At 39.7% G+C, this 72,089-nt stretch overlaps 4 protein-coding genes across 5 annotated transcripts; all 4 read right to left on the reverse strand.

Annotated features, from left to right (window-relative positions):
• Positions 1–3,110: 3,110 nt before the first annotated feature.
• On the reverse strand, positions 3,111–22,891 carry LOC117489901 (proto-oncogene tyrosine-protein kinase Src-like). 2 transcript variants are annotated; one of them, XM_034139469.1, is made up of 13 exons: positions 22,528–22,891; positions 14,652–14,936; positions 13,522–13,621; positions 12,268–12,285; positions 10,536–10,634; positions 10,193–10,296; positions 7,896–8,045; positions 7,658–7,813; positions 6,604–6,783; positions 6,150–6,226; positions 5,905–6,058; positions 5,651–5,782; positions 3,111–4,967 (listed from the first exon to the last, which is right to left on the reverse strand). In XM_034139469.1, exons 2-13 carry the CDS (start codon positions 14,926–14,928, stop codon positions 4,759–4,761), a joined length of 1,656 nt encoding a protein of 551 aa, XP_033995360.1. In that variant the 5' UTR covers positions 14,929–14,936; positions 22,528–22,891; the 3' UTR covers positions 3,111–4,758. The 2 variants fall into 2 exon arrangements, with proteins under 2 accessions (XP_033995360.1, XP_033995361.1); XM_034139470.1 differs by lacking the exon at positions 12,268–12,285.
• Positions 22,892–24,091: 1,200 nt separating this feature from the next.
• Positions 24,092–27,131, reverse strand: manbal (mannosidase beta like). Its single transcript, XM_034138568.1, has 3 exons — positions 26,971–27,131; positions 25,921–26,119; positions 24,092–24,529 (listed from the first exon to the last, which is right to left on the reverse strand). Exons 2-3 carry the CDS (start codon positions 26,068–26,070, stop codon positions 24,419–24,421), a joined length of 261 nt encoding a protein of 86 aa, XP_033994459.1. The 5' UTR covers positions 26,071–26,119; positions 26,971–27,131; the 3' UTR covers positions 24,092–24,418.
• Positions 27,132–27,671: 540 nt separating this feature from the next.
• LOC117489684 (nuclear factor of activated T-cells, cytoplasmic 2) lies at positions 27,672–39,130 on the reverse strand. The gene is made up of 10 exons (XM_034139166.1): positions 38,791–39,130; positions 36,465–37,452; positions 35,877–36,048; positions 34,804–35,006; positions 33,767–33,939; positions 33,332–33,472; positions 31,515–31,570; positions 31,078–31,210; positions 29,975–30,589; positions 27,672–28,050 (listed from the first exon to the last, which is right to left on the reverse strand). The coding sequence occupies exons 1-10, from the start codon at positions 38,915–38,917 to the stop codon at positions 28,004–28,006; spliced, it is 2,655 nt and encodes an 884-aa protein (XP_033995057.1). The 5' UTR covers positions 38,918–39,130; the 3' UTR covers positions 27,672–28,003.
• Positions 39,131–42,949: 3,819 nt separating this feature from the next.
• On the reverse strand, positions 42,950–50,234 carry LOC117489819 (1,25-dihydroxyvitamin D(3) 24-hydroxylase, mitochondrial). The gene is made up of 12 exons (XM_034139356.1): positions 49,938–50,234; positions 49,648–49,838; positions 49,462–49,555; positions 49,284–49,377; positions 48,727–48,818; positions 48,355–48,466; positions 46,583–46,728; positions 45,889–46,055; positions 44,793–44,871; positions 44,332–44,529; positions 44,099–44,210; positions 42,950–43,241 (listed from the first exon to the last, which is right to left on the reverse strand). The coding sequence occupies exons 1-11, from the start codon at positions 50,193–50,195 to the stop codon at positions 44,100–44,102; spliced, it is 1,542 nt and encodes a 513-aa protein (XP_033995247.1). The 5' UTR covers positions 50,196–50,234; the 3' UTR covers positions 42,950–43,241; position 44,099.
• Positions 50,235–72,089: the final 21,855 nt, after the last annotated feature.

Here is a 72,089-nt window from a genome sequence, read left to right on the forward strand (position 1 = left end):
GTAAATTACAGTATGGTGCCATAAGGGGCACTGGTGTCCATCACGCCGTCTGTAAATGACTTCCAAAGGTTGATGTTGTTTGGTGGAGGGCACCACAGCAGGTGGGTCACAATCTGCTGCTGGGCTGCAGCTCAGTGTGTCCGGCTGCTCCTCGGCCACTGTGCCCTTGATACTCCAGTTGAACACTGCCCCCCTGTGGACAGATACACCTGAGCCGCTCTGTGGGAAGCAGGGGTCGACTGTCACAGCCAGAAGTAACCTGAACATATTCGTATTTATATTCTTTACAAACTCCCCTGAGACACATGTAAAATGTGTGATATTGGGCTATATAAATACACTTTGATTAATTGATTGAACCAGACCCTCTCAGAAGTTCTTATTTAAAGGGGACCTATCATGCAAAATGCACTTTTGTATGTCTTTTATACATGAATATGTGTCCCCGGTGTTCCAGGGAACTCACCAAGTGTCAGAAAACACAACCCTCTCTATTTTCCTCCATACCCAAATCTCTAAAAAAGGGGCTGCAACGGATCTGATAAAAACTGATCCAGATTTGAACACTTTCCTGACGTCAGGACGGTGGCGCTACGGCTATTGGGCCAACTCCACCAATCAGGAGGAGACAGCAACGGCCATTGCCGTTCTAAAGCGCTGGAGACGCTGTAGTACATATGCCAGGCCAGTAGATGGTGCTGTTCTCACTGAATCTACCCTTGCTAAAACAGATCTAAAACATGTCAAATTGAGCAAAATGAGGCATGGCTAAAATGCATGATCTGTTTGGTATTTTGAAAAAAAAAAAGTATAAATATGCCTTATATAGGTATGGTCCTACACTATATTATTCAAATATAGCATGATAGGTCCACTTTAAGTAAAAATAAAAAAAAACACCAGAACAGAAGTAAAAATGTACTGTGGTACAACATAGATACGGCTGCATTATTAAATAAATAAAGGAGATTAAATAACTTTTTATTTTTGTTCATTTAATATAAATGACTGTTTAAATGACTGTTGGAAAATGTCACCAAAAAAAATACTGCTGTGTGGCTTAATGTGTAATACATTTAATGTTTGAATACTTTTCAATACCTTTTTTGAATATGTATAGTAGCTACAGTTGCTTTGAATACAATATTATTGTAGAGGTAAAATTGTTTAAACTAACAAACTGTGCTCTGCTGTTTTGCATACAAAAAACAGGTCATGTGAAAAAAGATAATTGTCCTTAAACGTATGCATTTAAACTGGCGATAATTTCTTTCAGGACTTCCACTTTGTTTCGACTTACATTTCATCTCCTTTCTGAAGTTTTACTTAAATGGATACCTCACTCAGAATTTACTCTTATTGTGACACTTCCACCTTATTCGATGTTCACACTTCAACCTAACATATTTTACGCACTTGCAATTAAATTGCCACTTCTGCTACTTCAGCTTCCTTTTTTTCTTCCACCTCATTCAAGTCTTCCTAAATGTCACAAACATTTGGAAACATGAACTGATGACCATAACATCACAGGCTCACTTCTCCAAACATTGGCTTGTGGTGCAGCACACCGATCGCTTCATTCACTGAGTCACATCCAAACAGCATGATATTTGTATTCAGGCAAAAGGACAGCACACACACCAGCACACACTCTTATAAAAACACATTTGAAATATAATTTATTGCACATTTAAAGAACATAAAGTGGCACGATACCCATTTCAATGCTGTTACATCAGAAACAAAAAAAGACTAAAAGAAGTCCTTACAAAATGCTCACACCTTCTGTTTATGATTATTGTTTTTTACTTCAGAACGAAATGGCCATGAAGTTGCAGGAATGCCAGACCAAAACTGCATAGATTCATAAAAAAAATAAAAGATTAAATAAAAGACAGACACTTCTTCATGTGTCACATTAAAATCAAATCAGACTTGGCATTACTCATGTTTGTCATGAGCCCATACACTTCCAGTGTGACTTACAGGCGGTTCAGTGCGTCAGAAGAAAACAGGGGATTTCCAATTCTTAAAAGAGAATAGCGCTGATAAGATGTTCTCGGAAATATATATATATATATATATATATATATGTCAAACCCAATTTTAAATTGTCTTTTGCAGAAGTTCAATAGGCTATTAAAAGAAGAACACATTCCTTAAAGGTAGGGTAGGTAAGTTTGAGAAACCGGCTCGAGGTACACTTTTTGTTATATTCCATGGAATGCTCTTAACATCCCGATAGCAATGAATATCTTAAGTGCTTTGACAAAAAATCCATAAAAATATTTCATCTGTGGAAGCCGTAATACTGTAAAAAGCACGACCAATCATTTTAGCCGGCCCGGCTAAAATAACTGGATGGCCTACCTGCCTGTCAGCCTTCCATCTGTGCACAAACTTATCTCGTGCCCTCATTGGTCATGTGCGCGTTCGTGTGTGTTGGAGGAGGGGCTCTGTAAGGAAGTGGCAGATTTTTTCCGGCTGTGTATTTTCAAATTCTAGCGCACTCGAGCTGGTTTCTCCAAAATGACCTACCCCACCTTTAAGCCCCATTTACAGTAGCATCTTATTTAAACTTTTTGGGAACAGGCGTGCGTGCGTCATTGTAAAAACCTCAACACGGCTATTAAAGAAAAACAATACAAAAACAAATTACATGATAGTCACAGTCCTTTGTTTAAGATACTATTTACATCTTTGTCCTCCTTTTTCACGTCACATCACAACTCAAACTCCCTTTACATTGTTGTTTTCAAGTGCCCACATTTTTGATAAAATTAGCCGCCAGGATTCATAATCGCCGGATAATGATTTTCTATTTTTAGAGGGCATGGACCTACTCTTATTGCTGCCTGGCTCATATTTTGATAACTGGTTTGATAGTAATTTTTGGCAACAATCTATCACTTTATTTCTACTGTTGCTGCATTGACTACGTCATAAACTAATCCACTGGGAATTGTGTGACACCCAACATAAATACCTGCCATATGAAAGTGGCTTACATGATACAAAACCAACCCTAAAGAGCTACAGTATGTACAGTATGACAGTGAGTACTGGCAGCAGTGGGTAAGATATAAAAAAATAACAATAATTATAGATTGATGGCACAAATGTCTGTTTATGATCCCCTCGCCTCAAGTAAAGTAAACATACACATGTTGATGTACAGTACAGCATAAATACAAACCCAGCCAATGGTCAAGAGAAGAACGGCACAAAAGCATGCTAACTGGTTTTAAAATCAACTCTTATAGGAAGTCATAAACACAGTTTTATTAGGGTTACCTGATTGAAGTTTTACAGTTTCATTAGGGCCGCCTGGTTGCATATTTTCATGGACACACCAGCTGTGAAGTGATTAAAAACCTTTTAAAATCCTAAACAGGTTTTCCGTCCAGTTTAGTCACTAAAATGACGTTAACTAGAGAAATGGCGCAGAGTTTTTTGTAAAATGTAAGTAATCAATTTCCTGTTTATGAACTAAAACCCCCATGTAAGCCCCTTGATAATAAAACATTATATACATGGACATCAGTAAAGAAATGTGATTTATTTGGCACACAACATGGTAGGCTTTCACACTCAGGGTTTTCCCATCTTGAGCTGGGTTGAATATTAAACAGTAATATGATTGGTTTGGATAGCCATCAGCCTCTTAGTGGGTCACATAAATGTTTGATGAAAGTTACCCCAGTTACCTCGCCTCTGAGGAAACAAGCTACTACTCAAACTACTCTTTAGTGTCACTGTGACTGTGCTGATCATTTTCAATGCAACTGTCCAGTTAAATCAGGGTCAATCAAAGCATCCAAACACTACCTGCATCAAAATCATTTTGAATTGTTGAGGTTGGAACCGGTAGATCTGTTCAGCATTTCAAGAAATACAGCTAGAAAAGAAAAAGAAAGGCCTCGAATTTTACTTCAGTTGACCTAATTGCATTGTTACAGAACCTGCCTGTTGAATACATTTACCCTGGCACTACCATGACAGGGTTTCTAACAACCTTGCCTATTATCACAGAAAACAATTAAGTGAAATCAAGGTTTTTTTCTTGTCCGCTGCTGAAAATGCTTAAACTACACAATTTGTCCATGTAAACATGAATAAAGATGCTAAGTAGAGTTCCAGAGCTGAGTTATTTGGAGACACTTTGAAGAAGCAGCACTTGAGAACACTGGAGGGAAATACTGAAAGTCAGACGGAAATAGAGAAAGAGAGCCAGAAGGGAGATAGAGGACGTTAAGAGAGACAGACTTCCCTTTGGCACCTGAGCCACAGTGGCAGTGCACTCCTGTGGGCGGAAAAGGTACCAGGCGAGGGTAAAAGAAACAACGGACGAGGGAAAGCTTTCGCTAAACAGCTCATGTCGGAAATATCCTCCCTTGACCTTCTCTCTTCGACAGGATGGATATTCTTTTCCCTCCCTCTCTCCGTTTGTAGATCCTGATTAGGTTCCTCCCACATCAGTCCCTTCTTTCAAAACAAAGAATCAAATCAGAGTCTGTTCTCCTTTATAGCCTTGACCCTCACTTCTACAGGAAAGCCTTCAGTAAACAGGGAGTGCTTGCAGACAGGAGGTTCTTCAGGTTCTTCTGTAGCGATTTCTTTATGGCACATGGTGGGTCTTCTGCAGAAGAACCTCAAGGTCCTCCCAGGTGAGTTTCACAGGCTCAGATCCTCCCACAGGTGCTCCTCTGAGGTCGGTTAGTGCAGATCGTTCTGTGTTGGGTTCAGTGTGTGGTTCTATAAGTTCTCCCCAGGCTGATACTGGGGTTCTGTGGAGGTGAAGTAGTCCTCTAGAAAGCCCTGCAGGTACTCAAACGTCGGCCTCTCCTCCGGGTCCTTCCTCCAGCACGAGAGCATGAGCTCGTGCAGAGAGCCGGGGCACTCTGCCGGGCAGGGCATCCGGTACCCGCGCTCCACCTGGTCCAGCACCTCGCGGTTCACCATACCTAACAAGGAAACAAAAGTTACTTTTAGTGAAAAGAAAGACTTTTAATACAATCATTCTGACAAATACAATTAGGTGAAACAGCCACATGAACAATATCTGATTTGGTTCATATCCTTCATTTAAATACCTAAAATATGAAACTATGAATAACTTCAAGGGCTGCAACTAATGCTCATTCTCATTATTTTCTCATTAGATTTTTTTTCTCATCACGATACCTTAGAACACAAGGTATAATAAAATATAGTTTGATTTATTGAGTCACACAAAACATAGGAACAGCACTACATTTTCATTTTTGAGAAGCTGAGCAGGGATAATGTCTGCATTAAAAATGGCAAATTATTGTTTCAGCTCTTATCATGTAGTATAATTATTGTTTTGAGAAAGTCTTGTTTAAGAGTCGTTGTTCCAGTGTTTATTATAATAATAATGGCTGCAACTAAGGATTATTTGCATTGTGGATTAATCAAAACGTTTTTGAGTCTATAAAATGTCAGATTTTGTCCAAAACTCAAATGTATCTGGTTTACTGACATTGAGGGGTAAGAAAACCAAAACATATTCACATTTAATAAGTGGGAATCTGATAATTTTGTCAAAAAAATTACTCAAACTGATTAATCGATTGAAACAGTTGCCGATTAACTTTTCAGCTCTAAACATTATGCAAGTCTGTACCTGGATAGGGGACTCTGCCTTTAGTTGCCAGCTCAGTGAGCAGCACACCGAAGGACCAGACGTCAGACTTGATGGTGAAGCGTCCGTACAGAGCTGCCTCCGGTGCCGTCCACTTGATTGGAAACTTAGCTCCTGAGGAAACAGGGGTTTATGTATACAAAAGGTACAAAATGAGTACAACATTTTTGGGTCAACATCATTGATGTTCAGTTGCAGATTTATAGAAATAAAAGAGTAATCTGTTGTGGACTCACCCTGTCTTGCAGTGTACTCGTTGTCTTCTATGAGTCTCGCCAGGCCGAAGTCAGCCACTTTACACACCAGGCTTTCTCCCACCAGGATGTTGGCAGCACGCAGGTCTCTGTGCACGTAATTCATCCTCTCAACGTAGGCCATGCCTGCTGCAATCTAGAGGAAGTGACAAAAAGAGGGCGGGGCTTTTATTATAAATACAAATATTATGTTATATGTTGTGTGGCTGATCTGAAAGTAGCTTTACCTGAGCTGACATGTCCACTAGCTGAGGCAGACGGAGCATCTTTCCTGCATCCCCTTTAAGGAAGTCCAGCAAGCTGCCTGTAAGGGCAAGATACAAACAAAATGTACAGTTGTAGATAATGACAGATAATCACCAAATAAATTACACATTTTCCATCATATGTGTAAACCTTGAAGCACAGCTATCAGCATTTGGAATACATGATGGTATTCGAAAGCAAATCAATGCTGTAAACAGTACTTTATATATATTGTAAAAAAGTTTAGAAAGAATACCAGGACATTAGTACAATTTATTTTGGTATTAACTTTTGTCATTATTTAAAAAAAAAGGTAGCCTGCCTCAATGCTTAACGGTTAACAATACTCTAGTCTACAGAAGAATATGATTTTCATAGCAAAGAATTGTAAGGTTTTGACACCCAGCACTTGTTACAGTCTGCATCCTGTGTTACCTTGGCTCATATATTCAGTCACGATGTAGATGGGCTCCTCAGACACCACAGCATACAGCTGGACGAGCTTCTCGTGCCTCAGCTTCTTCATGACCTGAGCTTCCTGAAGAAAGGCCTCTGGAGACATGGTGCCAGGCTTTAGGGTCTTTATGGCTACCCGTGTTGTGCCGTTCCATGTGCCTGTCAGAAAACAGAGAAAAAAAAGTATTGTTTCTAACTTTATCATATTATATCTGCAGTGGAATGAATATGCAAATGATCGTCTTCAAAATGAGACCAATGGGACGAACTCTCTATGGATGTCTGTTTTTAAACAACAAAAAAGGCTTGTTTTTGAATTTTGTGTTTAGAGGTCATTGAGCATACTGCATAATACGTGCAGAAAAAAATCCAAATCTCCGGGGTCCAGTGGTGTGCGAGATGAGCTGCATACAGACATAAATGCTCGCATGCTTGCACCCACATAGGCTCATTACAAAATGTTAGATCTCATCCTGATATGTAATCTGTCCTTGCTGAGGGTTAAATGAGGATATCAATGCTACTGCCATATCTTTCCATTCATAAAGTCAGCAGCTGGTTAGCCTAGCTTAGCATTATGCCTGAAAACAGGGGGACAACTAACCTGGCTCAATCTAAAGATTTAAATATCAACCTACCAGAATCTCTAAGCTTAAACTTAATATGTTATATCTCATTTGTTAAAATCAGCACAAGAGCTAGCTATTCTGTTCGATTATAGTATTTGTGCTAAGCTAACAGGCTACTAAATGTAGCCGTATGTTTTAAAGGACATTAGACTGATGTTAAGCTTCTCATGTATTTCTCTGCCAGAAAAAGAATAAGCCTATATCCCAAAATCTCACACTTCTCCTTTGATAAGAAATACGTAAACTTTAATAACTTTTATCAGCAATAATCTGAAATATTTACTTCAAAAAATAACAAATTGATCCTCATATTGGGTATTTCACCGTTTAACCGTATCTGTCATGGTGAAAGAGGAAAGCAATCACTTCCATTAAAAAGTGGTGGTGTATACTGTAGATCTTACCCATCCAAACTTCTCCAAAGCAGCCCTGTCCCAGTTTGAGGTCGAGGCGGAGGGACTCTCTGGGAATCTCCCAGGCGTCCCTGGCCAGTCCCTGCGTCTGAGGTTTGGCCACAGGACACACGTCTGACAGAGCGTGGCACAGCCCATCAGAGTGCTCTGAAAGAGGTGAGAAAAGGGAGAGTGAGCTGGCAGGTCAGCGGAAGGTTAACTATCAGAGAGCAGCTGTCTGGGGACTCACTGCGGTAGTGGAAGACTAGCTGCTGTAGGCTGCTGAACTGGGTGCGCGAGGTGATGTAGAATCCCCCGCTATCCAGCTTCCTGATCTTGTAATGTTTCACATTCAAGCCTTTGGTGTTGTCATAATCCAGCACTGACAGGCAATATGCCCCTGTGAACGAGACACAACAACAGACAGACACGGGTTAGAAAAATAAAATGAAGCTTATGCATGACAGCTGCTCTGCGGAGTTTCCTAGCAGCTGCGCTGGGCAAGTCCCTGATGGCCCCTTTAAGACCCTGGAAACTCAACCAAGCCTTTCTGTCCTCCTCCATGGCCAACTAGGAAGTAGAATTTGATCTGAGTAAAATAAATATTCATAATGCAATACCAAGAAAACCCCAATGCGCATCTTTTTAAATGCTTAAAATGCTTTTATAATAACACAATAATAACATTGGAGTTTTATTGTTATTTCTGTCTGTATTCTTATCCTCAAGAGTACCTCAAACAACCTATTTGAGACTTTTAGGATGTGTTCCTACCTAAACAATTTTTTATAGATTATTAGTAGTATTTTTTGTAGAGCCATTTCTCACTTCTATTAGGTCAAAAATAACAGTAGATATTAAAATAAAAAGATGAAAAGACATTTTAAGAAGAGTTCTTTTTACTACAGGGAGGTTGAAAATAAAGAACAATCTTCTCTGATCTTACTGATCGTCAGTCTCCTTATATCAGATCAGAAGAAGTGAACAAAGTGTCTGATCATCACAGTGCTGTTCCAGCAGATAAACCATTGACCTCTTTTGAACTTCCATGCTATAAACCAACCTTTTCTAACACATGATCGTTTGTAATAAACCAAAGACCGAGATACAGCTTGAACTAAATTATTAAAAACTTTTTGTTTTATGTTTCATGTGGAACCTATATGCTGCAGGTCTCCCTTGAAAAAGAGATCTATGATCTCAATGGGACCAATCTGGTTAAATAAAGGTTTGAAATGAAATGAAAAAATGTGCTTTGCAGAATCAAAAAGGCATGAACAGAACACATTTAGAATGAAACCAATTTTAAAAACATATTTTACTCATATGTCATAAAAAGGGGAAACAACCACTAACAAAGGCAGCCATGATATTTTCACCGATCATATTTAAGGCATCTTTTTGCCTGAGCCTTACAAATAACCTCCTGCCAGAGCCCCCTCTTCATGCCTCTCCTCCCCTCGCGTGCGTGCGTGCGTGCGTGCGTGTGTGCGTGTGTTGGTAGAATAGAGAATTATGGCCAGGGGGAAATCCAGCACCCTCCGAGGCTGACCTAGTTCTGGCAGAATGATTCACCCCTATCCATTCACAAGGCCCATCCACTCCACTCTTTTTTTTCCCCACACTTCCTCTAAACAACCCCCTAAAGAGCCCACTGATGTCACAAGGACAAGATCTGAATGCAGAGTTTCTCAGAAAGATGCAAAACTCCAGAAAACAAAAAAAACATGCCATAGGCCTCTGTGAAAGTTAACAGATGACTTAATTACGAGGTTGTGTCTTTAAATTGAGTCCCTGAAGATCTACTTATCTGCTGTGTGGAGTTTTCTCCAGGGAGACACAGAATCTGTCATCAGGATTCACACATTTTAAAAATAAAAAGCTCAGGATTTATGAAACATGTTTTATAGTCAGGATTTTTTTCATAAAAGGGATATATTTTCTTACATGAAGGAATTGCCAGGAAAAAGAACCCAAAGGATCGGTCTGTTATAAAGATTTAAATCCATGCTCATTTGAAAGAATATCCTTTTTTTTAAAGATTTGTATATAATGCTGTGATTCTCCGCTTCTTCTAATGATAACTGACCATATGTCTTAATGTTGTATAATCAGTTATCTTTACTATTTATTAACATCCCTATTATTATCACAATCAATCTATGTATGTTTTAGTGTATAAAATGTCATAAGGTAAGAAATACCAGCAAATATTAACATGAGAGAAACTGGAACTAGTGAAATTGGGTCATTTTTGCTTTAAAAACACGACTTAAAATGATAAAAAAAACGATTGTGCATTCATTTTCTGCTCATAGACTAAACAATTAGTCAAGCAGCAGAAAAATATTGTTTCAGCTGTTCATGGAGCCATCAAGGATTAGGCAATTAAGCCTGAAATCGGTTATTTAATGCATTTAAAGAAAAAAAAAACAATGTCATGTTCAAGTTACATGAATCAACATTTCTTTATAATCAGACACAGAGGAAGGGCTAATTGGATCATCCTGATGTTGTCTGCTGTCTCCTGAGAGTCTGCTCTCTCACCTTTAGTGGTCTCGCTCTCCCTCACCAGGAAGGTTCCTCGTCTGTTCTGCAGGTTCAAAAGGAGCCTCTCGGAGTCGCGCCGAGTGATCTTCCCAAAATACCACCTGCCAAAGTGGGCCAGGGAGAATCAGATCAGAAAGAAGCTGCAGCTGAGCGTCTGCAGCAGGCAGGCAGAAACACTGAATATAGCTGTACTGGATGGTACATCGGAAAATATACTCTCTATATCTTTGTGTGGTAGAAGTAGATAGAGAATACAGCTAGATTTAGCACCAAGAAAACACATCTTATATCACTGAAAGGAAAAAAACAGCAGGAGTGAAACAATGAGAGGATAACGCACTCTTCTGCTTGGATGGAGTCGGACGGAGCCACATAGTTGCTCGGGATATAACCACTCTCTCCCGTCGTCAGGGAGCGAGCGAGCCACCAGTCCCCTTCTCTGTGATGGAGAGAAAGACAGAGACAGACAGAGAGCGTCAACAGAACTATTAACAGAAAACTTACACCAACAACATTTCATGGTTTATGGATCCTTCCGTTTTTTTCAATTAAGAGACATAATATTTGATGTAGAAAGAACAATAAAGTTGTATGTATTTTTTCTCATTTTCAACAAATGCCACCAAAAGACCAAAAACAACATTGCAAACTGTCTGATCTCAGCCTGAGGCCTTTTGATTCCAACCAATAAAAAGTGAAAGTTTGAAAAAACAAGACACATTTATATGTTTTTATTTATGGCTGCACAAAAAGGCAGCTTAGCATTAAAGTGGACCTATCATGCTATATTTGAATAATATAGTGTAGGACCATACCTATACAAGGCATATTTATATATTTTTTTTTTCAAAATACCAAACGGATCATGCATTTTAGCCATGCCTCATTTTGCTCAATTTGACAATTTCTAGCTCTGGCTGATTCTGTGAGAACAGCACCATCTACTGGCCTGGCATATGTACTACAGCGTCTCCAGCGCTTTCGAACGGCAATGGCCGTGGCTGTCTCCGCCTGATTGGTGGAGTTGGCCCAATAGCCGTAGCGCCACCGTCCTGACGTCAGGACAGTGTTCAAATCTGGATCCGTTTTTATCAGATCCGGTGCAGCCCCTTTTTTAGAGATTTGGGTATGGAGGAAAATAGAGAGGGTTGTGTTTTCTGACACTTGGTGAGTTCCCTGGAACACCGGGGACACATATTCATGTATAAAAGACGTACACAAGTGCATTTTGCATGATAGGTCCCCTTTAACATTGAAATGTGCGTATTCCCTTCAAATACTTAGGCCTATACAAAAAGTGGACACTTTTCATGATTGATCTACAATATGAAACATTTACTCTGATTTAAAGGTTCTTAGAATTTGTTGCTAGCGAGTGACATGAGGCTTACCACTAATCATAGTCATTCTGGATCAATTTATCAAACAACTAAACCAGGCCCTGTCATGATCGATGAATAAAAAAGGTCATATACAGCATAACGGAGTTTTATGGGGGATTGACTCAAAGTAAACTACAGTGCCCACTTTCAACATAATGACGAACATTTCAACAGTTTTTAAATTGTTTGGCGGACAATGAAGGTTAAGCTAAATACAATTGTTGGTTTTGCTTATTCATGGGATATGTTGCCAATAAGAAAATATGCTACTTGTCAAATCCATTAAATATGAAAGTACCTGCAACACAGGATTGGATTCAGATAGTTTTCTTAGTAAAAACAATAACTTGTGATAGAATAAAAATGTCTAAATGTTTTGACTGACACCCAAACATAAATTGATTCCCACATTTCAGCAAAGAGTGAAGAAGAAAACACACTATTAAGAGAAAAACACAAACAAATGCAACCTTTTATTCCACTTCCTTAGTATGCATTTTAAACCTTTACCTGTTGCTCTATCAAAAGAGACGTATCAAGAAAGTTTGAGCACCAAGTCTCTATATCTTTTAATATGTAATAATTCATTGCAGTTACGCTACAAGCTTGATCAGATAAATCCGCTCAGCAGCAAAGGGACGGTGAACAAAAGGTTGCGTGAGATTTTTAAAAGCATTAAGTGTTACTGACCTGAAGCTGTACTTTTTCCTAGGAGAAACCATGAAGCATAAGAGAGAAGGAGAGAGGGAGAGATAACAGACACAGCAGACACATCAAAACCCAGCGAGGAGACACAGCAAGGCGAGCAGCGCAGACTGACAGATAGCAGAGGAGCCCGAAGTGCTGCGGGACTACACAGCGGGGGGGGGGGGGGGGCACGAGCTGCACTGTTTTCAAAGTTTTCAGTTCCAGTTTCCATTTCATCTTTAATAATTCTGCGAGACAGGAAGGCAAAAATATTCCCACAACTATTATTAATAAATGATCACATCCACATATGTAGAATTCGGGATTCACTTTAAAGACTCGCTACTTTTTATTCAGTATTTGCATTTAAGGATTTCTCCCATGCATTGTTTTTTAAAGTAGATATTAGAACTGAATTATTTATGTAAAATAGCCATACTATGTAGTGGCAGACAAATATACAGACAAATGATAAATAACAGCAGCTCAGTGTTATGATAGGAAGTTATGGAAGGAGCTCAGGCAAAAAAACAAACATTGTTCTGATTTAAAACACATGCGTAATAATTTATTTTCCAAGGGCTGTATTATAGGACATTTCTTCCTAATATTCTTGATTTGAAATGGAAAGTCTAAGTAAGGATTTCTCTCAATACCATTTTAAAAAGTGTAATGCTAAATAACATTATAAATCCTTAAAGGACATTAATCTAGGAACTGTTCATTTGTAAAGGTTAGATTTTTCTTAAATCACCACCTAAAACTAAATACAACAGTTACAAAACAATTCAGATTGGATATACAGTACAAGCTAAGACTTTTCTGTAATACGGCCCCACATGCTTTTAAATACACACATCATTTCTCACATGCAGAAACGTCTTAATCACACCAGACTGACACATGCAAACTTCAGCATGTGGTGTCATGCAATAGGAAAACACTTAGTTGTTTAGGTGTTATCTGTGGAGGAAATATATGAGTGTAGCGATCTTGCTATATCATGCTCTCCATAATGTTTCGTAAAAGATTATGTATACAGTTTTGAGGAGGAGCAGACTGCAGTTGTAAAGAGCCGTTCTGCTCCGTTTTAGTCAACAGATGGAGAGGATCAGACTCTGCTGTCTGCATCGCTCCACAGTCACCAGCTCTGACTGTGTTCATTCATTAACACGTGTGCGTTTACAAATCGGTTCATTTAGATTTTTTTATGAAGTTGTGTATTTAGAGAAAGGGACGGAAGCGGTTGATTCTTACGTGTTGTTGACAATCTGCAGCCTGTCGCCTTTCCTAAAGGTCAGATCAGACGCTGTCCGTGACTCATAGTCATAGAGCGCCACAAATGTAGTGACACCTCCTGCAAGAAACAACACACACAAACAAATACACATTTAAGGAACAATGGTATTAAAGGCAATGGTCCTTCCTGTTGAGATCTATTCACTTCCATAATCTAACTTCAATAATAAAACTCTTGCTTATATAGCTTTACTGTAAATCCCAGTATTTTTTCACATCTGTCTAAAACTGTTTACCAAGGCTTAATGAGAAATATTGACGTTCAGACTTCTTGTGACCGATCGTCTGTGAAGGACAAAGCCATCATATATTTTCCTTTGGATCTTTCTCCCGCTTCCTTGTAATGAACCAGTGATCTAAACCCAAGGACTCTGCAGCCAATCATCGATCGGCTCATTAGATGCACAGGAGGAGGCGGCCAGCGGATACAACAGCAGCCTGAGCAACATTAACCTAACCATCTGGTCGGTCTAGACATATTACTGCTACATTTCAAGATGACAGGCTTCAAAGTCAAAGAGAAGCTTTTAAGTCTGTTAACCAGCTGATGTCCAATATTTTCCTGTGGTCATATCACTTTACAGTAGACTATTTTGTGCAATCTATGGTCATTTGGCATACAGGATTAATTTGGCTCTAGTGTGTCACTCACATTTAAACTAAATAGTTTTAATATTTTGGGAAATAAATTAAAATTACTTTATTGTTGTGAGTTAGATGGGAAGATATATCTCACTCAAAGCTGTGCGCTCAATATAAAATTGGAGTCAGGAAATCCTTAGCTTAGCACAAAGACTGGAAACAATGAAAATCTGCTTCCCAGCACCTCTAAAATCTACTTATTATACGGGAGATTGTATGTGTGACTTTTTCTAGGCTGGGCACAATGGCTTCCTTGGGTCACACAGCTCCCCCCGCTTTCAGTGTTTATGCTAAGCTAACCAGTGGTGGGCTGTACCACATAACATTGAACATAGCTGTGGTACTGATTTTTTGACCGCCCAAAACAAAAAGCTCATTAATTGAATATTATTTAGTAGCATTTGTTGTATAACTGAACTTTAACCCTTTCTCAGATAGGTGCCTACCTGACAGAGGTCCTCTCTGGGGTGAGGTGATGGTGCCTGTGTGGTCCACCCCCCCAAAGAGAGCCAGCTCAGGAGTGTTTGTCGGGGCGAGGTGGTGCTGCCCTTGATGCTGCCCCCGCCTGCCTGTCCCTACGGCGGGGCTCCTGTTGGGGGTCTGGGTCTGCTGGGCGGGTCCCAGGTGGTGGAAGTGCCCGCTGTCTGAGCCTGAGCCGATGGTGCCGTCCAGGCTCATGGAGCGCTGGCCCGGCTCCTTGGGCTTGCTTTTGCCCGCCCCCATGTGCAGACCTGGGATCAGAGCCAGTGATGAGTAAGTATGCAGCATGTCCAGAGAGATAACAAAAAAAAGAAAAAAAAGATGTCCCTGTTTCTCCTAATATACCAAATAGCAATAAAACTATTAACAAATGATTCAGTTGACTGAAATAACATTGGCTATTCATAATTGTTAAAGGTGGGGTATGTAATTTATTTCAGAAACACTTTTTGTTATATTCCATGGAATGCTCTTAACATCCCGATAGCAATGAATATATTAAATGCTTTGACAATAAATACATACAAAAATGTCATGTGTGGAAGCCGTAATACTGTAAAAAGCACGACCAATCATTTTAGCCCGGCTAAAATAACTGGATGGCCTACCTGCCTGTCAGCCTTCCATCTGTGCACAAACTTATCTCGTGCCCTCATTGGTCATGTGCGCGTCCATGTGCGTTGGAGGAGGGGCTCTGTAAGGAAGTGGCAACTTCAAATTCTAGCGCACTCGAGCTGGTTTCTCCAAAATTACCTACCCCACCTTTAATTGATTAAAGAATGGAATCTTTCACCATAAAAAAAAGGAAACACACCCAGCACTGACTGGTTTCAGCTTCTTTTTGATTAAATCATAAATGATTAATTATTGGAAATGTTATAGATAAAGATACGTTTAATATTATGAGAAAATACTCAGTTTGCTATAAAATGCTTGATGCTGGATCATATATTAAGATAATGTTCAGTCACATAGGAGTTAATAAAATATGTCCTGACAGGAAATGAAAGCTGTTCACTAAAAAAAAACTGAGCAATAGGAACTGACCCTGTTTCAGTTTCTACTCATCCACCTTTCTCAAACAGAAACTCCTCTCAGCAGTGGGTGCTGTTCATCTATGCTCATCACAGAGTATCCTTGGAGGCAGTCCAGGTTCAGTTAAAACCGTTTAGCATGCAAATACTGGGAGAACAGGACACCTTGAAACAGCCAACACACATACATTCAAGGTCATCCCCATCTGATTCAATCTGCTCTGAATCAATAAGCATCTACAAGGAAAACAAACAAAGTGGGCTGTAATGAAGCCGAGTGCTAACACCGGTGAGTTGACAAGGACAGACACAGTTTCACCTCCTACAGGTTATTATACACCCCTGCTTCTCCTCTCAATCCTGATTCAGAATACATCAATTATGGGCGCTCAGACAGTCAAGTGCACCCACAGAAAGTTGGAGTGCCGTGTTCACACACCAAGTCCATCCTCGAGGCATTGCAGAGTGACTCACTGTGAGACCGGCTATTTCAGGCCGGCTGAAACGGAGACAGTCATACCCACATGAAACAGCCTCGTTCCTTTGTGAATAGAGGCACTCTCAGTTCCAGACAGTGTTTGCACCAGTGTGTATGTGAGCAGCTGTTCCTTGCTCTCTGGGAGACGAGGCTCAATCGCACACTAACACTCAAGCAATGTTGCATCTCACATCCTTTTTTCCCCCCCCCCCAACACATGCATGCATCCGTGTGAGGGTTTGCAGCACAGTTGTGAGAGTCTGACAGACAGGACAGAGGGTTATTAACGGACAAGGAGGAAGGAACCGGCTGTGGCTGTAAAAAGAACGTGTAGGTGGTTGTTGTATACTGCATGGACAGCTGAGGCGTAGTGGGTGTTTCTAAGTGTAATTTGCTTGCATAACATAATTACACAGGTATGAGAAATCTCAAAGATGGGGATGGATCTCACTGTGGAGATGTGTGGGCGCGTAAGCTGCCTAGTTGTGTGAGAGTGATTTGAAGCACACACGTACGGTCATGCAAGCTTTGATTCAACTCCTGCCAGCCTGTAATCTGGCGCGCTGGGGGGTTAACTTATCCCATGGTGCAACACTGAGTCACAGAGAAATAGGTCTATGCAGAAAGGGGTGAATAGGACTGTGCGAATTGTGTGAAGAATCAGATGCTTGATTTATCCAAGTTCTCCGGATATCAGTAATGGACTTTGCTTTTGCCTCGAACATCTACCAGCTCATACTCAGGATGGACGGACAGGAGTGCTCACAATCTTTAAAGAATAATGAAGGCACTTATGCAACAGATATATTTAGCGGTCCAGGTCATAAGAATGTCAAATCAGGATTATGGTTTTTGTGCTTTTTGTTCATGTAAATGGTCTGCAAAGGCTAAAAGTTCCCTCCAGAGGGAGTTTCTCTTCCCCCCCCCCTGCCTGAAACACATCCATTTGACTTCTTTGTTTACTTCTGCAACATGGTGACATCACTCCGCATCAGACGTGCACTTCTATTGGCTAGCGCTCAACAACATTGTAGGTGATAGACTAAGGGGAGGGACATCTCTAAGCAATTGACCAATCGCAACAGAGCTTACCAATCAGAGCCGACTGGGCTCTGGTTTCAGACAGAGGGTGAAAAGAGGTGCTGCAGCACAGGCAGTATGAGAAAAATAAAGTTTATTTGAACATTAAAGCATGAAAACATACACCCCTTTTACAGGAAAAGATAATACAGCAACATATCAGAACTAACAGTAGAGATTTGTCATTACAGATGTGTCATAATGTCGATTGATGTGAGGCTTTTTAATTGTTGTAAAAATACGGGGCAGCTTGATGTGATTCAATGAGGTCAGAGCGGGTTACACACTGTCTCAATAAGCTGATTGGGAACCATATCTGTGACAAAATGTATGGTAGTTCTAAAAGTGCAATGAGTGAGTGCTCCATACTTTTATCAAGAGTACTAACAACTTCAGTTGAATGCACTGCAGCATGCACAGACAGCGTACTATGGAAGATTTGACTTTCATTAGGAAAACTGACTAATCATCAGGATTAAGCACACACAGATGCAGGGGAGTAATGATCCTCAAACAGCACTACAAACATATCCCAAAGCAGCGATGGCAGAAGCCATGTCCAAAGAGATTCACTTTCCCCTGATTCCCTCCAGGATGCTGCAAACACCAGAGTGCCCTTGAAAGTCTCACAGGCTGCTATATAAATAACAGAGCTAGCAGTGTAGCTGATCCTCACGCCTTTTCCTAATATGGTACCAGAGATACCAAATATCAAGAAGTGTTAACACTACTTCCAATGTTATGATGTGAAATGAAGGGGGCTATATAAAGGAGACAAAAGTATCATGGGTATAAAATAAGAGGTTGAAGTCTTTTGAAGATAGAAGGGAAAAAAAAGATGGAAAAGGGAGATTTTAGTCCCTTGTGAGCTTTTCCATCCAACTGGAGCATGTGTGGGAACCAGATTGCACCACATTGCTACAATTTCAAGAGTGCAACAAGAACAGGCACCTGAGCAGTGGGAGGGTGGGATGGGAGGAAGGAAGCAATGAGGGAGATGAGGTGGAGGGCGAGCAACAAAGACACTCTATTTTCCCTTTTTTCCCAGAACACAAATCGAAATCTTTCTAAAAAAAAAGAAAGAAAGGAAATCTTGTTGCATTGCACCAGACTGTACAGGATCTTCATTTGTACTCTATCAGTATGTTAAAAGTGCTTTCTATATTTAGTTTATTTTCTCTCTGAATTAAAAGCACTAAGAGCTGCATTTCTAAAAATGAAGTTATGCAACATCTGGTTTAATAGTGTTAAAAAACAACAACAATAAAAGCATATACAAGCTGACTGTGAAGAAACCTAAATAAACTTGTGCCTGGTTGTGTTGTGGGAAAGGAGATTTGAAAGATATGAATCATGGCAAATAAAGGCCTTGTTCAAAGGCGGCTCTCTGAGGGGTATTTACCTCAGGACCATGATTGAGTTCAAGAGCACTTCAATTTCCGCAGTGCATTTATCACTTGCCTGCGTCTCTCTCACAGTCTCAGTGTTTACCCAGGCTCACAAAATCTATAAAACTGTCCGTACATGGACTGAATAATGTAGGGATTGGGGGGAAGTAAAGAAACTGAGCTTAGGTGCCTACAATGAATATAAGTAAATAGAGCAGGCGCCTTGGAAAATGACATACCCACGTTGTCAATTCAGATCTGGCTTCTCCATAAAAAGGTCATTTTGTCATTTCAAGTTTTAAAACAACCTTCACATCCTGTCCACAATGTCGTTTTTTAATGCAAGTGATGAGGTTGAAATCCATATACTTCTATCTGTTTTACAGTTCAACTAAAGCTAAAATAGCTTACCAACTATTTGAGAGATGCCATGAAATATTTTGCAGACATTCATGCTCCCATCTAGATGAATTGTAATCACATTGGTGGTCCTTTGACTTATTATTTAACAACATCATGAGGTCATATGTTTACAATTTGAATTCAGCTCTAGACTTTAAGTCTCTCATGTTATACTATGCCTCCACCACAGCTCAGCTAGGAACCATTGTTTAGCAAAACAAGGAAATGTGTTACTGAAATGACATTGCAGGATACTTCCTTGATAAGTCTAACTCAGAATGTTCAGACCCAATGCATTTGTGTAAAGACAGAGGTCGGCGGATTTTGTTTTCAATATTGGAGTTGGGTCAGGAACATATACTTTCACTATAAGTCTGGATAGGAGCTACCAAAGTCTACAGTTAGCAGGTAAGTGCGCTATAAAGAAAGAACAAATATTAACACATCTTTTAAATGTTTGATGATCTAAAGTCAATATGGTGCACCTTTTTCTTCCAGGTATCTACACACTGTAGTCTCGTAAAATATCTTAAGTTGCTGGTTCCACAATAAAACCGCACCAATTTGTTGCAGAAAATTATGTTTTCAAAGTGCTGCGCTTAAAGGTGGGGTAGGTAAGTTTGAGAAACCGGCTCGAGATACACTTTTTGTTATATTCCATGGAATGCTCTTGACATCCCGATAGCAATGAATATCTTAAGTGCTTTGACAAAAAATCCATAAAAAAAATGTCATCTGTGGAAGCCGTAGTACTGTAAAAAGCACGACCAATCATTTTAGCCGGCCCGGCTAAAATGATTGGATGGCCTACCTGCCTGTCAACTTTCCATCTGTGCACAAACTTATCTCGTGCCCTCATTGGTCATGTGCGCGTTTGTGTGTGTTGGAGGAGGGGCTCTATAAGGAAGTGGCAGATTTTTTCCGGCTGTGTATTTTCAAATTCTAGCGCACTCGAGCTGGTTTCTCCAAAATGACCTACCCCACCTTTAAATACAGCCTACCTTTGATGTTGAATAGGTTTGCAAAAGGGAGTTTAGTCTATCTCACGATTTGTCTGGTTAATCAGCACTTAGTAATCCTCGATCTCCAGCTGAGCACTCGCGCTTTACGTTTCTGGTCAGGCAAGCACATTTGGCCATGACGAACCTCACTGAATCACAACAGACGGTAACAGTTGCCACTGTGCTGCAGAAAGAGAAGGGGCTGGAGCCAATGTTTCAGTCAAATGGGAAATTACAGTTTGCCCTGGGGAGGAGCAGCGAGAGAGAGAGAGAGAGAGAGAGAGAGAGAGAGAGAGAGAGAGAGAGAGAGAAGAGAGAGAGAGAGAGAGAGAGAGAGAGAGAGAGAGAGAGAGAGAGAGAGAGAGAGAGAGAGAGAGAGAGAGGAGAGAGAGAGAGACAATGATGGCTCCTCAAGATCAAAACAAGCGGAAATGTGCACATTCACTGTCCTGTACTGCTATATGCTGCATGATAATAACATGACAGTGCAGTCCACATACATAACACACAGATAATCTATAAATAGGTTGGGTTAAAAAGAGAGAACGGGCAGTTTCTTTAAAGGGGACTAAAGAAAACCGATGCATTCACATGTCGCTATCAAGATTTGTCCCATTTTAGAACAGTGGACGCCTTGATCAGATATTCTCTGTTATTTTTTCCCCAATGTTTTGCTGGACCCGCTCAGTTTGCAAAGTATGTGCCTGCTCTCCCATCTCAACTACCCTCTTCCTCAGTGACAAAACACACAGAGGAGAAGCACAAAAGAAGAAAAGGAAGAGGAGGACAAGAGGGGGATTGTGGCATTCAGCTGATAAAACACACTTCCGTTTTCTGTCCATCTTTAACTGGAGACTGAACATTATCCAGGCTATGAGGAGAAGCTGCTACAGCATGCCTCTATAAAGGAGGACAAAGAGTACGAAAGAGGGCATGATGGATGTTTCATTACAGAGGTGGCACACTTTTAGCAAATCAATTAACTCCACAGCCAGCCTTTCTTTGTGAATTACAGCACATTCAAATAAACAAATAGGGTTATACTTTATTCCCCCTAAAAATGTACATTAAATTGCTCTGACAGGAACAAGAGAATGTTTGACCAAACCATCTAAAGCTGCAAACAATTAGACAATGAATCAACTAGTTAACCAAAGGGCAAATAAACAGCGACAATTTCTATTGAATACTTATTGCTTATCATTTTTTTAATTAAAATAATAAAAAGTGAGCTCCTCAATTCTGAAGACTTACATTCTGTGTGCAGTTTCTTTGTCTTTGTGATAGTAAATTGATTATATCCGAACTAGTTGACCAGACAAAGCAAGATATATGAAGAGATTTAAGGCTTTGGGAATCATTTCATGGAAACATCGAGAAAACATTAGTAGGTTAATCTATAATGAAGAATGATCTTTGGTCAAAGCCCAACAAGTCCAGACAAGCTTCTCTTTCTTACTGCCCTGTGAAGGCCAACAATGTGTTTTTGACCCACTGTTGTTATTATAACAATCTCAGTTTGTAAAACAAATTGAGAAATTCATTCAATCCAATAAGGTATTATGATGTTATTTCTTTAAGGCTATGCTTACCTCGTGCTTTTAAAATGAGGCTAGCATATTATAGCATCTGGTTGTCCAGTGTTAAAAATCCCATGTTGAGCTCTCCCATGATTCAAGTCTTACTTAGCAAACCTGATTCTGCTGCACTATGGAAATTAGCTGGAATTTGTCCAAATCCCAAAACCGACTGTAAATAGATTAGCTACATAATTAAAATTCTATTTCCGCGGGATTAAACACCAGTTGTCAGCAAAGCTGCTTTCAAAGAAACAAGGGGTGGGGTAGTAGCTGCCTACAGGAGTAGCAGCTGTCAATGATAAACGTCTTTGCTATGGGGAGGGAATACAAAAAAGAAAGAAAACATCAACCCTGTTTGCCAAACTGATCCACATAAGGCACGTAAACTGGGATTTGTGAATGGGAACAGGGAGGTAAAGGGCGACAATGCTGCTGTGGCTGTGGCTGGCTTCGGCTCATATACAGCGCATATGCGGCCTGATGAATCAAAACAGGTGCTGTTACAGCTCCATTTTGAATTTCGATGGATTGTTGGCTTTAATTTTATGTTCGGAGTCGATTTACTGCCTCATCCTTGATGGTGTTTTGCCCGTGAGAAAATCCAAAATAGGACATTTGCACACACAGTGCGCATTTGTCTGGGGGGTGTAGTAGATCGTCAACAACAACGGAGCCCTGGCACAGGCTGAGTGGCACTGAGCAAATGTGCGAGCAGCTCTGACTGAATGGCCTGTGCAACAATGAAATACTAGACAGTGTCAGAGAGGCTGTGTGTAAAACATCAATATGGGAACATGAGCAGCAACAAACCAAATACTCTAAATGAAATCCCGAAATAAATCATATTTTCTCGCAATTAAGCGCTGCTAATTTACTCACCTTTGACGCGTCTGGAGATTCAGCCCAAAAATCAGAGACGCGCAGCGAGGACTCCTGTTAAATCCTGAAGGCTGTCCTCATTAGATAAATACTGGAAGCGGATGGCCAGTTGCTGTGGAAACCTCTGCCCAGTCACCAAGCCCATTTAGCGGATATCGGCAGAATCGCAGAAAGGGGAGGTCATGACGGGGACTGCCTTCGGGAGCAGAGGGCACAGCTGCCGGGGGCGGCTACGGTCGGTGGGCCGGACAAACAGCGTCCAACCCGGCGGAGAGGTATCCTTTCAGCTGGGAAGAGACGGCGTGGTAAATTCATGCGAGGAAGCGGCAGGAGTAGAGCTGTGGTGTGGAGGAGACATGCCTCGTGTGGGGGGAGGCACGGGATAGTGCATCACTGACGAAACACGAGAGCGCAAAAAATATGATGAGCCTGAGTTGTACGCTTTCCACGCAACGATGGCGAAGTCCAGAGGATTCACGTCGCGTTGCGTAACTCGACGCCGTGATTGTTACATTAATTCACCGAGGCGTTGGAAGGCACGACAACACCCACGTTTAGCTTTTATAAAATATAATCTGCTGTCACGATCCAGAAGCTTTCTATCTGAATCTGATTTAAGTAGTTTAACAACACGACATAAATACTCAGTTGCTGTACAGTATTTCACGTATCATTCAGAAACGTTGACAAATGCTATTGCTGTCAGAACCGGTTGCTAAGCGACACTCACAACGCTGTTTTGAACGGTAATTTTCAGGCTGCGCATTGATACCCAAACTCAAATGTTGTGTGGCCTCACGTGTTAAAAATACGTTTACATGGTTTTGAACTATACTCAAATACACATAGGCATATAAAAGCTAATAAATAAACAATAGTAAATATTTACTTTTGAGGTAGTGACAATGTAAAGCAAGTTTGTGCTGACAAAAGGTTTGGCTTGAACCCTTAGATTGATACAGCTAGGTAGGCCCTATACCTTTTTATATTTATTAATGCATTTTTTTACTCAAATAGTTATTTTTTATTATATATTAAGTGTTTCTTATTACTCTTTTCGTTTTAAACAGGCACATTTTTCCTAATTCATACTGACACACAGTTACATGGAACCACTACAGTCTGAAAACATTTTGTTTTTAATTTGATATATTCATTGGGAAGTTTTAAAGTCCATCAGAGCTCTAGGTTTTAGAGGATGAAAGTGTGAAAAAGCTAAGAATAGGAATTACGGATTTTATAACAGTTTAAAAATGAATGTTAACATTCGTTCAAATATCACTACAGATTTATTTTCATTTGTTTATTAAGTAGAACATAGCTCTACTTATCTTAACCCCCTTTATAAGGTCGATGAATATCAAGTAAACCTTTAAAAGAGAAAAATAACAAGTTAAATATACCTTACCTGTAGTTGAACAGGCTATTGTGGGGCCAAGTCTGTAGCTTTAACAGGAAGTCATGAAGCATTCTGTCATACGAAGTGAGTTAATATAAAAACAATGATCTAATTCTGACTCATTTGACCAAATGGAAATGTTGCAATTAATATAAACAGCGGAAGTGAATGACTACAGAGTGGATTTATTTTTCTGTTGAAATCCAAATACAATTCAATCAATGATATTTATTATAAAATACAATTGCAAAACAAATATGCAATGAAATATGAAGCTGCATAAACACGCCATGACTATTGCTCTTTTTAATACTGTTGTCAATATAAAGGTCAAGGTGTCTCAAATTAAATGTAGACATGTTTAATGTTGTAATATAACATTAGTGTTTCATATCCTGCAGTGATAATTGTAACCGTTTAATGTTGATTGACGGATGTCGACAAACACACGCATTCACACAAACCTTAACACATGCACACACGCAGCACTATCTATCGCTTCTTCTTGCTCTCTTTCTTTGGTTTCTGCCGAAGCTGCGGGGTCAGTCCTTTAGGTTTCTTCAGCTGTTCGGTGGCCTTGCCATCAGTGAACTCAGTCTCTTCCTGTTGAGCAAACACAACACCCTGTTATTTAAAAAATAAATCCTCTGAGTCACCTTAAATATGGTCTAGGACACATGACTGCTTGATCACACGATTAGATAACTGTGTTTTTGTTTTGAAGATGTATTTGGATGGTGTGTTTGTTAGCTGAAACTGTCACATACGGAATTTGCCAAAACACTATTTTCAAGTACATTTTGTACTTTTTGAGTCTGTGTTTCATACAACAAACTTTAGATGGGGGCTGAGTCTTATACATTTTAGTAATCCAGTTCTTCATCACTCCAGATACCTCAGACTATGTGTTAACAAGTGAATGGAATTGTTATAGGCAGTTCCCTGAATTTATGGAGCAATAATAATAATTAAATGAATAATAATAATAAACTGAGTATAGCTTCCTTCATAAAGAAATGCTAAGTGCTTTACAATATGGAAAACAGACACAGAATGTACATAAAAACAATGGGAGGATGCCAAATAATTGAAACAAATATAAGAAAATATTAGTAGAATTAGATTGAAAAAATAGATTACATAGAATGCACGTCATAAAAATTGAAATAAATAAAACAAATGTAGTTGAAATTATTTAAAAAATCTATATTAGCAAGATGCACATGTACATGAATAAAAACTGCATCAAAAGGCCTTCTTCAGCTCTCGTCCACTTTGTTGTTATCTCTTCTTTTCTTTTCTACATTGGTGGTGGAGAATTTTATGGATAAAACTCAGAAACACACACAAGCCAAACAAATCCAGACGCGTTTCCCCCTGTCAGCACTGTTTCTGTCTTTGTATGGCAAGGCAGACTGACAGCAGGCTGCTGTAAAGGATGAAATGGCGACATACTGTGGAGAGTAATGAGTGCATCTGAAAATAGAATTATGAGACCGTGGATTTAATTGCTCTTGTCTATAAATAATCTCTCCTGACAGTTAAAAGTATGGAGATCGTGGCAGAAGCCCTTAGTGGCCCTGTCTTCATGGACATTTAAAAATAAGATATTCTGCACTACTCTTTATAACTGATGTCTGTTTTTTCTGAGGACTGAATAATAACAATCTGCAAGATTTCTTACACAAAATTGTGTAATTGCAGAGCTTTGAGATCTGTCAAGCAAGATAGGAAAAAAAGTCAAAATCAAAAATCCTGGCTGTTCTATCTGCAGCTGCTCCATGCTGCAAATGTTTCTGATCGTGTTATTTTTTATATCAGATTTAGAATATATTCTATATATTCTATTCATATTTCATCCCTATTCAACAGACCATTTTAATAGGTTAAATTGAAAGAAATCAGCAGAATGTAGATGTGACATTTTGGTATCAACTGCAACATTTGTTTCATGTGAATCCCCTATCCCTCCCAATTTCTTGGTGTCTACTCACATATTCGTGTCCCTTGGATGTGGGGAAGATGACAGCGAGGATGCAGATGAGCTGGAAGATGGCACCCAGAAACAGCCCATAGCGCAGGAGGCTCTCTAGAAAGGTGGGTTCAGGGACCTCTGGAGGGGACAGGTCCACTTCTGCAGACATGATGCTGCTGATGGTCTGTTTGGTTATTTTTCCGTGCACCAACCTATCTCTGCAAACAACAGGAACACGGTTAGCAACAAGATCTATTCTTCAATTATTATTAAGTACATGACAAGGCAAATTAACATGTCTTATTCACTAAAGACTTTCTGACACAGGGTGAGCAAGATCAATACTAATTACAACATTTCATTTAAAAAAACAACGCTCTTCAAATTAATGTAAACATATTTAGTAGTTCAAATCAAAGTAAGTGCTTTCTTCAGTGACTTCATTATGAGATTTAACTCATTCTTCCAGTAGTTCAAATATAGTTTTAGTCTTAAGTATATAAATGTATACTTCCCCCAGTAACAGCACAATATTAATAACAAACCCTCCATGGAATCCTATGTAGGCATTTTATGTACATATGCTTATTGATTTTACCAAGCCAAATAATCATACTGAATGTTCTATTATTTGTGCGTACTATATAGAAACCCTGCACTGATTCACAATGTAAAAACACATTTCAATGTGTTATTCAATGTTTCTAATAACTCTGTTGGTACTGTCATAAACATGGATTTAATGCAAAGCTGCCACAGGACGAGAGAGACCCTAGCAGGCAGATTAACAACATGTCAGTAATTCCTAAACAATGAGGGTTTCATGGCTCCCAGACTCGTATTGTATCCACAACCAGACTATAAACACTGAATTGTAACAAAAGCGTGGAAATGTGAATCAAACGATGTTCTGTGCTCTCATTGCATCACGCTGATAAAACAAAAACGTTACTGTACATCGGAGGCTAATGTAAATAGACTCTGCAACGAATGATTTACAACGTAGCACAGCAGTGTGGTTACATTATTAAAACCATGAAGACAGTAGTGTGTGGAAGAAGAAGCTCACCAGTAACAAGAACACTTCACTCTCCTTCAGCCGTTACAGGGATGTTAACTTCAATATCAGGGCACAAATGTTAGTAAAGCTGTAAAGGAAAAGATGCACACAAAAGAGAGGAAAAGGAATTCACCAAACGGTAGTGACGTAACAAGTCTGTGAGCCACTTCCGAACCGGGGAATGATTGTTTTGAAAATGTCGCCCTCTAGCGTTTTTATAAAAACAAAAACAAATATCTCTTGCACTATTTAAGATAACATTTTCAAAACATAAAGATAGGCTTCGTAAAAAAGGTTTTATGGTATTTATATCTTGGAGCTGTAGCTACTAGCCATCGTCACCAGGGGTGGGATGCAACTAAGTACATTTACTCAAGTTCTGTAGCCTAGGCCTACTTAAGTTTCAAAGTAGAGGTACTTTTTCCGTTTTGTAAGAACCCACTACATCTGAGTGGTAAACATTGTCAGATTACAATTTTTATAATGTCTGTCTAGTAAAAGCCATGTATCTCCAAATTTGAATTGAATGACTAACCCCAACCTAACCCTTACATTTTGGTGTTAAGCCAAATAATCATACTTAAAAAATGTTTACACTTGATAAATCTTATATTATATTAACTTTATAATGGTGTCTGATGTATGACTTCCACACAAGAAAAGCTATTTCAAAGACAAAGACATTTGTTATCAGGGGGGAAAAAAAAAAATTGTGGTAGTTTAGAATATTTTATTTATTATTCAGTTTATTCCAGATCTTACTTCATTGAATACACACTGATTCATATAAACAGATTTCATTTTATATAAAATATTTTATACATGCTTAAAAAGAGCAATTGTACAATTATATGAATAAAGACAAGTCAAACAACATAAAAGAAAGACACAATAGATAAACAGTATGGGGCTAAAAAGTCTAAAGTCATAAATGTCAGCCACCAATCAAGATTTTTCTTTGATAACTGAAACATGCTTTCCTCAAGAACACTCATTTTATGCTTGATCTGAAGAACATCATGGCAGCTGCAGGCCTCCAGGTTCACTCTCCATTGTGTCCTTTCATGTCTCTGCGTATGATGTCATTCACTGTAAAACATTACAGACAGGGGTGAGCGACTTTCTTATTTACAACCATGCTGACATAAATTAAGACAAGATGCTTATTTTATGTAATAGCGTAGCTTACATAAATCACTATTTTTGACTCTTGACATTTGCACTGCGTTGTTTGGTATGCACCAAATTACCAAAAAAACATTATTTTATGGGCAATCCTACTTCGAAATAAAACTGTTTCTAATTTCAATAATCATTTGTTTTATGGTTAAAGCCCCTGTTGATATTAAAATTATGATTGTTTGTGAAACATAAGAGACTATTCCAGTCAAAATTGGTGTCACCTAATTCATCCTCAAGTCACTTGTTCTACTTAGTGGAAGCTCTTGGGATAAAGTGATCTACATCAATTTGTTTTTAATAGTACCAGCAGTGGTCGCCAAAGTCAAATATATCAAAGAGTATAGATAGTGAAGAGTAAAGGAACCGAAACGAGGGAGAGAGGGCGGCAAACGTTCCCCCTTTGAACTTGCATGTGATGTGTGGTTAAGGCCACCAGAAATGTTCTAAATTAATGTATTCATCAGTCCAATGATGACTTGCAGTCCCTGAAGTAATTAAGTATCACTAGATCAGTGATCTTATTTTTTTTCAAGTACTGTTGAAAGAATAACATTTTATCAATAGGATCTCATAATAAATACAAATTACTATAAATAATAACATATCCATTTGCTGCTGACGTGTGGTAAAACAGATTGTTGTAGCTGCTAAAACTTTCATGTTTACCACAGTCGGTATCAGGCAACAGAACAAAGGACATTGCTGGTTCTTTTTTTCCGTTTCACCACAGGTGTGTGTGTGCATGTATTTGCCTATTCAGTAAACTTCCTGTTTCTGCCTTCCATCACAGAGGTGTAAACAGAAACTTTGTCCTACAGCAAATAAGGCCAGGGTACATAACTTCATGGTGGTGTTGTTTCTTCCCTCTTTTCATCCTCAAATACATCAAAATTCATAACCGAGTTATATTTGATTTATTTCAACATGAGCATGAAGATTCTACAAGAGCAGTGAGTGTTATTCGGTTGTGTGAGTGAGTCTGAAAGAGACAGCAAATTGGATAGAAAAGCCCAACACAAACCACAATGCAGGATTTGAAAGCGTACAGCTGCAATGTGCTTGTATGCGTTTGCAGTCCGGACCACAATTACTCATCTACTTTGTTCTATAGTATATTCTGCCATTTAGTATTTTGTTGACGCAATTGTTGCAGTACTGTATCTTCAAGAACTCAGCTAAATATTTTTCAAGGAAACAATAAAAGCTGAAGCGGAGATAGAAACAGATCCTTCTGCATTCAAATAGACTGCACTCAGAATGAATCAGAGTTGCTGACTGATTGAGAGATGATGTAACTGTGGTGCTCAAGTTTGACTTGTTTTAGCAGGAAAAGCACATGTGTGACTGCTAACTCTCTGATCTATAGTGTTTAGGTGCCTGTGACAGTACACCAGCATGCACGATAACCATTCATGTAATTAAAGTATCCAAATTGAATTCAGCCATTATTCATTTAACTACTTAAAGATATGCTTTACTATTGTAATGAGTCAAAAGGTCTTCCTTGGAAAGGGCCTATTATTCTCAATACTGTTGGATACACAAACTAAAAGGCCTGTGATTTGGATCTGGTAAAAAATGTGTAATTATGTAATGTACTATGAAACAGTTTGATCGCATGTTCCTCAACAGTGCAATTTACAAGACATAACAAAATAAATATTAAAAAAACCTATAAAAATAGTGCAAGCTCAGGTGTTAAATAGTCTTATGGCCTGTGGGATGAAAGCACCTCAAAGGTATTCGTCGTGTTGCACTCATTTGTACACACAAAACGTGAGGATGAAACGTAATTTGGTAAAGAATGACATTATGTAATAAAAACACTCACCATCCTCCAGGTAAGCATAGCGGAGGTTCTCCTGTTTGACGGTGACCCTCTCTGGGGCTCCTTCCTCATGGTTCCTCATGGTCAGAGACTCCACTCGGCCTCCAGCCTTCCCTTGGACAGGACCTTGGATGTATCTTGATGGTGGAGACTTCCCCAGTGGTAGCGCCGTCTGCACAAAACTCTGATGTCTTGACACAAAACAGGCCTCGTATGAATCACCAACTTGAGGACCTTCATCCAGTTTGCCCACAGCGGTTCTGGCACCCACACAGGGGCTGGGAGTGGAGGCAGCGTGGGATGCTACCGGGGAACTGCCAAGGAGGATGGGACCACTCCCGCTGTAACGTTGATTTGCAGAGTGGTACAGCCCGGGGTTGTTGACCAAAGAACCGTAATAGAGTGGCTGTTCGTCCAGGGGATCTGGGACTACAACGTGGGCTCTCGGGTCTGCAGTTGTTAGATGGTACATTGTTGGAGAAACATTCAAGGCTTGAAGGCTGCTCTCCTGCTCCAGCTGATGGTAGAGTGACTTCATTGACAGGCCAGTGAGGGGCTGATTGTCTGAGTAACCATACGTATTCAGCTGGTAGTCATCCAGCGGTTCTGCTTTAATGGCTAGAACAAATAAAACAAAGGTGAAACATCAATGTAGGTCTATCATTATCTGGTTACAGAAACCAAAACAGATAATTTTAGGAAAAGTATACCGAAAATGTTAATTATGCTATTTGTTTCCTGATAAACATGTGTGAAAGCGTGTGGGTGCATTTCAATTTTGTATATTGCATGTACTGCAGGTGGTGCATTGTTGTTGAGAGACTTTCCTCTTTAGAGCAAGTGAGAGTCATGCCCCTACGCAAAAACCTGAGCTGTGGCTGCAGTTTAATGACTGACTCATCTCTTGTGTGTTCTGATTTCTTGTAAAATTGTAAAACATCAGTGTAACATTTCTTTAATAATATAGCAGTTGTATCTAAGCTGTTTAAAGTTGAGCTATTTCCTGGACACTGTTGACAATTTAGTGACCATCCCATTTCTCCAACATTCAAGGTACCCCTCTTTTTCCAGTATAGACAGATCTGAGACGGTTGGCAGATATTTACCTATCCCCGGAGTGTAGATTAAGTGCTGAGGCTGACTGCGTTTCTTCTTCCCATTGATCACGTAGAAGTTGACTTTTGCTGGGTGGGAAATAGTCCGATTTCGGAACGGAGGGACCTCAACAAATAGCATGTTCTAGATGAGAATTCAGCACAGAAAAGATGATCATGTGTCAGATAAACTGTCATGTTGAAACAGAGAGGCGGCTGATGCCCCCATTATCTTGCTTTTGTGTTTAGGATCAAGATCAGTATCAGAAATGAAAAAGTCTTTCAAAAATGTAAAAAGTAGCACATTGTGTGTGGTGACATGTTTTGCTTTCTGTTTATGTGAATTTGTAAGAGATGCCGTTGGTTTGATGATTAAATATATATATATACAAATTCACATAATTGGACATGTAAAATGATGCGTATTCCTTATAGCATGTGTGACTCACAGCTTGTGTTTTGTCTCTGTCCACATTGGCCTCCATCTCCCAGATTTGCTGCCCATCTGAAAGCAGAGGGCAGATGGAGTTTAAAACGATAGTTTGATATTTTTACGAGAATAAGATAAGAAGGTGAGAAATATAAGAAATATGTAGCTGCAGACAGCAGAATGTTTGCTTAGCATAAAAACTGGAAACAGGGAGAAACAGCTATACTGTAGCTCACACGCAAATAAAACAAATACTTATTCAACCAGAAACTGGATTAATTAAGGCACAATACATATTATTTAAAATGCAATATTCCGAAAATACCTGGATGTCCTGCAAATCATGGTTTAATAGGGTTTCTGGGATTTAAAGGTCCATGGTAGGCTAATTTTGTTACTTTTGGTAAGTGTTTCCCCTGTTTCCTTTCCAGCCTCTGTGATAAGCTAAGCTAATACCTGCTGGCTGTAGCCTTATTTTTGCATGTTCTTATCCCTGAATGAAAGCAAAAGGGCACATTTCCTACAATATCTGACTATTAATATTGCTACTATACTGTATATAAAAATAAGAATTTGCAGGAATTACGATAACGCCAGTCCTTTTTACAATTTGATTATGTGAGCACATTTTCACGCAGACAGCAGAAAGCGGAAATCAGGTTTCTCTTTTAGGCCTGGCTTAGTGTTTCATTCACATCTCAGTTTCTACCTTTTGTTTCTGTTTTCTACCCACGCTCTGAACTAAACACACACAAAGCCTCTGCTCTGGTTCTGAATCTTTATCAGTCTCTCTAACCACATCCTGTTGCATGAAACCCCGCGCAACAGGGAGGCTTTACATGCAATCAACTGTACCCATCCATGTAACCCAATGTGAAAATGTTGTGTGGGCAGGAGCAGCGGTGACAAGGTGAGACATTTCCATTTAGAAATAAATACAAAGTTGTCCCTTGCCAGTAAAACAATAAAAGTTTTAAAAAGTGGGTGGCTCATTTTGTGGGGGCTGAAGGAAGATGTGCGTCACTTGAATTTGATGTCGCCCAGGCGATATGCAAATACTCTGAAAATATAAATATGACATGCTGGATATGCTCGAGCAGGAAATTGGGAGTGTTGTTGCACAAAATAATCAAAGACTAATCATAGTAGCCTTTCTCCGTCTATAAACACAAAAGAAGAACTGTAGGTCAACATATACATCAAGAGTTTTTATAATAACTTTTAAGTAACAATTAAACATTTTTGGAACTTATTTGCTATCTTGCTTCAAATTAAATGTGAAGATTGGGGGCTAACATGGCTCAGTCACAAAAAACAATTGAGATGAATGAACCGAGTCATTTCTGCTTTTTATAGTGATAAACATACAATATTGTATTTGTTTATTAACATACTTAGGTGTGCTATTTGTCAGATTTCTAGCCATTTTCTTTGTTCAGAGCATGGGTGACATCATAAAAAACGGCAGGTCAAAACTGAGGTGGGAATGAAGCACTAAACCGAACATAAAAGAGAAACCGGCCTTGCATGATCTGTGTGTAAATATGCTAACGTAATGTAGGCCAAATTACATTTTAAATTAATAAACATCGCCTTACAGTATTTCTAAAAAATTAACTTTTTTATATAGAGTAGCATCAGAAAGGATTAGATACTGGGGAAAATGTTGCTGTAGCTTAACATTTGTACAGCCATGAGAGTGTTATCAATCTTCTCATCCAACTATTGGCAAGAAAGTGAATTCTAACTATTCTCTCGAGTTAAATATTATTATCTTTTTTTATCTTTAATACCTAGTAAAGCATTTTAGAAGCAGTACGGAGGCTAAAACTTCACCTTGTGTTTTCTCAGAGAAGATCACTCTGGAGTCGGATGTGAAATTCTGTCCAGTAAGGACCATTTGTTGCCCTCCGTGTACCGAGCATCGGTCCAGGTCCTGCCTCTCCACTGCAGGGAGCTCCTGAGCAGAGCGCTGGGCTGAGGAAACAGGAAGACACAGCGTTATCAGAAACCACAGGGAGATCAGAAAACATCTAGAGGAAACATCTTTAGGGCAGGTGGCCACTAAAATATATTATAATTACATTTCAAAATTACAATATTGACTACCATAGCCTGGTAAAGCATTCTCGTAAAAGACAATAAAAGGTATGTTTGAGGTGGTTTGATAAGGCATTAGTATAGTAGTGCAAATGAATATTGCAATATTAGATGTCATTGCCAAGCGATAGGAAGCAAAATAAATCTTATGAGGAATAAAACACTCCTTACAGCATTCAATAGGTTGAGAGGCAGCTTGAAGAGACACGAGCTGGCCTCCAGGTTGAGGAATGTGGACACGGAACACCAAACGCACACGTGTGTTTTTTCTTCCAATGTCCGTCTCACCGTTCCTTAGTTCAATGTCGGCGTTTCTCAACTTAAGGATTCCTACACAGTCAATCCTGTAAAATATAAGAAAAGACTAATAAGACACAAGTTAATCAAAGCAGGGCTGTGAACACCCAGTGTCTTTCTTGGAAAAACACTCTCTGGCACACAGGAAGTGATGCACTTGAATTTTCAGTCAGTGGCACCTGCAATTTCTTTCGAGCAGAAACAAATGTGTAGCTAGCATGAACAGCAATTTCCCCCATGAGTGAGAATAGTAAGAGAAGAACCATTAGCACAAATACTTTTTTTTTTAGCAGTACATCTAAAGAAAACAGATGACACAGTCACATCAACTCAGTCTTATGTATCTCCGCATCTGTATCTATGGGAGAGGAAATGCAAAAACACCACAGACGTGACTGCAGATTACTTAAAAGAGCACTTCACGGCAAAATGAATATTGAGTAATTTTCGTCTTACTTGTTTTTAACGTGAGACAAAGACATTGATCATAGAGATTTCTGCTTTCTCTAGATTATGGAACTAAATGTGGTGATTGCAAACAACTTTTGAAAAACTCAAAAAGAGTAGATGTATGCTTCCTTCTGTGTGGTGATACGGTTGGCAAGTATAGTATGGTAGTCAACACAACTCACAACTGTGGATTAGCTTGAATTTCTCTGAACGAAGACAATGCTATTGTTTTTCAAATGTATTTCTTTGCCCTTGAGCACCAAAAGCAGAGTGCCATCTACTTCCATTATATTCGAGAGTAGGCAGAAATCTCTAAGGATGATACCACCAACACTCTGCAACTCACACCAACAGCATCTGTTCCATAAATACATCTTACGGTAAGAGTAAAAACTGCTATGTTAAATTGAGGGGTGAACCCTTTAAAAACATGTATTCCAGAGTGTCTTCGTGATACTCACACTACACCCATGTGGTTCTTTGGCTCCAGAGGAATCTCCAACACTTTGGTCCCGTTCATCATCCTCTCCATGCTGGGTGTGGTGACGGTCTTCCCAGTGATACGGTGCACCTGATAGAAGGCGTGAGGTTTGAGGATCCTCTCGTCTGCTGTTCCTATGAAGACCTGCAGGCCCAGTGGAGCTGTGCCTTTGTACCCGCAGAGCTAGTAAGGGCAACAAAGGCGATTAAATGCTTGCTTCACACTGAATTCAATTAACTACAATATAATTAACCTCCAGGGTTGCTGAAAACAAATTCAGACGGCACAATACATCTTGTTTAACCCTAACCCTCACCCTGTGAGGAGGATTTCACTGGTCACTGTCTAACTGGCATGTCAAGAACACAGATTTGCATAGGGCGTTTTAGCAACCATACCTAATCATTTTTCCTTGTGGGAGTAGTAATGTGAGGCTCTTTCATTCATTTGCATGGCTGTTTGCTTTCATAAACACAACGTTATCCAGGAAATACCATCGCCAATTAAATCTCTCCTGCTGCACTACAAGTCCTGCATTCAAAACTTTTCAAAAAGCATGTTATCAGCAATATGTACTCAAAGTATCAAAAGTAGAAGCCCTCATTCTGTAGGAAAATTGTATCTATCAATGTTTTACTAATGATGTTGTTAATATTACTGCTGCATTAATGTTTACCCGTAGATGTTAAATGTTTTAAACATTTTCTACATCTTTTTGTTCTGTTGGATGGTTTAACCTACGGCAAAGTATGTTTAAAAAAAAAGGTTAACTTTTCATGAGCTCAGAAACACAGCCCTGTTTCAGCTTTGTGACAACGTCCCGCTGATCCAAGAGGGTTTTTAAAAAATAAAGGGTATTAGGGTAAAGATTTAGGGGATTTTTGTTTGTACTCATAAAGGAACCATTCACCCTCAGTTAATAAGAAGAAACACATTTTTTCACTTCTCACCAGTACATTAAAAAGTTTAGAGTTGCATACAATGAAAATACTATAGTTCTTGAGTTAAACATTTTTGTTACATTCCACCAAAGCCCACACCCAGGGGGAGCACCTGAACTTCCGGATGACCTCCGTTAGGCGTCTTCACAGCTCCACGGCTCCCCTCAGTCTCATAGTGAGCCCTGTGGTGAGATCTGGGTTCTTGCTGGATAAGAAGCTCGTATTGACCCGACTGGCTGGGCAACGGCCACTCCAAAGACGGGAGTGGAGCCACTGAGAGACCACTGGGGAAAAGATAGACAGAAAAAAGCAATAAGAGGGGAAACTGAAAAGAAAAAACAATAACGATATTCCAAAATGTTACCTTAAACCACAAAATATACTATCATGTATGATGTATATTGTAATCTGCAAGATAAGATAAACCAAATAAGTTCAGAGACATAACTTCTCTGTAAGTGATAGGAAAGGACAGATACCACTAACAAAGAATTACTAACAAAGGACTTATATACTAATAAAGGACTGGCTTATCTAAAGCCAGTTGAGTAGCACTTGAAATGTTTTGGCTCTATGAAACCTGATGTACTTATATGATTCTGTTTTATTCAAGTTTGTATCTTCTTGGTCGAATGCACTTATTGTAAGTCGCTTTGGATAAAAGCGTCAGCAAAATGCAATGTAATGTAATGTAACACACCCGAAGGCTCCTTGGTGAACTGGATGAGGAGCCCACACAGCTGGCAGCATATAGAAAGTTTCAGACTTGACTTCAGCTCCTGCCCTGCTTATCCTCTCCTGCTCAATGGCCCAGTCATACCTCTCTCCATACACACAGTCCTGTCTCTGGGCCTGCCCATGTACATCTTGCACCGCTGAGAAGGGCATGGCTCTGGGTGGACAGGAGCTGAGGCTGTTCAGCATCTCCTCCAATCCTGAGGAGGAGGTCTGAGCCTGGGGCTGGAGCTCCGCTTGGGCCTGGTATTGCTGGAGGTAGTAGGACGCCTGCTGCTCATGGGGAGAAGGGATGGGACTGGGACTCCTCGAGCGCTGCTTAACAGGGGTGCCTCCCCGACAGGAATGAGCCTGGTCATAGGATCTCTTTCCATGTGGCGAAACAGAGCGGGAACGCTGGTGGGGGAGTGATGAGGCGGTGCGGTGCTGCTGAGGTTGGAGAAAGGTCTCGTCTGTGATGCTGTTGCGAGGCGAGACTCCAGGAGAGGAGTGGGCAGAAGAATTGTGGATGCCCTGGATAACTGTACAGAGCTCCAAGCTGGACAAACCTATTCCACAGCCTACCCCATTGGAAGGGGAGACGCAGGGTGAAGCCGAAGGAGAGTATGCCTCTGCAGGCCAGCCAGAGGAGGAGTTGCTGCTGGCAGGGCTCACACACTCCCTGTAGGCCCCAAGAGCTTTGGTGCCAAGGCTGGGCTCCAGGGTCTGAGAGCTGAAAGAGTCGCCTGACGGAGTGATCTCAATCCTAGGACTGGGAGCAGGGATGTTCGCCAGTCTTGATGCCAGCCCCAGGGAGTCAATCACGGCCTCAGACAGGTCTTCTGTTGTGGGGCTGTGGGAGGAGGGGTCTGGACAAGGGTCTTGCTGGCTGGAGTTTGAGATGTAGGCAGTGTGAGGGTCGACCACCAGCAGAGGAGGCTGGTTGTTGTTTTGAAGGAGAGCCCTTGAGTCATCTGTCAAAAATGAGGTAAGGAATTACATGTGCACACAATTTCTAAAAGACTAGGCTACTAGTTTCCTGATATTAGGTATAAGTAATGGAGAAATTGTTCAAACATTTAGCCTGACTCCAACGTTTGTTTTTAGTACGACTGCTGACGAACCTAAATACTTAGTCTAATCCTATATAAAAAATAACGATATCCATATTCAATATTGATTTATCAATAACAGTAGTTTATAGTGTTCGGTAGGGCTGTGCAATTAATCGTATTTTAATCGCAATTACGATTTTGGCTTGCCACAATTACGAAAACAACATAATCGAAAAAAACGATTATTTTGCTTTGCTAGGTTGTGACAGTGCACTGCAACATATTTGATCTCATTTATTTGTATTTATCATATTTATATAGGTTTAGTAGCTTGTTGAAGTGTGCTCCAAAATATTTGTTGATCTTGTTTATTGGTATTTATTATTTTGATATTATTTATTTAAATGTAAATATAAATGTATCATTTCTTTTATTTATTGTTTTTTCAGTTGAATTATACGTTCAGGGTAATCAACAGTTATAAGATACTGTTCAAATTATTATTTGTATTTTTTTAAAAGTTCAATAAATTGATGTTTTCAAAGTCAATGAATAATCGTATTTAACAATCGTGATGTCAATTATTGACCAAAATAATCGTGATTATGATTTTTGCCATAATCGCACAGCCCTAGTGTTCGGCTATAACATTTGTAACAGACTTTGGGAATTGATGAATTACTAATTTTGTGTGAGTTAATCTGAAAGGGCTGTTGGGTTAACTCAAACCAAAAAGTTTGGGAACCACTGTTTTGAGATATTATTCTACAAGCCATAATATTGTGCATCTGTTAAATTACCTTATTAGATATGATTATAAATAATGACAGAAACGCCCATGCATCATTCTGTATAGTGAAGCTCAAGCATCCAAGTAAAGTAACAACAATGAAGACTGAATTTAGAAGGAATTGTGTTTGCTGACTTTGCTCCATTAAACTGTGATATTGACAATACAATGCAATGCAACTTTTCTGTATTTTCTCAAATAGAGAGAAGGGTTTCAATTATGTATCCGAGTTAAAAATGACCGTGAATGAGGAAGATTAGAGGAGTACAATAACATCAGTACCTGACAGCTAAGTACCCACTGATGGATATCCAAAATCTTTACTTGACGCCAACCTCAACATAAAATGTATCTTTCATTACACGTTCACAATAAATAAAAAACTAAGAAAAAAACAATAATTGGAAAGTATATTCTACGGAAAGTCACTTTAAAGCATACTGCATAGGCTAGTAAGGATTACACACCTTTATCACTGACAGGAAAGTCTTCCCCAGGTGGATTATAGAGAAACAGGTCGGAGAAGTCCAGCTCCTCCTGGCTGATGTCTTGTTCCAGGCCATCGGTGAAGCCCAATCCCCCAGAAGTCATCATGTAAATCTTATACACGTTTACTTTTGTAATAACTTTCAGATTCGCCAAATAACCTAAACTAGCCCGTACGCATGAGCAAACATAAAAAAAAACACACTATAAAAGTTGTTTTCCTTGTTCTAAGATATACGTTTAAAACATTACGCAGCTGCTTAAATAAAACCTTCGACACCGCGACAAGAAAAAAGACGCTTCCTGTCACTGCTGATGGTGACAAGCTGACAGAAGGTGCAGACTTGTGTGTGTGTATGTGTGTGTGTGTGTGTGTGTGTGTGTGAGAGAGTGTGTGTGTGTGTGTGTGTGTGTGTGTGTGTGTGTGTGTGTGTGTGTGTGTGTGTGTGTGTGTGTGTGTGTGTGTGTGTGTGTGTGTGTGTGTGCGCTCCTCATTTCCTCCTGTGGAAGTCAAGTCACAGGAGTTGTAAAAGATGGTAAACACAACTATTATGCCATTAGACAGTAACACATGATTAGATGTATATTTGGTTATCATTCGCAATAAGTACATAAATAAACTGTTAAAATAAATTAATGGTTTTAAATTAAATCAAAATGCAGTGAAGGAACCTTTTGTCCACTAGGTGGTGGTATTGAAGCGAATTTCTCAGCTCTGGCACTGCACTCAGTGGCAACATCTGGCTCTAAGCAAATCACGCCGCGAGTTCACATTGGACAGAGCCAATCACCGAACGGCTGCTCTCCGAACCCGCCCCCCTCCCCATGCTGATTGACAGTGGACCTGTGGCGATGTGAATTAGAGCTGTTCAGAGTAAGTAACAACACTAAAATGTAATATTTATATTTTTCTGTTTGACAGTCATAAAACATGTTTTTTTTTTTTTACACACCAAAAAATAAATCTGACAAGTGGTCAGATTTCTTTTTTGTTTCACAAAAGAAGAAAAAAACACAGTCCTGTGATATCTTTCTTTACTGTTTCAATTGTTTTCATTTTGCTTCTCATTCCATTTAATAAAATGAAATATATGCTCCTATTCATTACTAAATGTCATAACATTTGTAATCTTGAGTAACTTCTGTGTACATTAACAGTAAACTATTATACCGTGTAACCCGACATTTTCTGTTCTAACTCTCTGGAACAACCTCCCTGAGGAAATCAGACTTGTGAGCTCCTTATCCCCTTTTAAATCCCTCTTTAAAACATATTTTAATAAGTGTGCTTTCACAGGGTTTGTGTCCTGAATTCACATTTATAAGCCAAGTCACTTCTCAATAGCTTTAATACACAAATGCATTCACTTAAATGTAATGATTTCTTCTTATTAGTATGTGTATTGAATACACTTTTCCTGGAATAATCACTAAAGTGGACTTGTTACAAGAGATTCATCTTCACTGCATTATTCACAGTGCTGGTTAAATGTAACACATTGATTACTCAATCAAGGCTCTATAGCTCAGAACTAAAAACCAGGGGTTGTGGTTTAATACTGACTGGGGCCTATGCATGATCAGTTACGTCAACTACCTGCATTTAGATGAACATATATACGCTGCTCAGAAAACTCAGTTGCCCTATAGTATAGACTGTAGATTTGCACAACTTCTGTCTCTACATTTTGGTAGATGTGATGTCAAACCCCAGTTAAAGTAGACATACACTATTGTTGCTGCATAAGAGGTATTTTAATGTTATAGCTGATTGAAGTTAACTTATACCAACTATTTTATTTATACACCATTGGGTAGTTCAGGTAAATATTGAATATATCTTAGAAACAATGTCCCAATTTGGGTTCAGTGATTAGCACTGTCAGTAGTTATTTATTGAATTGTTTGTCAAACACAGCAGTCCACAGGCAAATCAAAAACAATAAAAAAACAAAGAAACAACCATAATCCCATATCAGCAACCCAGACGAGGGCCATAATAACACAACCGATTTGGTGTAATAAACACTAATTGTACACAAATTGGTGTTGGCATAGATTTTCAACTCCACATGTCTGCGTCATTTGAGACTCAACATTTGTTTTCCAATGTGATGAAGCACCAACTCCTAACCCTTGTTTTGTTAAGAAAGGTTGACATGTATTCAGTCTTCTTTATTTCCTTTGAGTTTATCATATCCATTAACAGAGGCAAATAAACATACTTCACTTTTAAATTAAGTTTAGCTCTTTCAAATATATTAAAAAAACATACTGTCATAAAAGCCATTACAATAATCTGAGTTTCAGGCCTTTGGTGATTTAAGAGTGAGCGTGCAGTACTCCTTATATGATGTCTTTTAAGTAGACGGTGTCCCAGATGTGAGCAGTTAAATGATGTGTGATGTAATGGTAGGTACATTATTCAACTTAATATATTAAACAATTAATTGATGCTTTACCGGTATTGTAAAGTTGGAAAAACCAAGTGTATTTGTTTGTTAACCTTGGTAACCCTTATTCTAGGGAGTAGACCTGAAGGCATGCTGTTATGCTTTATGAGAGGATGGGATTTTACATGTTTTGAACAGAAGCACCTTTACAGTTGGTATGTGTTTTTAAACAGTAGCACCTTTAGTGTTGTGAGCATGCTACCCTTCACCTTACTTCACCTCACCTCATTTAACCCCACCTCATTTAACCCCACCTCATTTAACCCCACCTCACTTCACCTCCACCAACCTCACCTTACTTCAGCCATGTTGGAAGTAATTTAAGTAAACATGGAGACGGGGGAGGATCCGCACCGTTCCAATGCAACACTTTAATTACCAGCACTGGTATTTTTATAAAAGGCAGCCTGTTTCTTTTGCCAGGAACAATGTCAGTTATGTTGCCTGAGGATAGTTTGTGTGTACAGAGGATATACAACCTGATAATCTATCTCCAAGATTAAACCATAATGAATTAGATTTGAAGTTTAAGATTTCCTAAACATGTCCATCCAGTACAAATTACTGTCTATTAGCTTGAGAAATTGTTGACTGGTATTCTTTAACGAATTGTCAGATGTGTTGCTTCATACAAAATCAAACTTCATTTAAAATGTGGTGTTTAAAAAGTCGTCTAAAAATGTTGATAGGATGAGAATATAATTAATTCAAATGTTTTTATTATTATTGTATGTTCATATTTTGTTAAGACTCTTTCGGTCATTTCGGCCTGCATCAAACATTTTCGGGAATATTTAGATTTTGTATCTGTTTAATGATAACATAACAGACATTGAGACAGAGCTGGACCCTTTGAGGTAAGGATAATTCCAAATGAGTAATCTATTCCTATGTTGAAATGTTGAGAACATCTTTGTGCAAGGGAGAGAACACTGTTATCTTTATAATGTTATTTTATTATGTTACATTTGTTTATATTTAATATCAATACAACCATTGTGTTTTTATATTGTCATATTCCAAAAGTTCATGGTGACTGTTTTATGAAAAGGTTAGAAAACTCATCACTTATTTTCAATAGATAAATCTTTCAATATAAAATGAAGTTAAACTTGTCTTGCCTTTTTTCTGGTTTCAAGACATGTATGTATGTAACAAGTTTATTTAAGTGGAAAATGATTTTAAATTATTGTTTTACCTCCAGATGTTCATCACATTTAAAAAAAAAAGAAGTCTAACCATTTAGCAAAATTACCTTATGTGAAGTAAACTTTTTATTCCAGTGTTAAAGAAAAATATAAGAAAGACACTTTTAATGTCAACTCCTGCACACTTAAGATTTTCATGCCTGAACAAATCTTAAACTCACAATTTGTCCACATTGAGGCCAGAACTTGACAGACCTGGGCAAGAAACATAAGCGTTTTACATATTTATTTAGCTCTGTCCTCAAGCCGTAAAAAGTATAATCGCCAATAGTACCAAGTCTTGGCAATGCACCAAAAATAAACACAGGTTGATACATTTATGAGTGTATTTTATTTCAGTGAACAAAATATGTCTCTACATAAAACAATGTACAATATTACAATATTATAATAGTACGTTACAGTATATACACAATGAAAAATAAACAAAGTGACCTATATATATATATATATATATATATTTAAATGTATATAGGCGATATATATAAGTTATTAAACAAAGAAAAGTAATAGTTATACATTTACATACACAGCTGCTTGGTACAACATTTAATTTGTACAAAACTGGTATTTTGGTCAGTCATCATCAGTCACAAGTAATTGTTTTAAATAAGTTTGAGGTATGTATGGCATGATTACATGTATAATAATTTCTGTGTCTTTCGTTTCTATTTACAGGGCAGCAATACAGGGAGTCACTTGATCATCAGTGCCATGGCAACAGAGGTATCGTTTTCCTGTCACTACGTCCACACGAGTTGAATATGGAGCCTGAGGGCAGAGAGGAAAATACATATTTAATGATGTGTGAATACCCCAAAGTTTAAGTCCATTTACAGCTATTGAGAAAATATCACATACATTTCAGAGTTTAAAGCTCATTATGGTCATTTTCAGGTTCATATTAGTATTTTGTGCTCTACTGTGACATGTTTACATACTTTAATGTTCAAAGAGGTCTTTATTTTTCTCATACTGCCTGTGCTGCAGCACCTCTTTTCACCCTCTGTCTGAAATCAGAGCCCAAGTCTGCTCTGATTGGTTAGCTGGCCAGCTCCGTTGTGATTGATCAACCGCTTAGAAATGTCCCGCCCCTTAGCCTATCACGTACAATGTGTTGGAGCGCTAGCCAATAGAAGTGCGAGTGTTACATAGTGATGAGAAGAAACTCCATCTGGAGGAAACTTTGGGATTTCATTTACATGCACGAATCGGATTTTAGAACAGAGTAAAAGAAAGAGATCTAGTGTCTTAATTATTGAGTGTAAGAGGTGCTTTATTTGACAAACGGAGGTTTCGAGTGTACATGAAACAAAGTTTCTTTCAGTGCTTTCTGACAGAAACCACCATAGGTTTAGGTAATAAAACTAAGGATGTTAAGAAAAGATCTTGATCAGATTTGGGCAAAAAGCCATGAAGGCAAACTTCTCCCTTATACTGTACAGTATGTTCCTGACTTTGTGCTAAGCTAGGCTAACTGGCTGTAGCTTCATGTTTAACAGACAGTTTTAAGAGTGTTATCAATTGTCTCATCTAACTCTTGGTAACAAAAGATAATCAGCATATTTACTAAAATACCAAATAAATGGTTTAGACAGATGGAGATCGAGGTAGAGAGATCTACTCACATTATCTCTTGATGAAGGCAACAGGAAGTTCTCTTTCGGGAACCAAAAGTCCTGAGTGGATCACGTTGAGTGGCTCATTATCTGTTGCCACAATCTCATATTCTCTGACCAACTATAAGAAAGAAACAAGAGTTTGATTTGATTAGTAGATGAAAACTTCAGACATGGATGAAAAAACAAAAGAAACAGTCTGCAGTGAAACAAACTCTGGCCTGAACTGAGCTTTATCTTACCCAGCACATGGCCAGCTGTAGCTGCAGCTCTGCGAGCCGCTTGCCGATGCACATCCTCTTCCCGATGCCAAAGGGGATGTGGGCGAAGGGGTGGATGTTGTTGTTCTCCCGCAGCCAGCGCTCAGGTTTGAACCGCTTCCCTTCCTCAAAGTATTCCTCGTTTGTGCCCATTGCGTGGCTGTTTATCATTACAATTGTCTGTAACAGATGAAAAATATACCAATCATTTATAGATATTGTATTATAGGCTTGCTAAATCAGAACTGTACAATGTTAGAGCAAAGGTCAAGAAGATCTTGCACAGTTGATATAAATAAAGTAGAATAAATACCTAGTTACTGTAAATCTACCATGCAGTTAGTTAAGTTGCATATTCTCCATTTAGACTTTGTACAGTACACGAGGAGAGTGAAATGTAAACTGCTCATGTCAAGTGTATGAACAAGAACTAAGCCACTTACCCCTTTGGGAATAGCATAATCTCCCAACACAGTGTCTTTGTCCATAGTCCTGCTGGTGAACGGGACTGATGGTGATAACCTGGAAGAGAAAAAAAAATGCATGGGAATACAACCTCAGTGACGCTATGGTGTAGCATGACACACATGTAAGCTGTTTAACGGGAGCTAAACTTCTCTAAATGTTTTTCACAGTACGGGATGTGCTGAGATTTAATCTGCAGTCAGGGATCATATACATTCCCTGTGTGCTGCGGTTATGGCATTAGCCTTCAATTACATAGGCAACTTGTGACTGCATGAGAAGAAGTGGGGCTTATGGAGGGGTTAGGAAGTGAGAGTTTCGCCTCTTAATCTCCGTGGTACTGAGGGAAACCGTGATGCAGCCTGCGTGCCCGATTGGACCCGATTTATCTGTGGATATTATGTCACGTTACATGCAGCTCGAACTATTTTAAACTTGAGCTGTTTCACCTCAGTATGTGCGGAATGTTATATCTCGTATGATCTTCTACAGTATAGTTGTGTGTTTTAACTGTGCTGCATTGCTTGTGTGTCTGTCATATCATATCACAATTTCAACAACTTTAATTTTTTTTATCAAGATCTCCATCATGATGTATCCCATTAGGCCTGTCACAATATCAGATTTACATTACACAATTATCTTATAATATAAATGTATTATCAAAAATATCAATATCACATTTTAAATGAATAACAGTATCAGTCAAATTCCCTATAAACTTGACTTAATGTGAGTTTTGCATCTTTATTTGGGGAGGAAGTATAGGGAGTTGGAAAGAAAGTCTGTTATAACTAAACAAGGATTATTCACATGATATTATCCTATGTGTATTATTAAATATATATTAATATCTGTATATATTCCTATTGCCTATTGCTGCTAAAAAAATTACTGTAATAAGAGTAATTATTGTGTGTGAAAAAATAGGCCTCCATGACACTACTTGGACTGCTTTTAGAAGTCACTGCAGTTCATGGCCTGCTATTTCAATCCCATAATGTAGCTGTAGAATCATCAGGAGCTTCATGTTGCTGTTTTACTCCCCCCAACATGACCCTCTTGTTACTGTACCTCATGGACTCTTTGAGGCAGGCCTTGAGGTAGGGCATGCTCTTGATGTGCTCGCCACACGGGTCCTGGTCGGGAGCCACCACCTCTCTGATCTCCTCGAACAACTTCCTCTGGGCACCTGGGTTACGTGACAGGTTGAAAATAGCCCACAGCATAGCGTTGGCAGTCTGAGAAACACAAACAGACGGAGAGAGAGGCAGAAATGTCACTATGTGAGGCAGCTACTCTAAGTACATTCCTCAGTGGGGTCCTGAAGGGAGCTGAGGAATGTTCGGGGTCCCTCAAAGGCTCCTCAGTTACATCCACAACACATTTATTTTGCTCTTTTGAAGCACTGTAACTGCATCACCTGTTTGTTTTTGAGGCTGAACAGTTTTTTTCCCCCTTTCCCTCCAGGAAGGAAAACAGGCGAAAGGTAAAACGTTCAAAAGGTTAAGCTAAGTGATAAATATACAGCTATTTTCTTTAAGAGTATAAGGTGTAATAAACCAAAAGCTGTAATAGGCAGAGATATTTTGACAGTATGGAGACTTACTGTAGGTTAAATGTATTTCTTGCTGAGAGTAATAAGAGAAGATTGATACCTCTCTTGTCTCTGATATCAAACTTCACATCTAACTCTCAGCAAAAAGGTGATTCAACGCGTATTTTACCAAACTATTCCTAAAGTTAAATATGTGTCTTTGTTGCTCACCGTCTCCACTCCTCCGATCTGCAACTCTGTGATGGCGGCGTACAGCTCCTTCTTAGAGAGATTGCTTTGGTGTAAGATGTCGCCGATCAGGTCATCAGGAGCTCTGGCGGAGTTGTTCTTCAGCCTCCTGTCGATGTAGACTTTGGCTGAGGAAACACAAAACAACGAAAATATGTAATCATACTCTCATTTAACCTAATCTTGCATTTGTTCAATGGTGATGAGTGTGATGACCTTAATACTTGTATAGCTAACAACGAGAGCTGAAACAGTTTCTGATTCATCATTAATCTGATTGACTTGAGGACTTGCTTCTTTTCTCTGCTTTACATCATTTTAAGAATATCTTCAGTTTTCCTTTTTTTTTGACAAGAAATTTTATTTTTAAGGTCTAAAGGGAAGTTTTTGTCCTATTTCAAAGATCAGCTAATATGATTGTAGTGACATGTCCCATCTTTGTTGCAATCTTTTCAATCAGGATGAAGTCATGTCCACATATGTCTTTTTCTTTGGGATATAACTGTCCACTTAAGGTTTCATGCATTACACTCTATGTGAGCGTGTCAGAATGTGTGACGTGTGAAATCAAATGTCCGCTTTTAGAAGTCTCGGTCGGATCCAGAACCATATGTACAGTATGATCAAGTATGTGATGTCTTTCTATTTTTGTTCTTCTAAGATTCCTGACTGTCCATGAGACACATGAGCATATAAGTGCTGGGCATCCTTTAAAAATCACATGACACAAAAACAAATGTACTTAAAGTCTGACTGACAGTTTGTTTTTACTAAAACACTAAAAGAAAATGGACCTCACTTGATCTTGCGCAGCCCAGAAGTGTTTTTCCCCCTGGGTAGTTTATTGTAGCTACCAAATGTCGGGAAAGTGTCTTTATGTGTGTGAGAAGTCGTCACATTAAAATAAACAGCACTACCGGCATCACCGTCTCCCTCCCCGCTCTGCCCTCCCTCCACCTGCTACTACAACTATTTGGCTGGTTTCGTCCTCTCAGGTCATGCGGTTTACTACGACTGTGGCTGCAAAGAGTGCCAAGTGCACATAAACAGTGAGGCACTCAGTTCAAACCCGCCCTCCCTCTGTTCCTCTATCTATCCTCTGACGGGAAACAAGATCAAACTGTTTTGCAGCAGTGAAATCAAACTGAAATACTACTTTAAGAAATCTGAGTATTTGTGTGATTGTGTAGTGTATAGTATTCATGTGTGTGTACCAAGTGGCAGTGACTAAGTAGTGTATATCAAGTTAAGTACAAATGTAAGCCACTTGGACTCTACATGAGTAATTTCTCTCTATTTTATACTTCTACTACACTATATCTCAAAAGAAAATATAACATTGTTTAATGCACTACATTTATTCAACGTCTTGAATTACTAGTTACTTTACACACAAATCATATGAAGAACTTGTCAAATCTGCGGTTTTGAGGCAGATTATATATATATATATTGCATTTAAGTACAGCTGAAACAATGAAACATGTTCTTTTGTTTTGTGAAAAACATTTAATAGTTCCAGCCTTTCAAATGCAAAGATGTGCTTTCTTTTATTTTTTACATTTGATGTAAGGGAGTAGTTTTACTTTTAACACTTTAAGTACATTTCCCTGATTGAATTTACCTTGACATTGTCGACAAAGGTACAATTCTCAATGCAGGACTTTTACTTTCTATAGAGTATTTGTACAGTATAGAATTAGTACTTTTAACTAATTAAAGGATCTGAATTCTTTCTTCACCACTGTGCGTACCTGTGCTGAAGATGCGGTCCCATGCTTCCGTGTGGACCTGCCATCTTTTGGTGTTGAGGCTCTTGTGGAGCTTCACCGGTGTGACCATCATCATGCCAAACGTGCTCATCATCTACAGAGAAACACAAAGAGGCGTTAAATCCAATCTTAATCAGGGTTGTTTCTTCTTTGCCCTGTGAGACATATTTGCCTGCAGTATCAACTCCTGATATTGACTTGCCAAGGTAAATAAATCCCAGTAAATACAGTCAGAAACTGGCTGACCTGTGTGTGAGGTGAACCTGATGAACTACGCTGTTTCTGCACCTCAGAGTATCAGAGGTGTCCTCTCCTACAGTACACACTGCAGGAACAAACAACAGGAGAACTCACTGTTTTCACGGCGGTGATGAAGTTCATAGCCTCCTCGTTGACTTCCTTCTTCAAGAGACCAAATCTGTTGTCGTAGAGGACGAGGCAGATGGCTGAACGATGAAGAAAAGTTACAAAAAAGTAAGATTTAGAGCCTGAGCTGAATGTATATAGAATCAGGAAGGGTTTTCAATTAAATATTTCAAACTACATACAACCTTGTCATATACATCTGTTTTTCAAAGATAGAGGTAATGAAAATAGCATGGCTTATGTATAAAACTGTTATTTTCGCATGCATTCTTATGCTATAGGCAAACAACATAAAGAGCTGTAAAGCTGATTAAAAAATGTTTTATACATTAATTATTTTCAATCATGTTCCAGATGCTTAAGTGAAGATTGTTATCTTTACTTATGTGAAAGCACACTTAACATTTTTGGACATTTAAAGACACTTTTAACCATTTTCTTCTGCTATTTTTTACAGATTTTATACACTAATCATAGGATCGAGACAATTATAAGCACCAAATAACTGATGATAAAAAATATTGAGTAAGAAAAGTATAACTTACTCTCAAACGACCATTTGTTTAGCTCGAAGTAAAGGTCTTTAATCCTTCCATTGACGTTTATTTTTCCAATTCTCCCCATGAAGTCCATCAACACCTGTACATTTACAGACACAAGCCGTCAGACATCGATCATACAAACACATATAAAATACACATTATGGTATTTAAAGCCTCTTACCTCATTTATTTTGCGGTCAAGCTTCACTACCTCTGTAGGTTTCATGAGTTTCTGCTGGAAAACGCTCCTGACCCTCTGCCAGTCTTTCCCCTCCCTGCAAACACAAACAGCTTTAAAACCTTTGCGCACTTTAATCCGACAATTTACGGACACATTTATATATGAAGAAATGAAAAGTGTACTTACAGAATGAGCAGTCCGTACGCCTCGTTTCTCAGATCTCTGTATGCTGTCCAGGGTTTGATCTCCAGTCTCTGCGGGTACTTGCCCTCCTTCCTGTAAAGCGACTCCAGCAGGCAAGGTGAGCCGATGTTCACCGAATCAAAAGAGGCCAGCTTCATCCGGAAAATCTTCCCATATTGCTTATGATAATCAACCTGAAATATATTTTTAAATGAGTCAACATGGCGTTTAAAAACCTTTTCTCGCGCAATTATTGTAGAAAATATGTTGTCAAGTTGTTAGTTTTACTGTACCAGTGCCTCGTGTTGTCTGTTCAGACCTCCTTTCCGATGCAGTTCGAACATGCTGCCGACGAGCGGCCACTTGGTGGGTCCCGGCATCGCGTCCAGGCTGTGCGTCCTGGAGGCAGCGTGAGGGCAGCGCACAGCCTCCACAGCATCCTTCTCCTCCAGCACGCACACTGAGGATGTGGGCTTGAAGTGCTGCAGTCCGACAGACTTCTTTTTCAGGAACTCAACAATCTGAGGAACTTTTTGGATCTGAGCCCTCATCCTCAAATCGATTTTTATTTCTCTTTAAAAAATGTTCAACCGTAGCTCTTCTTTATAATCTTGGAGGTTTCTGGTTTCTTGGAAGTGTCACACCTTACCGCACTATATATACCCTGAGAGTGTGTATTCCTGCCGTGCACTGAACCAATCAGGGGCCAGTCCAGCATGGTGTGGCCATCGAGCCCACCTTTCATTTATCCACGCTGGGAGGGCCTTATGACCCCTGATAGACCGAGGAAGTCCCCCCCTGCCCCCCCTCGCTTTATAAATAAACACACAGGCAACATCGGAGGTGACACAGTTCGCTTGAACCGTGTTACAGAGTGGAGGAATCGAAACTTTGGCAGAGCAAATACTACGGCCACACTTCTGGACCGTGGGCAAATATTTGACAGATTGCAGCATGGGTTATGTGTGTGTGTGTGTTTGCTTTGTTTGTGTTTTGGAGTGTGTGTTCCGTGTATAATAATCGTCCATATATTATTCAATCATACTATTACTATTATTTATAAAAAAGTTGGAGTAGAAGTTGTTTTGAGTCTGGCAAATGTCACATCTGAAAGTCATTACATTCATAAGTTTCCTATTGCGTCCTCTAGTATTAAAAACAAGTGTGGGGTTTTCAACAGTTTCTACACTGCAAAGTCTTCAATTGAAAGTCTATTTCTGACACAAATGAAAGCTATGATATAGTATCAGCATATTGATATCAGCTAGATAATAATAATAATAATAATAATACATGTTATTTATATAGCGTCCTGGTGCACGAAGCGCTTAAACAACCTTTTTGTCTTCCTGCTCCCAATGCTTGCACACAAACACACACACACACACACACACACACACACACACACACACACACACACACACACACACACACACACACACACACACACACACACACACACACACACACACACACACACACAGACCGCCCCCTTAGAGCTGGCATGACTTAAATAACATGTGCCGGGGCCCCATGGTGTTACCCTGTAAAAGTGGTCATTCACAGACGTTCAGGTGGCATCAGAACAACCTTGAAGTTCCCCAAGTGTGACTCACACAAACACACACACACACACACACACACACACACACACACACACACACACACACACACATCATTTTGTTTGTTTAATCCAAACAGTGACTTCCTTGCTGTTTTGTACGGATTTAACAAACAGCATAAAAAGTATTGATTAGAGGGCTTTGTAGTACCTGATAAAGGTATTTTATTACTTTAACCATGAGGATCGAAAGACAAAATCATCGCAAAACAGATGTATTTTCTGGCCCATTTGCAAATAAAACAGACAGATGATTCACTAAGAAAACAAGTCTATGTGTCGTGTGAAAAGCATTAAAAAAAAAATAAAAAGCTGCTGTTTTCCTTGGTCTTTCCTCCAAATTTCACAGAAAAATCAAGTATATTTTTGCTGACTAACAGCAACAAATAGAACCAAAAACATAACCACTTTGGTAAATGTTATAACTTAAAGACCAAGGGAAATAATAATATTTAATATGAGAAAAGATCACTTTTATTTGTGGAATAATGGGATCAGGTTAGAACATTTTGTGAGTTCACTCCAGTTTTATTACTCAAACAGAACAAAACGTGATGTGCGGGTTGTTGAGCAAGGCTTTACCTTCAACACAAGGTAACGTTGGCATCCAGCTGGCACTGCGCAGGGTGCAAGTCAAAGAGAAAACATGTTTTCTCCTCATGTTCTTTTGTGGGCAAATAGTCCTGCACAATATCCTCCTCTGACCTCACAATAAATGATATGGAGGATGAATGTTTGTGCTATGTGTTCATCTTAGTCAGTGATTATCTTTCAGTCATATGAGCTTCAGTCTGGATGCATTATAATAACTTACAACATAAATCATAAATGTATTGCACGGTAAACTACATTTATTTAACAGTTTTTGTTTATTTAAATCTAGTCTGGTGAGCGTAAAGGAACAGGAACAGGAACACAATAAAGCGACTGAATGTCCTCATTCATGAGACACCATAATTAAATGCATGCAGAAAAGCCTCACCTAAAACCCAGACAAAACCCAGACAAGATACACCTCTGAAAATATGAAATAAAACAACAATAAAACCTCTTTATGTCCTATACCTGTATACCTTGACTGCACATAAGAGAGCAAAACAATTTAGTAATTTAAGTAAAATTATTATCAAATTATTATTGTGCGTCTCAAGCATGAAATAAGAAAGATTAAAACAAATGTTACACTGATTTTTCTTTGTCAGATTAACCTCTTAACCTCCTAGATATATAGTTCACTTAATGCTGGGTGGATAATTTGTTTAAAGTTAATTGAAGCCTCATGAATTGAACAAAAGCCTCCCATTGAAGTGCTGATTTCTGACCGCGTCTTGCAGATATCACCCTGAATACTCTTGCGACTCTTTCTTTCTGGTTCTTACACTGAAATCAGTTAGTGTTTGTAGGGAGGACTTCAGCAGGCAGAGAGATAAGTGATAAACCGAGATAGCTGACCTTCTCAGGCAGCAGCGGAGTCATCAGCACACAGTGCAGGCAAACCTGATGACTCAAACTGTCCAAAGTGACTGACAGGTCAGTGAGTTCATGGATTGGGGTTCAAACTGCTCCGTGTTTAACATAGGGGTGCTGGCACGTGCGAAGGAGAATCACAGGCATGCATGCACACAAAGATGCACATTCATACACGAGAAGACCACCATGCTCCAGTAAAGAAATAAAGCGGAGGCCACAGAGGAGGAGATTAGTCTGGGTCCATAGTAGAGATGACAATGCTCCGTACAGTCATGTAAGTGGTCATTTAACGCCTGACCTAGAATGTGAGGTGCCCCATTACCCAAAGCCCACCCTTACACTAAGAATGAAAAATATTTACACCAGAGCAGGAATGGAGTTACACAAGGAGCGCCTTGCACCGCCATGTCCTCTGCCTCCTGACAGCCTGTTTTGCCCCACATCACACCAGCTCCCCGTGCAGCACCGAGCCTCTCAGAGTTCACAGAAAAGCTTCTAAATAGTGTCGACAGTGAAGGCAAAATACTTCCTGGCTCCCTGTTTCACAAATTGTCATTCACAGCTTTTCAATGCGTCTCGATTCGTTGCACATTTGATTGGCCTTGATTGAGCCAGTGTTAATATCATGAAACATAAAGATTTCTGACACTGACAAACAAAGAGTTTTATCTATTTGATGGGACTCACAAAGGCCTATAGATTATTGACTCTGGACAGAAAGTAGGTCATTGGTATTGATAGAGATGATGTCGAAGTGTTGGAGCCGGTAAGGAAGGAGATCTCTGTGAACTTGCTGAACTCTACACACTGAGTCTGCTGTTGCCTCAGTATCTGGGTCAGGATTCCCTGGATGGAGAAGGGCCTCCCTATTCTGACAGCAACAAGATGAAGGAATGGAAAGTGTTGGAGTAGAGAGGCCACAGGGTTGTTTATTGGAAAGTGGAATGTCAAAAGGCAAAAGCAAAGTCATAAATGTAGGGTTAAAAATGTGCCGCAGTAAAATGTTTCCAAAAACAACAACCGCCATGGTTGTTCCCCCATACTGTATGTTGAGAAGGAGTGATTTTTGCAGTATCGTTCCTTTAAGGGAACAGTCAGTTGAGGCAGGGGTGAGTGGGGTGGATTCCTGCTTCGTGAGCATGCGGAGTTCACTAGGAGAGTGCAGTTAACAAAGGTGTTTGAACCAAGTGAACTATACGTGTCCTGGAAAACTCATGGTAGCGCACCACAAAATAACTGCAATTCTAACTCTAACAAGTCATCAAAACATCATGATTACTTAGATCTGCGGCAAATAAAGCGAACCGAGCACAGCGTCTGCGCATGCTTCAGTAAACTAAAGCCTACAACTCTTATAGTATCTTGCCCGCTTAACAATATGTCTGAAATTACAATTTGAATCAAATGTAATCAAATTGATAGATAGGAAGCAACTTACATTAAAGTGGACCTATCATGCTATATTTAAATGATATATTGTAGGGCCATACCTATATAAGGTATATTTATACGTTTCTGTTTTCAAAATACCAAACAGATCATGCATTTTAGCCATGCCTCATTTCGCTCTATGTGCTGTTTGCTGTCTACGGGGCTGATCTCTGTGAGCTGCAGCTGACCACGCCCCCCTGCAGGACAGGGGAGCCGTGCTCTGATGAAGTCAAGAGGGGGAGAAAAAAAGATCTCCATCCTCCGTGTTTTATTATATAGAGTCGTTATTCATTTGTTTTAAAGCTCAATAAATAACAAAGAAGACCTTTGACCGGCACTTTTCTAATTTTGTCCGGAAGATTTAAACTTTAACGGACATCTTGACCGGCGAAAGAAACTGAAACTGAAACTCTGCCGCACGGTCCCCTCGTTCCTTGGAAGAGGCGGAGAGGTGGGTGTTTGTCATCTGCTGGTGGACTAACCGGAGAGAATTACAGTGTTTGCCTCGACGGGGAGGGATTGCATTGAAATAAAGCAGCGGGAGCAAACGCTTGCCTCGGGGAGGGAGAAAAAAAGCCACAGCGGAGAATAAACAGAAGGGTAACCATGGTAACTATGGGCGGGAAGTCTTCTTCGCTGCTTTTGTGGCAGACTACAGCGCCACTTACAGGCCTGGCATATGTACTACAGCGTCTCCAGCGCTTTCGAGCGGCAATGGCCGGCCGTGGCCCAACCCCACATTCCCCTGATAGGTGGAGAGTTGGCCCAATAGCCGTAGCGCCACTTCTGTGACGTAATAGAAGTGTTCAAATCTGGATCAGTCTGTATCAGATCCGTTGCAGCCCCTTTTTTAGAGATTTGGGTATGGAGGAAAATAGAGAGGGTTGTGTTTTCTGACACTTGGTGAGTTCCCTGGAACACCGGGGACACATATTCATGTATAAAAGACGTACAAAAGTGCATTTTGCATGATAGGTCCCCTTTAAGCGACAGCATCTCCATTGGATTGCATGACGCAAAAAAGAGTGAGGCAGTCAGACAGGACATCCAGCTAACGCCAAGGCTATGAAATGGTATGGTCCACATTGGGGGTTTCTGAAATCATTTAACAAGATTCTTCCAGAAATGGAAATACATTTTAACATTAAAGCCATTCAACAGGAACATTGTTGTTCTGTTGTTTTATGTTTTTATGTTTCATGCGGAACCTACTTGAGCAGGTCTCCCTTGAAAAATAGATCAATGATCTCAATGGGATACACCTGGATAAATAAAGGTTTGAAATGAAATGAAATGAAAGCCAGACTACAGGTAAGAAGGATATAGGATAAACACCAATCTGTTATCTCTATCGCTTTTTTGAGGGGGTCCAAGTCGTAATTAGAGGCAGGGCCGGCCCTAGACTTTTGGGGGCCCTAAGCGAGCTTTGGCTTGGGGCCCACCCTCACTCTAACGCGTTCTCACTTCACACAACACGGAACCAACTTTTGTCTTATGATGTTAGCATAAGCACACATATTGTATAAATAAGCATGTAAACACCGTGGACCTAACATCCTCTATGGGGGTCCTCACCTCCTCTAGGGGGGTCCGGGGGCATGATCCCCCGGGAAGATTTTTTTTTAAATATTGAAGTTAAAAGCATCAATCTGGTGCACTTTGAGAGCAAAATTAAGAGATCTATGGATACATCTCTCAACACCCATATGAAACAGAACTGTAAACAGATTTTTCTTTATGGATATTTTACAAATCACTCCCCTTTTAAACTGTATTCTTGTTTTGTCATATAGTATTTCATAACTGTTTTTCATTTATTCTCTCTGGCTGTCAATAGGAATATCACAGAAGAATTATAATTTCATGCAAAAATCTGTCACAAAAAGAGATTGCACATTTACATTCAGGTGTTGTTATGGCAACGTCAGTGGCCAAACAGCCACATTTACTGCTGCAAATACGTTCAATCATGCTGTCGACACGTAAAGCAGTGGCAACTATGCCACCATTTCAGCTGACTTTTTCTCAGAAATACTGTCACATAACATCCATATATTTCAGGTTGATGCTTAGCTAAGCTAACTATGAAACACTTTAACTGACAGGACTCCGGATCAACTGTGTACTGTAAGGTAGCTTCTAGCTTCATGTCGAACAGTAAGTCAACATTTCCCAGAGAGCTTTCTTTGAAATCACCAGGTAACGCTAAAAAACATTACATTTAGATTGTATGACAAAGTGTTTATTTAATATATCTGGCTAGCTATAGCTACTTGCTAACGGTTTAGCTTACCCCCGCGATTCAAAGTAACGTCAACGTAGCTGTAATTTCTCCTGGCTCAAGTGCTGGCTCTGGGGTTGTTGTGTGAACCACCACTTGAGAATTGTCGTCTTTTTTAAGAACAAATGTTCTTATGTCCATCTTCAAAAACTCTGAGTCTGAGACTGACAGTTTATTTTAAAGGTCCCATGTCATGGCCATTTTTACTGATCATAATTCCATTTTTGAGGTATACTAAAATAGATTTATATTGTGCAATTTTCCAAACTCACATTGGTTTCTCATACAGCATCTCTGTAAACTACGTGTATTCACTGAATTTCACTCTCTGCCTTTAACGGCTCGTTGTAGCTCCAATAGCTCCAGCCCCCACCCTCCCTGTGAGCACAGTGTGCTCTGATTGGTCGGGACGTTGTGAATCGCGCTGAGCTCCGTGGAGGTGTTGTTTCCTTGTTTAGCATACACAGCCAAACACAGCCAAACTCATCCTGAGCACACACAAACTCACAGCCGAAGTAAAAACAATAAGTGTGGCTTGATATTGAGTAAGAAAAAGGTTGATAAACGCTGTGAGAATGGGTCTGCAGAGAGAATTTCGCCGCGATCCCAACTGTCTGTTAACAGCCTGCAGCCAGGGAGGAGAAATCAGCAGAGCTGCCTGTGTGTGAGGAAGTCCGTGGATTGGTCAATTTGGACCAATCAGCGGGGGCTTAACGCAATGGCTCCGCGGACGTAATGTAGCAACACACTCTCACTCCCTAAGCGTCCAGGAGCGACGCTTGGTCAGGGTCCCGTGGCGTCCAGTTGTGACGCGCCGAGGCTCCTTCAGCTTCATAAACGGACGCAAAGAGCTTTCAACTGATTGCAATGTATTCCCATCGGCGGCGGTATTTGACGCTTAGGGAAGCACGGCATTCGTTTGTGTCGGATGCTGTTAAAGGCAATGTGAGCGTCCATTCCCATTGGATAACGGAGAATTGTACACCCGGAAGTAAGTATTCCCCTTACTGTCGATTGATTTGACAGTGATATCTCCACTACTCATCAACTCAAAAACACCAGATTACTGTATCCTTGTTAATTAAAGCTCCCATGTCATGCTTTTCCGGTTATTACCCGTCCCCTTGTGTGTTATGAAGGTTTTTATGCATGTAAACGGTGTGCAGAGTCAAAACCCTCAAAGTACACCCTGTAGCGAGTAAAACTCTAACACAGAAAATACCTCCCCAAAACGCCTCGTTGGAGATACGTCACTGACCATTTGAGTCTTCCATTTAGTTCCGGGTACCGCCTGATGTCATGCGGTACCCGGAACGAAATGGACCAATCCCGAAGAGCTATGGCCACACCAGCAGCGGCGTGTTCCTCCTCCAGAGGTTCGAAGAACCGGCATTTCACAGACGAAAGCTTCCAAAACATTGCCCAGTTTGAGGCCGGATATGCACAGCTTGTTTGGACCGGTTGGAGCAGGGGAAGATCTGGGTATACAACCTGTAAGTTTGCATTGTTATTTGTGTATTTATCAAACAAGACTGTTTAAATGTGTAAACTGTGTTGGACTGCTAAGCCATTGACACAGTGCTAACTGTGCTAACTAAGTTGCTAGAGTTTCCATATATCAACTCTAATATCAGCAGATGGCCTTGCATACATGTATCTCATAGCAGGAGAATGTCTGCATTCACACACAAAATACCTATTGACAGTATACTCCGGGTGATTTGCCGGTCAGTCGCGAAACTTAATTACATTATAGCTGGCGTAGCGATCTAACACACGGAGCTAGAGCTAGTTTTGGTCGGAAAAACATTTTTGTGATGCTACGTTGCTAGCGTTTAAATATATCAACTACAATGTCAGCAGATGGCCTTACATGTTTGTCATGGCAGGAGAATGTCTGCAGTCACACACACGGAATACTCATACAGTATACTGTACTGTGATTTACCGTACATTGTGACCGTACATATACTGCATGTAGCTAACGAGGCTAGCTGTATGCTAGCGCAAAACAATGTATTCATGCAAGTTACATTGTATGGTAGCAGAATACCCGTATACGATTGCAATTATAAACACGTTATTGCTAGCCTAATATGAACCACTAGCTTTTGTTCATAGTAGTTTTATTACACTGCATTATAGTTGCCTTTCCTCCAAGCTAACGTTCATATCGTGTTAGCTACCAAGGTAAACAAAGCTAGCTTAGCATATTAGCAGGCAAGCTGTTCATTACACAACTACTACTAACGAATCTAAAACAACTAAGTTTCTCTAATATTTTGTGATTTGCATTTGATTTCGTCCAGCCAGATCCTGGCGGACAATCCATGACGGGGAAGGGACTTCGACTACTACTGAGGGCTCGTGCTAAAAGGCACCGCACCGACTGTGCGCGGGCAAGATGCGAGGAGGAGGAATGAATGATATACCGTGTGTATATATGTATATTTATGTTCATTTTGTACATTTCTAAAAATAAAGTTTAATGGAAATACTTAGTAGGCCTATCCTTTCTTCCCTGAATTCATATATAGCAAACCATGATTTGATTTCTCATCAAACAGTAGTAGTTTATAACGGGTAAAAATAACTTACTCTTTGTTATGAGAGTAGCTCGTAGGCCACAACGGAAAGACAAGGAGACATACACGAGTTTACAAAACCACGGCACATTTATTGTGGTAAATGCAGAGAGAGGTGGTTGAGAGGATCGCAGAGTTAGTCTTCCTGCAGCCGCTTTGGAGAGAGACTGTGTCCGGAGGTGTCCGTGATCGTGCTGATTAGCCTCTTCAGCTCCACCCCATCGTAAGACAAAGGCCCTGGGGCCGTCACACTCTTCTATAACAACAGTTAAAAATATATATGTATATAAAATATACCGCTGTACCGACGCCATGATAAGACTGATGTTACGCTGAGAGCAGCCGGGAAAAGCACTGACATGGGCGCAGCCTCTCTGGTGGTTGACTAATCAGAACGAGTGGCCGAGCTGACCAATCGGAGCACACTAGGCTCACAGGGAGGGGGGGGGCAAGAGCTCCAACGAGTCGTTTAGTGGAGAAAGTGAATACTGCTGAATACACATGCTTGACAGAGATGCTGTATGCGAAACCAATGTGAGTTTGGAAAATTGCACAGTATAAATCTATTTTAGTATACCTCAACAATGTAATTATGATCAGTGGAAATGGCCATGACATGGGCCCTTTAAACGACATTGATAGGCTTTAGTGTGTGTACAATGCTTTTGTCACGTTTTCCCCTTCAATTCTGAGAAACAAGTAGTTTTCTATGAGTTTTGGTTGGCCGAAGACATTACATTACCCACAATCCTCTGTAGCAACCATAGAGTGGCGAAGTCCCTCCCCTTCCGGTGGACCTCCATGGGACCTTATTTCGGAAAAATTATGTATTGAAGTCAATGGAGAGAGAAAGATTATCTTTCGATCCCGTTTGAATTGTGCCACGAATTACACATATGATGTTTGTCAATTTAAAAGATAATTTTGCAAGTCAAAAAAAAGAAAATGTGTCGTAAAACTGTGAAGTAACACATTTGTTTGTGTGAAACGCTCAATGAACTACATCTCTGGTCTCACAGAACAACACACGTCACCAAGATGGCCGTCACTACTGTCTTGTCAACAAAACGATTGACTACCCTCACTATCACCACAATGAAACACGTCCTGAAGAAAGTCATGCAAAGCTGCCTGCCTGCCTTCCTTTGATTCTCTCTGAACTGCCTGGTCTTTTTAATGTTTAATGTCAACCATTTGTGCAGATAGCATGAAGTAGAGAAGATCGCTAGCGTTAGCGTTAGCATTTCTCCCCCGGGCTTACATTGTGTATTATAGAATGATCACACCGGTGTGACAGTACTCTTCAAAGGGTTCACGAAATATGACTACTACTCTTACTGTTTAACATTTTGGGTTACTTAATGTTACTTCATGTTAAGGCTAATACAAATGACAAGGCTGTAATGCTAACTAACGTGCTAGCTACTAGCTAGCTTGATCCAGACACTCCTAGTCCTTTCATCAGACGGGAAGCGAAAGAACGAGCAAGACCCATTGCTGGTATGAACAACCTGGTACTAAGCACACAGGCATCTTGTTAAAGTTATCTTATCTTAGCCAGCGCCATATAGATACACTAAAAAAACTGACTTTTTGGTGTAGTAAAATATACTTAATTAACTGTCGTACTTTTTACATGGTAATATCAAGATTCACAAAGAACTAGAATTTCTTAAGTAACATTTTAAATGTATACACCTTTTATTCATGTAATACATTTACAGTATGGGAGGAGTACGTTTTATTATATATTTACTCATACTATTTAAAGCTCCCATGTCATGCTTTTCCGGTTATTACCCGTCCCCTTGTGTGTTATGAAGGTTTTTATGCATGTAAACGGTGTGCAGAGTCAAAACCCTCAAAGTACACCCTGTAGCGAGTAAAACTCTAACACAGAAAATACCTCCCCAAAACGCCTCGTTGGAGATACGTCACTGCCCATTTGAGTCTTCCATTTAGTTCCGGGTACCGCCTGATGTCATGCGGTACCCGGAACGAAATGGACCAATCCCGAAGAGCTATGGCCACACCAGCAGCGTCGTGTTCCTCCTCCAGAGGTTCGAAGAACCGGCATTTCACAGACGAAAGCTTCCAAAACATTGCCCAGTTTGAGGCCGGATATGCACAGCTTGTTTGGACCGTTTGGAGCAGGGGAAGATCTGGGTATACAACCTGTAAGTTTGCATTGTTATTTGTGTATTTATCAAACAAGACTGTTTAAATGTGTAAACTGTGTTGGACTGCTAAGCCATTGACACAGTGCTAACTAAGTTGCTAGAGTTTCCATATATCAACTCTAATATCAGCAGATGGCCTTGCATACATGTATCTCATAGCAGGAGAATGTCTGCATTCACACACAAAATACCTATTGACAGTATACTCCGGGTGATTTGCCAGTCAGTCGCGAAACGTAATTACATTATAGCTGGCGTAGCGATCTAACACACGGAGCTAGAGCTAGTTTCGGTCAGAAAAACATTTTTGTGATGCTACGTTGCTAGCGTTTAAATATATCAACTACAATGTCAGCAGATGGCCTTACATGTTTGTCATGGCAGGAGAATGTCTGCAGTCACACACACGGAATACTCATACAGTATACTGTACTGTGATTTACCGTACATTGTGACCGTACATATACTGCATGTAGCTAACGAGGCTAGCTGTATGCTAGCGCAAAACAATGTATTCATGCAAGTTACATTGTATGACCGAACGTAGCAGAATACCCGTATACGATTGCAATTATAAACACGTTATTGCTAGCCTAATATGAACCACTAGCTTTTGTTCATAGTAGTTTTATTACACTGCATTATAGTTGCCTTTCCTCCAAGCTAACGTTCATATCGTGTTAGCTACCAAGGTAAACAAAGCTAGGTTAGCATATTAGCAGGCAAGCTGTTCATTACACAACTACTACTAACGAATCTAAAACAACTAAGTTTCTCTAATATTTTGTGATTTGCATTTGATTTCGTCCAGCCAGATCCTGGCGGACAATCCATGACGGGGAAGGGATTCTACTACTACTGAGGGTGCTAAAAGGCACCGCACCGACTGTGCGCAGGCAAGATGCGAGGAGGAGGAATGGATGATATACCGTGTATATATGTATATTTATGTTCATTTTGTACATTTCTAAAAATAAAGTTTAATGGAAATACTTAGTAGGCCTATCCTTTCTTCCCTGAATTCATATATAGCAAACCATGATTTGATTTCTCATCAAACAGTAGTAGTTTATAACGGGTAAAAATAACTTACTCTTTGTTATGAGAGTAGCTCGTAGGCCACAACGGAAAGACAAGGAGACATACACGAGTTTACAAAACCACGGCACATTTATTGTAGTAAATGCAGAGACAGGTGGTCGAGGGGAGAGGGTCGCTCAGTTCGTCCTTCTGCAGCCGCTTTGGAGAGAGACTCCGGGCCGCTGGGATTAATAGCACCGGCTACGGAGGTGTCCGTGATCGCGCTGATTACCCTCTTCAGCTCCACCCCACCGTAAGACAAAGGCCCTGAGGCCGTCACACTCTTCTATAACAACAGTTAAAAATATATATGTATATAAAATATACCGCTGTACCGACGCCATGATAAGACTGATGTTACGCTGAGAGCAGCCGGGAAAAGCACTGACATGGGCGCAGCCTCTCTGGTGGTTGACTAATCAGAACGAGTGGCCGAGCTGACCAATCGGAGCACACTAGGCTCACAGGGAGGGGGGGGCAAGAGCTCCAACGAGTCGTTTAGTGGAGAAAGTGAATACTGCTGAATACACATGCTTGACAGAGATGCTGTATGCGAAACCAATGTGAGTTTGGAAAATTGCACAGTATAAATCTATTTTAGTATACCTCAACAATGTAATTATGATCAGTGGAAATGGCCATGACATGGGCCCTTTAAATGATTTATAGTCACTGCTCATAAACCTTAAAATACTAAGTAAATGTTAATCTAAAACCATAGTAGCTGTTTGAATCCACGCATGCGTCTTGACAAGACAAGATACCCGCGTTTTTGGACGACGGTTCAGTTGGGTTTGCAGTTGCACATTTGAAGGCTGTCGGAGGAGCTGCATGGTGTTGGTAAGTTATTGTCTCTCTGTTTAAGACTTATGATAATATATGTGTCTTTGTGCATAATAGCCTGATTCTTGTTTGCTTGAACCATGTTAACTGTTATGTTTATGCATGGGTTTTGTTGTTGTGTGATTTCCTGTTTTGCTCCTTTTACCCCTCACTACTCTGTCTCTCCTTCTCTGCAGGGCTGGTGTGTGACAGGGGGCGTGGCTGGTATTCTCCTGGCTGCAGATGAGGCACACCTGTTCCCATTCAGATAATCACCTGCTCTTTAAGAGCCTGGCCCTCACTTCACTTCTCTGCCAGAGAATTAAATGCTGTTCAACGATCCAGAGTGCCTTTCTGCAGCCTTGAGTTTTATTTTGTTTCTTTGCAGTTTTTGAGCTACTTTTCGAGTATAGCCTGGGATGTTTCCCTCTGCTTTGTTTTTGGACCTTTCTGCAGCCAGCCAGCTCCCTGTTTTCAGTACCTGCCTTGGCCTATTATTTATTAAACACCTTGAGCTTAACTTGTGTCTGTCTCTGCTTTGGGGTCCAAGAATCCATACGTCACATTAACGTTTCTGTGCATTAGTTCACAAAGTTGAGAGATTATGTTTTAGATATGTTACGTGCTGTTAGCTAGCTAACCTTAACTGTAATTTACCAGATAATTAAAAAAAACACTCTCATGCATCTAAAGAAGGTTCCACGTTTTATTTCAAATGATTGAAATTCTTTCATTTTCATGTCTTGTATGTAACTTTTTCTCGGACTGGATGGGATTAAGCTGACCCCAAAAGTACAAGCTTTGAAGGTGAACCTGCTGTCTTAAAGACATGGAAAATGTGTTCTTCATATGTACCTTCCACTGTCCATGTTGCAATTGCTCAGTTTCAGGGAGCTGTATCAATCTCTGTCTCCCCCCTCTGCCATTTTTTCTTTCTCCGTATAAACATTTCTCCCTCTTTCTCTCTCTCACACGGATTACAGTTGTTGCCGTCTATTCATATTCTGTTATATGTTTTTTCCCCCTCCTTAGGTAAAGAAACGTTTGTATTGAATGTTTAAAAAGCACCACTCCAAATCTATGATGGAGTAGATTTTGTATTTTTTGATAAGTTAATGTTAATATAATGTTAATGTTGCATGCAGTTATTATAATGTTAATGTTGTCGGCTAATAGTGATTGAATTGTTGACAAAATAAAGTTTAATTGTATTGTATTTTAGTTGTGTGATTTGTGCTCAATGTATATTAAATGCATAGATTATTACATTTATTAGGTAACATTTTTCAAAAGTAAATGAGTAACAATTACGTAATTAAAGTGAGTAATATAACTTCAAACAAATGAGTAATTCAACATTTTAAACTATGATAAAATCTACTTATTTACTTCATAACAGTAACTATTACAGATATATAATATTTACTTAATAATTTGATAACAGTGATGTTCCTGTCCATGAAGAAAATAATTAGACTTTACTTAATTAGTTCAAATAAATATAACGTGTAACTTAAACATTATTAAGTAAGATTTACTTAATATTTTCACAAATGTTACATCTGGTGATAAGTACATTTTACTTGATACTGGAAAGTAAGTTCTACTTGATATTACAGCAGTAAAATATACTTAAAAAAAGTAAGTGCAAATACTTGCTAAGATTTAATCAAGTAAATCCTACAAGTCGTTTCTTTCAGTGTAGATTCTATCTATATGGCGCTGATCTTAGCTATCTCTTACACCGTTGGTGTGAATGGCGTGGAGGAAAACAATTGTGACATCACTTACGCGACTCTGGGATTTGTAGTCTTTCTAGTTGCATATTTTTCATAGTCTTATATTTCAACAGTTTTACGACAAACTGTGACTTTTTTGACATGGAAATGATTTTTTAAGATTGACAAACATCATATGTGTAATTCATGGCACAATTCAAACGGGATCGAAAGATAAGTTTTCTCTCTCCATTGACTTCAATACATTAGGCTTGTTTGAGACGAGCTGCGGCTCGCCTCGAAAGTAGACGAGAATAGCCGATCGCAGCCGGGGGAGGTCTCAAAAAACTCGCCTGAAGTCGGACAGCTCGGAGTCGGCTTCTTCTTCTTCTTCTTCTTCTTCTCTCGGTTTTTTGGCGGATTTCAAACAACTTTAAGGTGCATACTGCCACCTCCGGAGTCGGCGTGACTCGGTTTGCATTTATAAATGCACACGGCATCTATTGCACGTCTGTCCATCCTGGGAGAGGGATCCCTCCTCTGTTGCTCTCCCTGAGGTTTCTCCCATTTCCCCTTAAACTGTGGGTTTTTCTCTGGAAGTTTTTCCTTGTATGATGTGAAACGTAAGGACAGAGGGTGTCGTATTGTCATACTGATATTCTGTACAAACTGTGAAGTCCACTGAGACAAATGTAACATTTGTGATATTGGGCTACTGTATATAAATAAACATTGATTGATTGATTGATAAAGAATGGACAAATGTGTTTAATCGTTAATGTCAGATATGTACTAAGTAAATACATTTGTTCCTGCTCAAGATTAGATTCAACTTTATTGTTATTGCACAGATTACAGGTACTGAGACAACGAAATGCAGTTTAGCTTCTAACCAGGAGTGCAAAAAGCAGTAAAGTGAAAAGTAATGTACACAATCTACAGAATAAAATATAGAATGAATTGAATGATGAATAAACAGTGAGGGGTATGAATACACTATATACACAGTAGCCTAGCCTAGTATTAACAGTGTGTTGTATGAATATGCTAAGATATATAAAGTATGACAACGGTAAGCAGTGCAAGTATAGTATACAAATATATAGATATTAATTTAATGATGATAAACATTGTGGAACAATGATGAAAAATGTGAATGGAAGTGGCGACGTAAAACTGACACAAAACAACAACACACTTTTGCCGAGCCAATGGAGAGTTTCATCCCCAGCACGGGGTAAAACCCACCAATGAGCGCTCAGCTCGAGATACCAGCAAGTCGTTTCCCATCAAGCATTTAGCTTCCGCAGCCCGTGGAGAGAAACTGCGCCGCCTCGCCGCGCCTCGCTCTCAAGTTTGCGGGCGTCTTTGTCCCGCGAGATTTCAACGTCTCATGTAGGCGAGCCTCCAGAGCAAGTCGGACAAAATGACTAACCATCATGCAACGCACTAGCAAGACGTTGATCGCAATTGCGCAGGTCTGCGCAGGTCTCGCTTGTCTCAAACAAGCCTACTATTTTTCCGAAATAAGGTCCCATGGGGCGGAAGTAGATGGGCGTGACTTCGCCACTCTATAGACTGTATAAAACAATTAAATAATACATTATTCCGAGTGTGCTTGCTTTTCTCTTTGAAAGTCATCACATAACGGCATTGTAATACACGTTTCGGCTGCATTAAATATGACATCTGCCGTAGTTAACTCTATGTATAGAGCCCTGATGACAAGGCTTCTAGACAAACAGGAACTGCCGCCAAAACTGAAAACTTGACGTGGATCTTAAATATATAAGCAATTAAACAACATCTTACATTTCTTTTCACACAATACGTCTCCTTGCAGTATCAACACTAATTCGGCTGACTTTTATATTTGATCCAATTGGTAGATAGGCTGTATTTACGCCATAACAGTGCACAGCTGATTGAAAGGGACACCTACTGGTTAAAGCACGTTATTGCATTTTATAATTGTATTATTAGATATGAATAGGATCCCTGTATAAAGTATATTCTTTACTCGTCGTTATTCTCTACTAATAGTTAATTAAAGACTGTATATAATGACTATTTTGCACATCCCATTCAAGATTTCAAGATTTTCTAAGGTTTATTGACATTAAAGACTGTATATAATGACTATTTTGCACATCCCTTTCAAGATTTCAAGATTTTCTAAGGTTTATTGACATATCATATTATACACAACTACGGTGTAGTTATGCAATGAATGAAAAACTTGGGTCGCAGGTTCCTCAACAGTGCATTACAAGACATCTATCAATATGTGTGTACCTCCACCATTACATTGTCATATTCTGCACATTTCTTATACTATCTACATACATCTTATAAGAGTATAATACATATGTATAATATCAGTTAAAATAAGTGCTTAAACATAGTTAACAATGCAGGAAAGCAATATATTAGACGTTAAGTACTTTGTCAGGCTTAATATTTATCTGTAGATACAAATGTCACTGTGTGTGCTGTGTGCTCTGCATGTGTGACCATCAAAGAGGATTTCACCCCTCCATATTCATCTTCTATACCCCCAAAGCTTTTTTCTTATTCAAAAGAAGACCTTAACCTAAAGTATTCTTTAATGTTTAAATAAAGCCTTATTAGTTTGTCTGTTTTGCACATCCTCCTATTAATATCTAATAATAAAATTATAAAATGCAATAACGTGCTTTAACCAGTAGGTGTCCCTTTCTATCAGCTGTGCACCGTTATGGTGTAAATACAGCCTATCTACGAATTGGATCAAATGTAAAAGTCAGCCGAATTAGTGTTGATACTGCAAGGAGACGTATTGTGTGAAAAGAAATGTAAGATGTTGTTTAATTGCTTATATATTTAAGATCCACGTCAAGTTTTCAGTTTTGGCGGCAGTTCCTGTTTGTCTAGAAGTCTTGTCATCAGGGCTCTATAAATAGAGTTAACTACGGCAGATATGTCATATTTAATGCAGCCGAAACGTGTATTACAATGCCGTTATCTGATGACTTTCAAAGAGAAAAGCAAGCACACTCGGAATAATGTATTATTTAATTGTTTTATACAGTCTATGGTTGCTACAGAGGATTGTGGGTAATGTCATGTCTTCGGCCATCCAAAACTCATAGAAAACGACTTGTTTCTCAGAATTGAAGGGGAAAACGTGACAAAAGCATTGTACACACACTAAAACCTATCAATGTCGTTTAATTAACAAGGATAATCTGGTGTTTTTTAAGAGAAAAGCAAGCACACTCGGAATAATGTATTATTTAATTTTTTTATACAGTCTATGGTTGCTACAGAGGATTGTGGGTAATGTAATGTCTTCGGCCATCCAAAACTCATAGAAAACGACTTGTTTCTCAGAATTGAAGGGGAAAACGTGACAAAAGCATTGTACACACACTAAAACCTATCAATGTCGTTTAATTAACAAGGATACAGTAATCTGGTGTTTTTGAGTTGATGAGTAGTGGAGATATCACTGTCAAATCAATCGACAGTAAGGGGAATACTTACTTCCGGGTGTACAATTCTCCGTTATCCAATGGGAATGGACGCTCACATTGCCTTTAACAGCCTCCGACACAAACGAATGCCGTGCTTCCCTAAGCGTCAAATACCGCCGCCGATGGGAATACATAGCAATCAGTTGAAAGCTCTTTGCGTCCGTTTATGAAGCTGAAGGAGCCTCGGCGCGTCACAACTGGACGCCACGGGACCCTGACCAAGCGTCGCTCCTGGACGCTTAGGGAGTGAGAGTGTGTTGAACGTAACGGCTCCACGGATTGGTCCATTTCGTTCCGGGTACGGGGTTACGTCACCCCGTCCCGGAAGAATCAAATGGACAATGACGTATCTCCAACGAGGCGTTTTGGGGAGGTATTTTCTGTGTTAGAGTTTTACTCGCTACAGGGTGTACTTTGAGGGTTTTGACTCTGCACACCGTTTACATGCATAAAAACCTTCATAACACACAAGGGGATGGGTAATAACCAGAAAAGCATGACATGGGACCTTTAAACATTGTCACAGCTCACAGGATAGGTACCTGTCAGCCAGTGACGTGCGGTGAGGTTCATGGCTGGTGAGGCACTGACTCTTTCAGAGTCAGATTTACAAATATTATAGCCTATTTTGACCTTAATCGAAATATTCTGTTATTTTCAAAAGCTTTTTTAGTCTGATGCTATGATTAATTTTAAACAGACCGATCAACAAAAGGATACCCAAAATCTAAATATTGGATTGTTCTTTCTAGGTAAGATCCCATTTTCATTACAGTTGTGGTCTTACCTTGACTTGAAGATGAATAGAAGTCCATGCTATCCTTCTGGACAACAATCTCTATTACTGTTTTGTAAAAGTCCTCCTTATCTTCCTGTCGTTTCAAAAGTCTAGTTTGTTGTTTGCGGTAGAATAACAGTAGCAACAAGAACCTGTGGGCTCACGTGCGCCCCCTTCAGTGCGGCAGAGGTTATGGCTGCCTCTCCTGGTGCTTTTTTCATTGCCGTTGTACGATGAGACCAGCGAGCCTAAATATCATATATACGTGAAATAAGTTATTTAGAGACTATGGATGGCGAGGATAAATGTAATAAAGGGATCTACAAACATTACATTGGTGACCTACAGTGAGATGGGAACAGGCATGCGCTTAGGGCCCGCTTTCCAGCCAATGGGGTGACGCATTCTGAAGTGAGGCAGAGCTCATCTGTGCCTCACCTTACCCCACAGTAAATGGCTTGAGCGCGCTCACAAAATAAGTGGCCGCGCTAAATTAGTGCCCGCGCTCCAGCAAGTTACTGTGGGCTTACGTGAGGCAGAGCTCGTCCCTGCCTCACTTCTCATCGCTCCCGTAGCGGAGCTTGGCAAATTTGCTGATTTTGACTATAAAATGCGATTGGAATCATACAGAAATCACATTTACACAAGATCAGTGGAGACATTTTATTATTATTATTATTTAGTTTTTCTTTAATTGTTTTTCCGTTACATTGGAGTATGACAGGTGAGGCTCTGCCTCCCCTGCCTCCCCTGACTGCACGTCGCTGCTGTCAGCCAATAAGAGAGATGTTTATTTCCATTCAACTCTCTGGTTGGTCTGGTGCCTTGCCTCTGTTGCATTCACTGAACACGGGAAATTACAATCTTGCCGTCCTCTCTAGTGTCATGATGAGGTTCAGGTAAAGCACGGTTAATGTATTATATGATTGACTCAATAATATAATACATGACTTTGAGAGTAGGCAATCTAGGCATATTAACAAAATTAATTAAACATACTTATCACGGTGACGGTGTACTGAGATAAAAAAAAAAAAATCTTTTTTTTTTTTTCAATTTTTGCTAGGGGGCCCTAAGCGGCCACTTATGTCGCTTAATGGGTCAGGCCGGCTCTGATTAGAGGAACAGAACACCGCAAAACCCCCATAATTTGGAAACTGGAAAAATAAATATGAAATGGCCACATTGAGAAAAAGGTTTTTTCCGTGCTCAGGGGCCTCATTTATAACGCCTTGCGTAGGATTGACGTGGGAAGGTTGCTTACGTAGTACAAAGCAAAAAAATAGGTACAGAAACTTTCCGACATTTTCCGATTCACAAAACATTGCGTACCGGCGAGGGAAGTGCGTACCGGCACTTCCTATGCCTGTTTCCCTTTATAAATCACAATCGACTCGAAATGCGGCGCAGCTTTTGCAGGCTTCACGTAACGCCCATATTTGCCTATAAAACGCCCATTCATTCATTCATTTTGACTGACTGCATGAAGAAGATCGCAGGAAATGACGACAGAACAGCTAAAAAAGACATCTCACACCGTGTCAGATTTTGGTTATTTTGGGGAGGTCGAGATAAATCATATTGTTTGGTGGATGCAGTTTGAACCAGAGTAGCAGCATGGAGGTCGGATCGTCACCAAAATAAATAAATAAGTGGTCCGAAAAAAGTTAATGACAAAAAAAATACACATAACCTTCCTCAGGCAGTGTGTTTGTCCCGGGGACAGGAGACACCCCCTTGATGAGAAACTGTAAGAAATGATGGGGGAATCCCTCCGGAGTGGAGTCATGACGACTGGATCTGAATTATTTTGTTGTATTTGGTGGTTTGTGTTCCAGCTGTCGATCAGCAACTATATATCCATAATCCACCAGTTAAAGGAAATACAACTAATGTGTTGTGTTATATTAGCTGTACAATTTACCACATATGGTGTTCTTAGTTTCCATACCTCCTGTGTTTTACGAGCGACTTATCAAGTCTTGGCAAACGGCATAAAACACGATTAAACGTGATAGTATATAAAACCATGCTCGTATCTACAACCTATAGAAATGCAAAACGGCGTCAGTTTAGACGTTATTCTGTCCTCCTGCTTACCGCATCATTTATGAGAAAACATTTCATAACATTAACACAACATATTCGAGGTGGTTTTAAATAACATATCCGTATTTATTTATTTCTCCAAGTTATGTTTTTGTGTGCACTCAGGAGTCTCAAACAGGCGTTTGTTTAATCATTTTAAGATTGGCTTTAATCAATGTTTGAAAATGAATTCTTCATATGATAAATGAGAGGTAACATTTTATTTATTTCCACATATTTATCTCCATTCTTCCTTCTGCCAACGGTGTCGCAGTTTCTCGTCTCTCCCGTTGTTGTGCTTAGTGCGTACGCATGGGTTAGAGTTTGCGTGGAGGACAGCACATTTTCCCGTCAAGTTAGTATTTTATAAATCGCAAACATTGCGTAGAAACTGGTGTACGCCATTTTTTGAGCGTATATCCCTTTATAAATGAGGCCCCTGGTCATTTTGACTTATCTCATGGTTGCTTGTGTTTTCAGAAATACATTCAAACCTTTAATACACATTCTACATACAAATACTTTAAAAACGAATTAGGCTCCCACGCGTCAGCTGTGTTCAGTACACATTAGTAAACGTTGCATGCTAACACACTAAATGTTGAACCGAGTAATCATAACCTGCATGTAAGCATTTATTGAGAAAACATTTGAACATTGGCATTTAGCTCAGAGCACGTTTTTGCCTTAGAACAGCCTGACAGAGCTGCTAGCTTGGCTGCGGACTCTTATGCGAAATAGCTAGTGTACAAACAAAGCCAATCCAATCCAATCCACTTTATTTATATAACACATTAAAAACAGAGGGTTTACCGAAGTGCTTCACAGCCACATAACATTATAATAAAATATAATATTACAATAATAGATAAAAGG

The sequence above is a fragment of the Trematomus bernacchii genome, unplaced genomic scaffold (genome assembly GCF_902827165.1).
Source record: "Trematomus bernacchii unplaced genomic scaffold, fTreBer1.1, whole genome shotgun sequence".
Lineage (NCBI taxonomy): Eukaryota > Metazoa > Chordata > Actinopteri > Perciformes > Nototheniidae > Trematomus > Trematomus bernacchii.

Coding starts and splice junctions, on each gene's coding strand:
- LOC117489901 (XM_034139469.1), bottom strand. CDS start 14,928: ATGGGGGCGGGCAAAAGCAAGCCCAAGGAGCCGGGCCAGCGCTCCATG. Junction 7,814..7,895: donor GCTAGTCTTCCACTACCGCA/GTGAGTCCCCAG, acceptor CACCTCTTTCAG/AGCACTCTGATGGGCTGTGC. Junction 6,059..6,149: donor TAGTGGACATGTCAGCTCAG/GTAAAGCTACTT, acceptor CACTTCCTCTAG/ATTGCAGCAGGCATGGCCTA.
- manbal (XM_034138568.1), bottom strand. CDS start 26,070: ATGTCTGCAGAAGTGGACCTGTCCCCTCCAGAGGTCCCTGAACCCACC. Junction 24,530..25,920: donor CATCCAAGGGACACGAATAT/GTGAGTAGACAC, acceptor TTTGCTCAACAG/GAAGAGACTGAGTTCACTGA.
- LOC117489684 (XM_034139166.1), bottom strand. CDS start 38,917: ATGATGACTTCTGGGGGATTGGGCTTCACCGATGGCCTGGAACAAGAC. Junction 31,571..33,331: donor CTTCTCTGAGAAAACACAAG/GTGAAGTTTTAG, acceptor CTCTGCTTTCAG/ATGGGCAGCAAATCTGGGAG. Junction 30,590..31,077: donor AATCTACACTCCGGGGATAG/GTAAATATCTGC, acceptor TATTTGTTCTAG/CCATTAAAGCAGAACCGCTG.
- LOC117489819 (XM_034139356.1), bottom strand. CDS start 50,195: ATGAGGGCTCAGATCCAAAAAGTTCCTCAGATTGTTGAGTTCCTGAAA. Junction 48,467..48,726: donor TCATCACCGCCGTGAAAACA/GTGAGTTCTCCT, acceptor GTTTCTCTGTAG/ATGATGAGCACGTTTGGCAT. Junction 44,872..45,888: donor TGCCTCAAAGAGTCCATGAG/GTACAGTAACAA, acceptor TTTCTCTTCCAG/GTTATCACCATCAGTCCCGT.